Here is a 72,089-nt window from a genome sequence, read left to right on the forward strand (position 1 = left end):
GCTTGTGTCCCATCTTTCAATAAGCATATCAAAGTCAAGTCCCAACTTCTTGAAGCAGCTAAACTTCATGCTTATATAGGTAGTTCTTTTGTTCTTGCACCTGCAAATGCAATTTTTCAAAGAACTATTAAGAAACAAAATTTCAACCTCCTTAACTTGCAGTACTGAACACATACCTTGGGATGATGATTGTAATGTGTTTCAATCTTCAAATATCAAGCTTTCCACATTGAATTCAGCATCTAATATTACATTAGATGGGAATTGGGTATCTCAATATAAAATATTTTAAGTGGACTTTAAACCCATCCCTACAACTGCCTTGTGCACAAGATCTCTTGCTAACCCTTTGGTTAGATGATCGGCTAAATTCAAATGAGTTCTTACAAACTCCACAGATATCACACCAGTCATGATGAGCTCACGAATCATGCTATGTCTAACACCTAAATGCCTTAGCCAAGGTTGCATCACTATCACATCTGATAGAAATGGTAGATATCGGTTTGGGCCACAATGGAATTTCATAAATCAAATTCCTTAGCCACTCAACTTCTTTACCAGCTGCAGACAAAGCAACAAACTCAGACTCCATGGTTGAGTTAGTAATACAAGTCTGTTTCTTAGATGCCCAAGAAATGACACCTCCTCCAAGAAGAAACACCCAACCACTTGTAGAGGAGTGATCATCTAAGTTGATAATCTAGTTGGCATCTGAATAACCTTCCAAAACAGAAGGATAACCACTATAAGTTAAACCATAATTTATGGTCCCTTTCAAATACTTGAATACTCTACTTATAGCTTGCCAATGATGTGAACTAGGATTACTAGTATATCTACTAAGCCTTCCCACAGCATATGCTATATCAGACCTAGTACTAATCATGGCATACATTAGACAACCAATAGCCCTTGAGTATTCAAGTTGAGACACTGGAGATCCTTTATTAGGTAGAAGCTTAAGACTAGGATCTATAGGAGTGATAACAGGAGAACAATTCTCAATGTTAAACTTCTTCAATATCTTCTCAATGTAATGAGATTGAGAAATTGAAATCCCATTGTTTCCTTTTCTAATTCTTATACCAAGAATTACTTCAGCCTCCCCCATGTCTTTCATGTCAAAACTAGATGATAAGAATTTCTTGGTTTTATCAACTTCACCTTGATCAGTACCAAAGATTAACATATCATCAACATATAAACAAATTATAACTCCTTTACCAGAAGAATCAAATTTGCTATATACACATTTGTCAGCCTGGTTTAATGCAAAACCACTAGACAATATCACATCATCAAACTTTTGATGCCATTGTTTTGGTGCTTGTTTCAAACCATATAATGATTTCTTCAACTTACACACCTTATGTTCATTACCAGGCATCACAAACCCTTCAGGTTGTTTCATGTAAATTTCCTCATCTAAGTCACCATTCAAGAATGCAGTTTTCACATCCATTTGGTGAATCACAAGATTATGTATAGCTGCAAGAGCTAACAATAATCTAATTGTGGAAATTCTAGCAACGGGAGCATAAGTATCAAAGAAGTCAATGCCTTCCTTTTGCCTAAAGCCTTGGATAACCAATCTGTCTTTATACTTATCAATTGTGCCATCCACCTTCATTTTCCTTTTGAGGATCCACTTACAACCCAATGCCTTGCAACCAGGAGGTAAATCCGACAATAACCAAGTATTGTTATGCATGATAGAATCAATCTCATCCTGAATTGCTTCTTTCCAGAAATGAACATCCCTGGAAGCCATAGCTTCACTAAAAGTCTTTGGATCCTCCTCAATATTAAAACAATATTGATGTTGACATACAGTATCATTCCTTGTTCCTTCAACTAGATAAAGTTGAAAATCAGATCCAAAAGACTTGGCTTTTCTTACTCTTGTGCTTTTCCTAGGTTCAGGTACAGAACTTGCACCACCAGAAACATCTTCAGCTTGAGTAATACTCTTGCTGGAAGATTGATGAATCATGTCCCTTGGTCTAGGTATAGATGTAAATCTTTCTTCATCAAAGATAACATCTCTTGACTCTATCACTGTGTTTACAGACACAGATTCATTAGATTCTAAAACATAGAATCTATATGCTTTGGAATGCTCAGCATATCCAATAAAGATATAATCTACACCTCTCTCACCCAATGTTTTCCTTTTGGGTTCAGTGAGCCTTACTACTGCTCTACAGCCCCAAACTTTGAGATAACTCAAATTTGGTACCTTTTTACACCAAAGTTCATAAGGAGTATTCTTACTCCTTTTATTTGGAGTTATGTTCAAGATGTAACATGCAGTTAACATTGCCTCACCCCAAAACCCTTCACTTAATCCAGAATATGAAAACATGGAATTAACCATTTCTTTCAAAGTCCTATTCTTCCTTTCAGCTACACCATTTTGTTGTGGTGTATATGGAGCTGTGGTTTGATGTATTATTCCAGTTGATTCAAAATAAACTGGATCATAATACTCACCACCTCTATCAGTATGCAATACTTTTATTAATTCATTTTTATGAAGCTCAACTTGTTGTTTATAAATTTTAAATTTATCAAGTGCTTCATCCTTAGAATGTAGCAAATAGATATAACAATATCTAGATGCATCATCAATAAAAGTAACAACATACTTCTTGTTTCCAAGGGAAGGTGTTGCATGGAAATCACATAAATCACTATGTATAAAATCCAACACCTTGCTTTCCCTAACAACATCTTTGAAAGGTTGTCTAGTGATTTTAGTTAGCATGCATGTTTTACATTTTCCATTATTTTTCATATCAAAAGCTGGAATTAAACTCATTTAGACATGTCTTTTTATCTCTTGTAATGAATGTGTCCTAGTCTAGCATGCCATAATTCAGATTTATTAAAATTATTGCTAGTACTAGTAGAAGTCATGCAAACAGAATTATCAATAAAAGGATAATTAATATTAAGTCTAATCATTCCATTGCATACATATCCAAATCCCATAAAAGAACCATGTCTTGACAAGATATACTTGTCACTTTCTAATACTTGTTTGTAACCACAATTATTTAAAACAATTTCAGACACAAGATTCTTTCAAATCCCCGGTACATATAAAACATTGTTTAGACATAAACACTATCTAGAAGTAAAATAAAGTAAAACAGATCCTAAACCCTTGATTGGTTCAGTTGGAACATTTCCCATTTTCACCATAGATCCATCTTCAATTGGTTGAAAATCCTTGAACCAATATAGATCTTTGCAAACATGACTTGTTGCTCCCGAATCAACCCACCATGCAACATTATCATCCTGCACATAAAATGCTTCAGAAATCACAGAAATATAATTCTGAATATATATAGAATTCTGCAGGAAAATAGAAATCTGACCTTGTTGCTTTTCTGGATCCTTGGATCCACTTGGTCCAGCACCATCCTTGTTCACTTTGCGAAGATGACAATCTTTCTTGAAGTGACCCGGTTTGTTACAATTCCAACAAACCAACTTAGCCTTCTTGTTAGAAGACTTGCCATCCTTTCCTTTAAACTTCCTTTTTCCATTAGACTTCTAGGGATTCTTTGAACTTTCTCCTTTCACCATGTTCACAGAAGAGGAACCAACTTGGTTCTTGCCTTTAGGATTGTTGTCAAATTCTTGAGTCCTTATGGACTCTTCAATCCTTAAATGGCTTCCAAGTTGAGTCAAAGTCAATTCCTCTTTGTTATGTTTCAGATTGTGTTGAAAATCCTTCCAGGAAGGGGGCAGTTTGTCAATGATCACAGCCACAGAAATGGCTTCATCCATTTTCAAATTGTGTTGAGCAAACTGTCCCAAAATCCTTAACATTTTATGGAATTGTTCCATAACAGGCCTGGAGTCAATCATCTTGTAACCCATAAAGTTACTAACAAGAAACTTCTTACTAGAAGCATCTTCAGCCATGTACTTGGATTCAAGAGAATCCCACTGTGCTTTTGCAGATTCGAAATTTTGATAGATATCAAAAAGAGAGTCAGACATACCATTGAGAATATGACCACGACATATGTAATCATCATTTTCCCACTTTGATCTTCTTCTTGTTGCCTCCAAAGGTTTATCTTCAACAGATTCTGGTAAGACTGACATGGGTGTACTCTGAACATACACCACTTTCAGAGTGGTAAGGAGAAACTTCATCTTCTTCTGCTATCTACGAAAATCTTGCCCTTCAAACTTGTTCAGTTTTTCAAACTTACTTGTCATTTCCTTCACAGAATCGCCACTTGCCATGATCACAGAATACTTTGATTTTTGTTAGAAATGTGGATTTAATGGCACTTGGAAATCTGAGAATCATGATTATCACTATCAAATCGAAGTATTTGGGTGGTACTCCCAAATCCCCAATTGGATAAGACTCAGAAAATTCAGATAGAAAAGAAAGAGAATGAAAGTGTATAATTTCGTGAGTACCAGAAAAAGAGACCAAAACTAACTTTTAGATCCTTGTCTAAAAATTGTCATATGACAGTTTAAAACTGTCACAAAATGGGTCAATTCTCTGCCCCTTGGACCTCGCCAGGGGCTGCAGCCCCTTGGACCCCGCTCCCAGGGGCGCTGCCGCCGGACCCCCATTCGTTTAGGGGCTTCGCCCCTAAATGACATTGTACTTTGATACTTGATCAAATTTAAACAAGTGTGTACTCCACACCTTCCTTACTTGTTTAATATTTATTAAGATCACTTTTGGTCAACAAAGTAATCCCATTACACTTAAATAACATTGATGATAACAAATCACCAACAGAAGGCTCAAAAGTTACTCTAACTCTAGCACCTATCCCTATGTATAGGAATGACAGAAGTATACAAAAACTACATAAGGGCTAAAACAGTTAAGCTTTGACATACAAATGTGCCCTTATGAAATACATACAACGAAAGCTGAAATACAGACTTTGACACTAAGACAGACTCATGACACTTCGACACCTCACAACACCATTCGACCTCAACATTCTCTTCCTTTGTGAGCAGTGTCGAGTACTAGGTCATTAGCATCTGTGTTGCCTGATGAAGAACTCTTCTAACCTCTATGTACCAGATAATTGTTCTTCGTACATCAACTTTATCCCCTTCAGTATTTCTTTTGCAATTATTTATACGGACAAGCAGATTCGTATATTGCGAATTCGTGTATCTTTCAACATCTTCAACTCTGAACAAAAACTTTGTAATCTTGTTATTTTTGTTCTTTCCAACGAATACAACTCCCAACGGTTTGACACATATTTCTCCATCTTCAAATTCTTTCAAGCTTCCTACACCTTTCAACAAAGATTGTGGTATAGTAATTTGTTTTCCCATCGCCAATGCCAACTCCACATCCGTTAAGGCAAGACAATCATAATAATTGTCAATAAAAAAGCTTGATATGTGCAAACCCGAGCAAGAAATCTTCTTTGCTTGTCACCTGAAGTTTCGAAGCATCAACCTCACTTAGGATTTTTGCCACATAGATGAGATCAATAAGATTCATCAACGGAAAATCATCTATAGAGAAATCACAGGCCACATTATTGGCACGAACTACGTGAAAACGAAAGTTCTGAAAGAATCCTTCGAATAACTGATCCTTGGTTATACCCAACACCTTGACAATCTTTACTAATGACCAAATCTCTTCTTCTTTCTTTCCAAGTACAACATGAAACTGTAGGGTTCAAAGTACTCAATGGATTATGACAATGAGCCCCCTTGATGAAGTGTAGGTTAAAGCCTAAGACTTGTCTTATTCCCTATATATTGTCTTGTATTATTCATAATTAGGGTTAAGAGTGAGGCAAAATGTTGCCGCCAAACATAATGAGGTTTCTTAGGTAGAGTAGATTCTTTAATATATTCTTATAGTGTAATTTATTCTTCATGTTCTTGAATAAATCGATTGATCATTCGACATATCTTCATAATTGTGTTCGTTCTTATTTTCCGCATTTTATTCATCAAATCGTTCTTAGGGTTTGGACTCAACAAGTGGTATCAGAGTGGGTCTTTGAAGATCTATTGATTTTTGAAGTATCGGTTCTTGATTTGATGATTTTCAGCACAAGTTATTAAAGATTTTTGGTGTTTTCGTGTTTTTGAATCAAAATTTTGTTCAAGTCCCTGTTCATGAAGATCTATGATTTTCTTCTATTGTTCATCTCCGAACGCTCGGAGTCCTTCGGAGTTCTGGGGTCGGATGATTGGAACCGATAATTACATCCGAATCTGTCATATTCTACATTCGCAATTGTTCGTTCGGAGTTCTAGGCTCGGACGTTGCAATCGATTCGGAGTTCTGTGATTAAATATTGCAATCGGGACTTCTAGACTGTGTTCGGAACTACAATTGGTTCGGAACTAACATTAAAATTGTTTAATCAATGAAACCGAAACTGGGAATCGGAACGAAACATCAATCGGAGTCATTATTCAGAATCAGAATTGGAGTTAATCGGGATTCAGATTTATTGAACATGCAATCGGACTTTCAAAGCTTCAAGATCGGATTCGGATTTTGCTGTTCGTTGGAACAGTCATTCGATATTTGAACTTGTTGAAATCGGAAGTTAAGAACAGAAATCTCAATCCGAATCTGTTACAAACGAAATTGTAGTCGGAATTTGTACTCACAATCGAATCTTGATGGGGTGATCGGCATTTCATGGGTACCTGATTTCGAACTATCGCTATCGGAATTTGGTATTAACGATTTTGACTTTCAGAAGTCAAAGATGCGTCGCTCTTCTGATTCAACGAGGAAGATGATAAAATTTTCAGTTCCAGTCCCCAGCGTTTATGCATATTGACAGATTTATACCCATATCTCAATATTTCACAATATCTTGGGTTTTTGCCACTTTTAACCCTTCTTACCAAAATATTTTCATTTCTAATCCTTTTCTTTGGTCTTATTCTTTTTAAACCCTTCTAAATAAATTGCTTCTTATTCTATTCTTTTTGTCTAAATTTAAAAATCGAAAAATACAAAATTAATTTTTGTTATTTTTTTCGGTTTTAATTTTTGAGAATTGGGTATATTCTAAAAGAATTTATTTCATTAAATCTGACAGGTTTTGAAGATCTATTTTGGCAAACTCGCTCCTTATGACAGAACAGGTTATACGACTTACTCTATGAGATAGCAAAGATTGTTGGTGATTCTTCTTAACTTTCCGGATTCTCTCTATGGTATTTGTTGAAGATTCAAGGGGGAGTGATGATTATTCAAGGGGGAGTTTGCATTTGGAAGATGTTATTTGTTTCTCTCGCTTTGAAGACCCCATGCACTGATGAGTCTCACAATTTAGGGGGAGAAATGCCAAGAAGATCGAAAATCATGATCTTCATCAGTTTCAACATCTAGGGGGAGATAAATCTGGTTCTTTATTGTTCATCTGATTATCTCAAGCCCACATTCATTTTGTCATTGATTTATCATTTGTGTTCTGTCTTCATGTGCGAGCTTCACCGATTCATGGTTATCGATTTTCTTCATCATAAATTAATTTTTGGGTAATCGATTCTTCTTATGAATCATGTTTCTCATGATGTCGATCCTTAATCTGATTTCTTCTTTAGTTTATTGGTTTTTGTTCTTCAATCGATTTTTTGTTAAAATCCTTTAGCGATTCGTGGAACTGAGTTGTCGATTTCATCATACTATGAATCGATGATATAAGCAATCAATATCCATCGATTTTCTATCTCATAGTGAGTTATGTTTTTAAACTTAGATCGATAATTATTTTCTGATGAATTGATGAAGAACATTTTCTATTTTGGCTGAAAATAATTTTGATCTGAAATCGATTCAAAGGGAATGAAATTAGTGTTTGTCAAGTATGATGAAGGGTTTCGCAATCGTGATTGGAACTCAGTCAGAGTGGTTGTGTATTTGTTTGCAATTGCTGGTCAAACTGAAAGTCAAAATTGGAATTGTGAACTTTTTGGTGCGAACGGACTCACCTGCGAACTTAATCGGAATCGTGATTTGGATTTGCAATTGAAATAGATGTTTAAGGTTTTGGTATTGTTATGTCAGGTGACTTGGAATCGGTATATCGCTCGGAATCGAAAGAATTGGATCGTGTTCGGAATTACGTTCCATTTGAAACTGGATGCTCGGAACCGATTGTTCAGAGTTTGGAATGCTTGGATTCGGGGATTGACATTAATTCGCATTTGGTACTAAAATTTGTTGACTCGGAGCGAACCACGAATGGATTCAGAATCGGAATGTGATGCTTGACATTTGGAACTCTGGGCTCGGAATAGATGATTGTTTGCAATTATTTGGATTCGGAACCAATGATTTGCTTTTCAGTCGATGAATCGTAGTTCACGATTACAAGTCGTTTTGCTATGTTCGCGTTTGACTGATCATTTGGGTAAAATGACTTAAGTTTACAGTGTTGGTCCCTGTTATATTCGCAACTTGGCAGTTTTGATCCAAATTCCAAATTTGTCACAAATCAAAGGGATAATGATGCTAAATTATGGTTTAGTCCCCTGACTTTCAGCAAGTGATAGTTTCTGCCAAATATTCAGAATTGTTTGCAAATCTTAAGGCTGATGAACATACTTGGGTTTTTAATGTGCATATTTTTTCGTGAACAGAAAATTATGGATTCCAACAAGTCTTGGCGGTTCGGAAAGTCATTTTTCGCAATAACATTAAATTTTTTCGACTATTTCAGATTTTAAACTTCATTGTTTATAACATGTTTTCGTGGGGGAACATATTTTTTTTTTATCCATTCAAGATCATTCTCATGACCATTTGAAGGTTTTATAATCACGTTTTTTATTATAAATAGGGGAGAATCTGATATGGCCATTCGAAATTGGATTGTGACTTTTCAAATTTTAAGATTTTCGATGAAGCTTGTGGTAGTAATATGAAGGTAGCTTTTACAGAAGAAGTTCTTCATCGAGCTCATCTAAAGCTTTTACAGAGAAGTAGCTTTTACAGAAGAAGTTCTTCATCGAGCCCGTCTAAAGCCTTGATATATCTCCGACTTCTAGTATTTTCTCAATCAAGTGGCGTTACGAATCTTAAATTTGGGTTGTTACATGATATTTTTTAGTGGCTTATATCATTAGCTTATTTGAAGATCATTGTGACTTGGAGGGGAGTTCTTCAAAGACAAGAAGTGGTGTTGTTTCTTAATTCTGAAATGGGTTTTTATGGCGGGTTTGGCTTTCTTGAAGATCTTTGGGATTACATTAGAAAATGAAATTTTAAAACATTACTTCAGTGCTTGGGTCATATATCCTAGAACCCGTTTTTAAAAACTATTGAAGAATCAAGATTTGTGGATCGCTTTTGATATTCCTCGTCAAGAGATCCTTTCTTATTTGCTAGTTGCTTGTTTTGGAAGTTGAAGCCTTGTCATCCATTCTATACTTTGAGGGGGAGAATGTAGGGTTCAAAGTACTCCATGGATTATGAAAATGGGCTCCCTTAATGAAGTGTAGGTTAAAGGCCCAAGACTTGTCTTATTTCCTATATATTGTCTTGTATTATTCATAATTAGGGTTAAGAGTGAGGCAAAATGTAGCCGCTAAACATAATGAGGTTTGTTAGGCAGAGTAGATTCTTTAGTCTATTCTTATAGTGTAATTTATTCCTCATGTTCTTGAATAAATCGATTGATCCTTCGACATATCTTCATAATTGTGTTCGTTCTTATTTTCCGCATTTTATTCATCAAATCGTTAACAGGGTTTGGACTCAACAATCCTTGAAGGCGCAAAATGTTTCCCTGATTATGAAATGGGTATGGCGGATGCGAACTGAAAAAAAAAATCCTTATGGTGTAAGACAATCACAGGACTACATAATCTAGCGAGAAAACCGGGTGGAATTATATCAAAGAGTACATTACCAGGATTGTGGCAAAACATATCCAAGATTTGTGAGCATACAACTAGAATTGGAATTTCATTCGATGACATTTTTCAGATTCATACCAAATCTGGAAATGGTACACTATTATGGAAGGACAAATGGATTGATGGTATTCCGTTGCAGGAGCGATTCCCAACGCTCTACTCACTTGAATCGCATAAATCATGTTTTGTTATTGAAAGAAAATCTGGAGTGGACTTTCAGTGGAACTAGAAATCAACTCCCACCTCCTTGGTTGCTGTTTACGAGTTATCTATGCTTGAGTTAACTATGATAAATTATAATTTTTTTGCAGGGTCAAGATGAATTCAGATGTGTCATCAGTAAAGACGGAAAATTCACAGTGGAAGCAATAAGGAAAATAGTGGATTCAAAACTATATGTAACAGGAGGCGGCATATTAACCTAGGACAAGATTGCTCCATTTAAAGTCTCGTATTTTATTTGGAGGGCGATGGCTGGAAGGATCCTAGTGGCTGATGAGTTGTTAAAAAGAAGGATCCAAATTCCCTCAAACATATGTCATCTATGCGACAATGAATTGGAAATGGTTGATCACGTGCTAATCAGATGTCCTTTTGCAGTAACGCTAGAATGGATGTTAAAATGGTGCAATATCCATTTAAGGCAATTCAAAAGTGTTGGGGAACTTATCAGTTTTGCTGCATGCCGGGGAAATTATCCCAAGAAACGTAAGATGATAATTACTATTTTCTATGGTTTCCTTTGGCAAATCTGAAAGGCAAGAAATGAAAAAGTGCATACGGAATTTTACAATCTTCTACTAAGGTGGCAGACGATGTAATATCACTTGTGTGCTCATGTCATAAGTATAAGTATAGGGGAAAACACAACACTTGTTGTTGGGCGGAGTGGGTGTGCTGTCCATTTCGGTGCGGTTATACGTGATCGTGTACTTTGTAATCTTGTACCATTCTGGCTGCGTCTAGTTCCTTGCTTAACGTTGGTCCATTTTTAATATATTTATTTGTCATTTCCAAAAAAATTGATTTTTCCACGGAACATTTTATTTATCCACAAAAAAATTTGTGTACAAAATTTTTTATCCTTCCATTCAATTAGTAATTATTGAACAAAATTTTTTATCCTTCCATTCAATTAGTAATTATTGAAGAAAGATATACCCTTCCATCTCTGTTGAGCTTCCAAGACGTTTTTACCCTTCCATTCAATTAGTAATTATTGAAGAAAGAGATACCTAGACTTCCATCTCCGTTGAACTTCCAAGCTTCTAGACTTAATTTATTTTTCTTTTTCGTACACTGGTTTGCCTCCCTCGATGTACATGTGGCTTGTTTCTCAGCTGGCTAAAGGATGAAGTCCACATCTTCGGTTGTCTCTAATTCCTTGTATTTTCTCAATCCTTTATATTAATTTTTTTTTTGTATTTTGAGTTGTTTTACCCTGTATTCTTCGATCTCTCATGTTCAAAATGATTATCAGAATAACTCCAGTCGAGATCAATGGAGCAACAACAACGACAACAATGGAGGAGAGAGGAGTCACTTAATTTTGGTCTTTTCGATTCAACGACAACAACAATGGCAACCCGGTAAGCTTTGGGAAGAATGAGGATTCTAAGGTTAGGCATGCTGTAATTGTTTTTGGGATTCATCGTTGTAAAGAAATTCCTGAACATCCCTGTAAATATGATGCAAATAGGGTTTGTAAATGTTGACTGTGAAGAAGAAGATGATGATGATAATGTATAAGTGGATTTACAGTTCTTGAAGAAACCTGCAATCGCTAAAAGAATTCGGGATTCCGCTGTTGAGATTGAAGTAATAGAGATCGAAAATTTGTTGAATTTCAAGGGACCTATGTTGACTAGCGAAGATGGATTCAAGATCTCTAGTTCTTTTGTCTTTCTCTCTCTTCAATAATTTTTAATTAAATGGAGAGGTATGAATGTTCAATACACAATTTTTTCAGAATAAAAACCCACCGGTGGAAAAATCAAAATCAGGATTTATGGCTTCTAACTCTATGATATGTTTCTATTTCCGAATGTATGGCTTCCTGTTTGAGCTTCCTAAAATTCTCCAATTATTTTCTAACATTCCTATTTGATATTCCTAAAATTTGAGTTTTTTTTTTTTTTTTTTGTCTATAATAGTGTGATTTAGAAAACTATTTCGGTACTTTCGAAAAAATTTACAATATTAATGTTCTTCTCAATTTTCCTTACTTTTCAGTTTTTTTTTTAATGTTTTTTATTTTAAATATCCGATTTTTCTCTATTTTTATTTTATTTTACATTTTTATTGTTTTTTTAATTATTTTTTTAAATAATAGTTTTTATTTCAGTTTTTTTTACTGTTTTTTTTAAACAAAAGTTTTTATTTATCTTTTTATTTCTGTTTTTTATTTTAAATATCTGTCTTTTATACAAACTTTTTAACATCAAAATTTAGCCATCATAAATTAAACATACAATATTTTTTAAGATGTAAAAACTCCAACATTACACATACAATAAAAAACAATCAACATTGTTTGTTACAAAAAAAATACCACAATTTAAAAAAAAAACCCAATATTGTTTGTTACAAAAAGAATAACTTGCATCTTGAATGTAAGTATAACTTGCATCTTAGAGTCCAAATAGTTGGGCGTGAGTCGATGACCTCAAATTGTCTATGTGTCCTAATGCAATGGATCTTGATTGCTCTAAGAGCATTGGGTATGGGTCATAACATACCCATTCATAATCGTTGCCACATCATCTTCTTCTCCTCATGACTTTAAGAGGGGTGGTATTCTCAGCCATAACGACGTTGAGGTGAAGCCAAAACAGAAGAAAAGCATAGGGAAGAAAGAAAGAGAACCAATCACAATTCATGTTGCATCTCGTCCCCGTTACAACGTATTACACCACAACGCCCCTTAACGAGATTGGGGGGGGGGGGGGGGATGTTTTCATGTTACGACGGCGTTGTAAGGCCTCCACGTCGGAAATAACGCCGTGTTCATCTGCCCATACCGATCGCTCTAAGAAGTTCCTCTTTATCCTTGAAAGAATCTTTTCCCAACTCTCGCGTAAAATCATTCTTACTCGTTGATTGCGACACAATCCAATTGTCATCAATATTCAAATTTGTTCCTTTCATATTAGTGAATGTTGAAGGTACTTGAGCATTGTTGTCAAAAGATGCTTCTTCATCATCTTCATCTCTAATTTTGTCTTCCAATATTTCATTTAACTCAACTTCATTGTCTATATTAATCACATTAGTCACAACAGTAGCTTGAGAAATTATAGAAAAATCATCATTGTCAATAATGTTTATTATAGAATTCATTTACAAAACAGACACACACAAGCAAAAACTGACATAACAAGAAATAAGCCCTTTAGGGACGACAGTTTTAGCGACGCCTCCTCCCTTTAGCGGCGACACTCGAATACGTCGTCGCGAAGGACTTTATCGTCACTAATGCTGTCGTCGCTAAAGGGGTCCACCGGCGATCCTCTTGTGCCACACGCCATTTAATCGTGACCGTAGGCTGTTATAGTGATCCATCGGTTAGGGTTTCAATAATAGCGGCGACATGTCGCCGCTATTGTTATCAATCCGCGTGACTTTAATCGTGACCCTTCAATTGTTTTTAGATCGGGCGGCTACTAGGCACCAAAGAATGGCGCGTGTTTTTCCCTCCAACTTGTCGCCGCAATTGCTAAGGCGTCGCCGCTAAAGGTGTCGCCGCTAAATCTAATAATAATTTCACCAGTATCGACCCACAACGCGAATTGAGCAGCGAAGATCAACTCATATCTGCTACGTAGGCCAAGCAAGTATTTTACATCCAAGAACCTTCTCGAAGTGACGAAAATGACAACCAACGGTGGGTTGTTGAAAATGTTAATTCATAGAAGAATTTGGGATCTACCGATGAACGATGTCGACCATGATCCCATTGAAAATGTCGACAATGATTCAACTGATGTTGTTCTTAGTAATGCTTCTTCTAATTTCACTCTCTCAATCGACTTTAGCCAGTACTTTCAAAATTCTCAATCAGTTGAAGATGATATTGAAGTTGACCCACCAACGAGTATCATCAATAATGTGTCTGATTGCGAGACTGATTATGATGAGGAAGATTCTGATTATGATAGTGATGTGTCAGCAGACACTGAAGTGTCTGAGGGCGAGAATGATTAAAAAAATCTTTACATTTGACTAGTAAAATAAGGTTTGTATTTGTTGTAATCATATCATATTATATGTATATATATTCATATTGTGTTATAATTTTTCAGGATGTCATTTTTTTGGATTGCATTGCTCCATCTCATGGCTGCTGTGATGGGCCATGGAGGCGACGGTAGTGACGAGCCACCACATCCGTTCGGTGGAGGTTTTGGTGATCACCAGAACGATGGTAATTAAGATTTATTCTAATTCATTGTATTTCATATTGTATGTATATAAAAAATTATTTTGACTAATATTTTTTTATGCAGTGGTGCCTCCGAGACGAAGAGGCATGGCGGTAAATAAAAAAATGCACAAACTATTTAAAGCTAACGGTGAACGGCCTCTGAAGATAGTATTCGACATAAATACTAACATGCCGATTGGGGAGGTGTATGAATGTTTCATTCGAAAGGTTAGGAGTTATATGTGGCGGGACATCGGTTTTGATAAGGACACATGGACTGATGTTTCTGAAGCCGAAAGGGTTGGCATGTTCCAATATCTTTCGGTAAATTATTTATAAAGTTATATATTTAATATTGTTTAATTTGATTTATTTTTAACTTCTCTATTTCTTTTTTGTAGACATGGTTTGATTTTGGAGCGATTACAAATCATCCCATGGCTCTAACTTATTGGGCGTCACTGAACAATCGGATATGTGCGCGGTATAAAGGCCGCAAAAATATTGCAAAAAACCGTTTGATTGATTTTGCAGGGGATGTGGAGGCAGCAAGGGCTCAAGCCCCTACGGGTATGGATCGGCAGTGTTGGAATGCTACTATTGACCATTTCTTAACAGAAAAACATCAAAAACGATCCGCTGGAAACAAAGAATACCGGAAGAAGCAAGTAGTGAAGAATCGTGGAGGGACGTGCAAGTATGGTAGTGCTTGTTTCAAGAAAGCAAGTTACAATAATGCTTATTCAGTTATAACATATTTTTTTAGTGTTTATTCAAATATAACATTTTTGTAACGTTAAACAGAATTTGAATAAAAAAGGGGAATTTGTTGATCCTTTGGTTGAAGAGCAATATGTAAGTTATTATTACTTAAAATTCTCGTAGTAGATTGTTGGTTTTTTTTGTGTTAGTTTTAACGTATATTAACAATCTTTGTGAAATACAGAATGCCTTAGTTGCTGAGGTTGCTCTACATACTCATCACGTAGCCGACTCTAGTGGTGATCCAGACACGATTGATTGGATCGCAATATTTGAGAAGGTGTTGGGTACACGAAGGGGGCATGTGAGAGGCATTAGGCCTAAACCTTCTTTAGCTGCGGGTACAAGTGCTCCATCCCAATGGCAGTTACAGTCATAAGCACCGCAACCAACACATGTACTTGTGACTTAAATTGTTAACGACTTAATTGTAACACCCCATTATTTTCTTCTTGTAAGTCAATCAATTCAATCACAGTCAGACTCGTTTCTTCTATCTTTTAGCATTATTTAGGGTCTGTTTGAGCGTTCTAAGCCTAGTATATTCAATTTTTGAGTTTAAAGATGAGATAACTTAGGTTCTTCATGTTGCACTCTAGCCAAACACTCCACCAAGAGGAGTGTACGGCCGCACACATGGGTGTACGGCCGTACACTCAAGGTGGCCGTGAACCCAAACGTATATATATACTTTTCCTTCATTCTTTCTCATTTTCTCACACTTTCACCTCAAGAACCTCCATTCTCTCTCAACCACAAATCAAGAACACTTCATCTAATCTTCAAAAGTGTAAGTATTCTTTCCATTGAATTATTGATACATGGCTTTATCTAGTGAAGATCCATGTTTTCATCCATGAAATTTTCTCTTTTGGTTAGATCGTCAAATCTTCCTCACTTTCACCAAGAACACCTACTTGTTCTTGAGCCTTGAACTCCTTAAAAGCCTTCAAAAGTGTGAGTATCTCTTCTATCTGCTTGTTAAGCTTGATAAACACTTGATTACTAGCCTTGATTCATCATCTAATGCATGAACACCAAGGGTGTACGACCGTACACACTTCATATGGCCGTAAACCCTTGTTTAGTGCATGTATAGGCCTCAAACTCACTTCATGTCCCAACATAAGATCATAAACACTTAATGGATGCTAGTTAGGGCCATAAACACCCCTATTTGCATGATTTTTCCATGAGTGTACGACCGTACACTCCATGACCTTACACCCATGGGTCGTATACCACAATGGCCGAACACACCTTGGCCGTACACTCCCTTGTGTGGCCATAAACCCCTTTTAGTCAATCACATATGATTGTAACACTTAGTTCAAGTGTTTCCTAGTCCCTAAGGTGGTTCCCTATCATAATTAGTTGGTATATACACTAATTATACACACATACACACACACACACACACACATATATATATATATATATGCCAATTAGGATCCAATTGTGCTCGGGACTTCGTTTGGCATACGAAATATCCGATATCATATCTTCAATCAAATCTCCAACATAAGGTGAGTTCATACCCCCATATTTTCAAGCTTTTTAAAATGTTTTAGGGGGGGAATACAAGTAAAACACAAGATTGCTTGTGTTTAAAAACATAACTTGTTTATTATGTTTTCTTGTCGTTTAATTGTATTTGAACTTGAAACTTGTTAAAACAAGGAAATCAACTTATAAACTATTATAGGTATAGTTTATGGATCATAGGAACTATTTTACAAAAATCCAGGTTAAAACATGGAAATGAACTTATAAACTATAATAAGTATAGTTTATGAAACAAAAGTAAATCTTTCACGAAATTACTTGTTAATTATAAAAAGGTTTTACATTTTATGTAAATAATTAATACAGGATTGTGAACCACTCGATGTACCACTCAGGGTACCCGTTCGAATCTTAATTATAACCAGAGTCTTCATAAGGGAGAGCGCGAGTTGGTGTATAGATCTATATGGGACTAACTTTGTATTAGTATGGTTATAATGAATATTTACAATAGTATTAACTAATTATTTACATAAAGATATACTTTTCTCAAACTTTCCCAAGGGATACTAACTATATGATTTCTCAGTATATACAATAGGGTTAGATAAAATTGAAGTCCGATGGACAGTGGAATGTGTGACTTCCGCCTCATTTCCTGTTCCTTGTTTGGTTGTGGGCTTAGGGCAGATTCACCGATTCAACTGTCTATTCGATCTCGGTATTATACAACTCGTGTGTACTAAGTGATCATAGGAGGGTAGTATCGTCACGTCGAACTTTCAGGGTAATTACATGTTCAGATGGGATTACTGATAAACAAAACTGGGTATCATTAAGCTAAGTATGGTAATTATACTCGTGCTTCTCGGTCTTGGAGCGTTTAAGACTACAAATCGATTTATAGAGAATATAGGATTTTCTATGGTTTACATCGTTATTTTGGAAGATAAACAGTTTTCGATAGAACTTTCCGAAATCAATGTTTCACAATAGAGTTAGTGAAACTAAAAAACTTATTTACAAAAGGTTTAATACTTCTTATTAAACTAATATTACATAAAGGACCTTTATGGTTAATTCTATAATTCCTTAGTTTATACATTCAAATTATATATAAATAATATCCGATAGACAGTGGAATGTGTGACTTCCGCCTCATTTCTTGTTCCTTGTTTGGTTGTGGACTTAGGGCAGATCCACACATTCAACTGTCTGTTCGATATTAGGTTATATATAGTTAGTATAAACTAATAAATTATAGAAGGAACTATTGTGGTTACCATTTACCGGAGATTCATAATTGTTAATTATGTAATTACTTGATGAATAGATTATGATTATATATAATAAAGATCCGGTAGACAGTGGAATGTGTGACTTCCGCCTCATTTCATGTTCCTTGTTTGGTTGTGGGCTTAGGGCAGATTCACCCATTCAACTATCTAATCGATCTGTATTATATATAATTAGTATTCACTGAATGATTACAAAAGGATTAACTACAGTCATATTATTTATTAAGAAAATATAGGATTTTCTTAAGGGAACGTTTTGAAATTAAAGGATCATTAAACTTAACGTACTTAGTAAATACATCAGGGTTAGATACATGAAGATCCGACAGATACTGGGATGTGTGGTTTCCGCCTCATTTCCTGTTCCTTGTTTGGTTGTGGGCTTAGGGCAGAACCACACAATCGACTATCTGTTCGATCTAAATGTATATGACTTGTATTCGCTAAGTACTTGTAGAAGGGAAAATCACGAGTTGTTTTACTTATCATTCATATACAACAGAAAATATAGGATTTTCTGGAAGAACTGGCGAACTTTTCAAAAGAATAAAGGATATACTTTCTATAACAAAAATACTTATGAACTCACCAACTTTAATGTTGACACTTTTTCAAACCACTTGTATTCTCAGATTCGTAAGTAGACAGGTACTCTCTCCCAGGAGTTGCGAAGACGGAGCTTTACGTCTTATCTTTTGTTATACTTTTTATGTATTTCAAGAAATGTTTTAAACATAATGTAAATATTATATTATCAATACAATGGTTGTTGTTACTTTGATTACTATAATGCATGTGTTGTGATACTTGACATGACGTCCTCCACCCCCGAACGTTTCCGCCGTTCCGGTTTGGGGGTGTGACAGATTAATTCATTTGGTGCTTTGATGGTTTGATAGTTTGTTGAATTGTTAATGACTTAATGTGCTTGTGACTTAATTGTAGGATGTTGATGTGAATGTTTTTCTTTAAAACCCGACATTTGTGACGGCCATTGGAGACATTATCCGCTCTTTTAAAAACAAAGTCAACAACGAGGAAAACAATGATGGGGAAGACGAAGACGAAGACAAAGAAACATAATATTTCTTGTTTTATGTTATGGATGATGTTATTTTGGATTTATTAGATAGTTTATGGATTATATATTAGATGTTTATGTAGGATTTATTAGATATGTAATATGGTATGTTTGATGTTTTATGTAATGTGGTATGTATTTATTTATGTATTTTTATCAAATCTGCATTTTATGATATAAACTATAATATCATAAAAAATATGTTTTTTCTCAAAAAAAAAAAAAAAAAAAACATTAGCAGCGACACCTTTAGGGACGACGTAGACTAATTGCGACGACACATAACTCCGGCAAGCTTTGCCGGAAAAACTCTGTCGGGTGGTCGGAATATCAACAGAGACGACGGAAATAGCGACGCTACAGGAGTATTAGAGACGACATGTATTAGAGACGAGGGTATTTGCGACGACAAACGAGTATTAGCTACGAGGTAATTACGACGACACTTTAGAGACGACAAGTCATCTTTAGCGACGACATATGGAATCAATTGCGACAAAATTTGTCGCCGCTAAAGGCTAGGTTTTTTGTTGTGTGATCATACCAATCTGTGACAACAAGAAAAAAGAAACATAATGACATGTTTGCAATCAATTCCATCTACAAAAGCATAAAAAACAAGCTGTGAGATCAATTCCATCAACAACTCGGTGGGAAGGAATCAGAAAAGAAAAAAAACTGAAAAAAAAAAACAAACAAAAAAACAAAACAAAAAGAGGCTTTAAATAGAGAATAATAAATAAAAACGGAAAAAACTGGTTTGGAGATGAATCAGAAAAGAACAGAAAAGAAGTTGAAACAAGAACAATCATGTCTATAAATGAAAAAAACGAGCAGGTGGCATGCGATGGCTCGAGAAGAATCAGAAAAGAATAGCTGAAACAAGTTGAAACAAGAAGAATCAGCATACCTTTATCCGGGTTTGGAGATGAATCGATGACAAGTAGAGGAGGCCGCAGGTGTCCGACGATGGGTGGAGGAAGACGCTGGTGGCCGGCGATGGGCAGACGCAAGTGGAGGAGAAACAAAATGAGCCCTAATTCTCGTTTTCGTTTTTTTTTTCGGTTCAATGTTTCGTTCCAGGGGTAGGGACAAACGTATTTTTCTAAAAAAAGAATAATTTAGTTTTAAACTCTACTATAGTTGTATCTAACTATTGTACTATAGTTGTGGTGGCACTGGATTTCAGTGGAGCAGTGTGTAGCGCTAACCGGAATTGCACAATATTTCTTTTATTTCCCATTTTTAGTTTAGCCCTACCAAAGACACACATACCGTAACAATGTGCTTTCATTCCACTTATATTTATAGTACACAATGTACTTTTGGATTTTTTTTGTTAATAAGGTATTGTACTTCAAAAACTCTACTATAGTTGTATCTAACTATTTGAAACGACTGAGAACTTCGATTTTCACATCTTGGAATCAAAAATTCATAATTAGAACACAAAGTAACCCCCTTAATCTGTTGTATGACTTAGTTGAACAAATTTTACATCTAAACAAATTCTACCAACTTCTGACCAGTTGGTATGGAAAAAAAGTCCAAAAATTACATCTTATGTGCAGTGAACATCTATATACTAATGACAATGAAAATCATACATAATCGTTGCTTTCTTGCATAATATATCGATATAATTCGGTACAGAATATAATCAAGCACTTTTTAGGAAAAATCAACTGATCCATAAGAGTCACCCTACCCAAACATCTGGTAGCTGCTTCCTCCATCACGCCACTCAAGACTGTGCTCCACTCCTCAGTTTCTATGCGAAACAAACTTTAGAGACTCCTTAAAGCCTATTGGTGTTTGAGGCTCAGAACAACCCCCGACATATTGACCTCCAATATCATGGTCATCTGATTTGACACCCTGCCCCTGAATGGATGAATACTTTTAGGGTAATACTGAAAAAAATAAATTTATCATATTATTATTCTAATCCATTCATTACAAACTAATATTGCAGTTAAAAACAATTTGTATAATATGTAACTGGTCATGAATTCAAACGAAATTGTTCTAAAAAAAAAGAAAATACAACATCATGAACTCCTTGCTATTACAACCTACTCCTAAAAAGATGCATCCAATCTCATCTGATTTCATGATTTTCTGGTTCATGCTGCCCTATATTCTATGCAATGCTCCTTGCATTTTGTGTTGTTTTTGTGTTAAATAAAACTACACATCCAATGAAGAGAATAGCAAGATACTTTACTTTAGAAGGGGATGGGGTGGGGGGTAAAAGTGTAATTTTAGTATCATATCAACAACAGTTCCTATTGTTGTAAGCTAGAGAACCCTTATAGGCTATTTATCAATAATCACTCCTGTAATAGTTCCCATATGTAACTTTTTCATATACATTACAATAGAATGAAATTCAATTATATTCCTTTTCCTTTGTATTTGGAGTGTAAATAATGAGAGATCACTTAATTATATTATTTGTTCAATTTGTACCCTTTTTTCACCAAAGATTCAACTCCTAGTTTTATTATCATATAAAGTTGGGGTTTAGGAAGGATATAATAGTCATTCACACAAATGAGTGAGAATTGGAATTGAATTTAATGACTTAATAGAAAGAAATAAAATTCCTTCATTGGTGAGATTTTTTGAATGTTGTTGATCATTGGAAATCAAATACTATAAGCAAAATCATAAAATGATTATATGCAAAACATTTAAATAAAATATAACTACTCCTACAACATTCTCAGTCCCAAATTAGTAGATGCAAAGTAAAGTTGGCTAAATTACAAAGTTTGTGCTTACTTGGTTTACTGTTTAAAAGTGATAAATCCAACATTGTTGAAGGCGGTTAGCCAGATGTATACCAGTGATGTTGTAGGCCAGTCGGTTTTCCGAATTTTGTTTAGAATTTTGACTCTCTTTCACCCTCTACTTCCTTTCAAGCTACCCTAACACCCCCCGAAGCCTAGGGAACTACCCCAACACCCGAAGCAAGTCCCGGCGAACCGAAGACCCTAAGAAAATAATATTTTTAGTCGAAACTCTGCCCACACAAAGCCCGGTTTTCAACTAAAATCCCTGGTTTCGTCAAAGAAAGTCATTTTTAGAAACGAAGTGCTGCCCAAATTATCATTTTATCATTCGGTTATTTCACGGTGAGTTCAATATAGGGAAAATTGTATGTTATGTGTTATATGTGCAATGTGCTTTCCCGTGTTACTATGATAATGGAGCTATACCTTTGACCATGAAGTGAACGACTAAGCATCACTTTGGTATTGGTATGAAGCCTTTGGCCATGTAGAGCATGTCTCGTATCACTTTGGTATTGGCTTTGTGCCTTTGGCCATGTAGAGAATGACTCGTATCACTTTGGTATTGGCAGAATGCTAGGTAGGGCTAAAAGCATGTATATTCTAGCAAAATGATAAATCAGAAATCGTTTATTTTCTATGCCACTTGGGCTGAAGTCTTATTGATGTATATCATGTTGAAATTGTTGTATTTCATTGATTGTAAATCTTTGAATCAGATTATTGGTTGATATGGAAAGTCATGATGCATATAAAGAACTAAAAATGTTTATTTTTAACTCTCGACTTGTGAGTGTTATCAAGGACTTATTGTCTTTTCATTCTTGATATGGCAGAAAATGCCACCTCGTAGAAACCCTAGACGCGGCGGCGCCGCAGGAGCTCCACCACCTCGCTTCCTTTTATAGTGGTCCGAGGGCTCGCATTACGCTGGGCGTACTTCGGTACGCTGGGCATACTGGCTTCTGATGCTTTACGCTGAGCGTAACTCCTCGGTACGCTGGGCGTAGAGTGAGACGTGGTTTCTGATCGGAACCCGGGCCTCGGACGTGGCACAGTTAGGACACGCGTCCATCATGCGAAGGAGCTGGGTGGCTAATACGTGTCTTCGCAGTACGTTGGACGTACGTACGAAGTACGCTGGACGTACTTCTCCGGTCCAGCGTCGTAGTTTGTGCCATAAACTTCAAATTTTCATATCTTTAGCATACGAGCTTTGTTTTTGACGTTATTTATATCTACGCGTATGTGAGATTATACTCTACAACTTTCGTTTAGATTCCGCCGGCTAATTTTGACTTCATTTTTAATATTATATTTTTAACGGGCCGGGACAGGAAAAGTCTGTTAAAAATTCATAACTTCTTCATCCGACGTCCGTTTTTGTCTGTCTTTTTACCGTTGTACTACTATTGACGAGACCTTCTGTGACAACCCGAAATTTCTATCTTGTAAGTCAATTCAATCAATCAAAAGTCAGACTTGTTTCTGTTACCTTTTAGCCTTGTTAAGGGTCATTTTATGAGTTCTAAGCCTTGTACACTTAAGGATTGGATGTTAAAAAGTGTTAGCTTTAGATCAGCGGAATGCATTCGAACCAGAAACATCATCAAAGGGTGTTCACGGCCGCAAACTAGGTTCACGGCCGTGAACCGTTGTTTGGCCGTGAACCCCCTCTATATACATATATTTCCTTCATTTATCCCTTATTTCTCATCCTCTTGGCCGTGATCTACAAGAATCCTCTCAAGTATCATCCACACAAAGGCTTATTTTCTCCTAAAAAAACGTAAGCATTCATCCCCTATTCTTGGTTATACTTGAAATCCCTTTGATTTCATCATTGATTCATCACTTTTTATCACCATCTTCAAGATCTTCAAGAACACGGCCGTGAACCCTTCATACATTCAAGCTAGGGCCGTGAACCCTTCTTAGGATCTTGGGCCGTGAACCATTCCAAGGCCATGAATACTCATAGTTTGGCCGTGATCACCATTCAACCTCCTAATTTCGATTCTAACACTTCTTTGTATGTGTTTCCTAGATCCTAAGGTTGTTACCTTTACACTTTAGTTGTTATAAACACTAATTGTATGCCTATATATGTTAATATATGTTAAATAGGATCCATTTGTGCTCGGGAGTTCACTTGGCATACTTAACATCCTTTATCGAACTTTCATCCAATTCACTCACATCAGGTGAGTTCATACCCCTACAAATACACTTTTAAATGCTTTTAGGGGGGAATACAAGTAGAACACAATGAAATTGTGTTAACCATTTACATGTGAAAACAACATCCCAAAAGGATTTCTTATACTCAAAAACTTGTTCAAACTCTTTTAAATTATTTTAGACTTCTTTTATATCAAATCATATTCGTCTATCTATTTACGTATAAGTATGCTTTAACAGACTTAGGACTATTGCTAGATACCTTGACTCCTGTTCCTTGTTTGGTTGTGGGCTTGGGGTACGATCACTAGTCTGAATGTCGGTTAAATCATAGTTATACTTATTAAATACATATATGAATATTAAACCCATTTTTAAGGTGCATACTTAACCTAGTTGCTTATGGTTAGTAATTGAGTCTTTTCTACAAATCAGTAACAGTCAAACAATCATACTAGTAAACTATAATAGGTATAGTTTAGAGGATTACTACTTACTATTTCTAGATCAGTGAAACTTACATGAGTCAGTTCATACATACCATAACTAGAACAGGAAGGAACATACTGATGGGTTTTTGAGCATTCTAACACTTCCTAAGTGTACATGCAACCCTAATAACCTTGAATCTATGTTTTCTCTATATACATGCAAATTTCTTTTCAAGGTTATTTCCTAACTAGCATGGCATGGGGATTACATAGAACATAAAACTAGTAAAAATACATACCTTGTTGTTGCTTGGATTCCTTCAAGACTTTGTGAGCCTAGCACCCCAAATGTTGTGCCTCAAATGCTTCACACAACACCACAAGACTTGGAATAACTTGAGAGAATACTTCTAGCACTCAAAATCGGTTATGCCCTCTCTAGTAACACTAGGTCACGATTTTGCTAGCCATAGGGTTCCTTTTATAGTGTTGTCACAATTAGGGTTTACACATGAATGCCCTTAATTGTCATGACTCTTGATTTCTCATGACCCATGGGTTTGTAACTCCCATGGACTATCTATGGAGCTCCATATGGTTATAACCAAACCCATAAACCATGGATCATTAATCCACCATAAAAGAATTGATGATTGTCATAATCAACCCTATATATTTAATTAGTCTCACTTTGATCACCAAATTAATACTAGATTAATACTTGATCAATACTAATTAAATAATACTATTATTAATATATTAGAACTTATAATATATTAATAATCATAAGTGCCTTATTCTCTCATCTAGTCTATCCAAGTATCGCAATGCCATGCAACCCAAATGGACCATGCCGGGTCGGGTCAAGTACATACCAAATAAAGTTATGGACTTAGACACTATATCCAACACATACATACTATAACTAGAACAGGAAGGAACATACATACTATAACTAGAACAGAAAGGAACATACATACTATAACAGGAACAGGAAAGAACATATATTCTATAACAAGAACAAGATAACAATAATGTGAGCCACTATTTTATAGCATAGCAATATACTTGTTGTGTCACGTTTTCTAACCAGAGTCTCCTGGAGGGAGATCGTGAGTTTGTGTATAGATCTATACAAGATTGACCATCCTACACCTTGCTTCTAGCTACAGTGGGACCTGCAGGTCTACGGGTGACAAATGTCATACCATTTCGACATCTTTTGATCGTCGTGTTTTATACTAGTCAATCAAGCATGGTTATAACCTCATCACATTTGACCTTAATTTAACTTATTGGTTTTAAGGTAGTTAGTACTCCAGTAGTTATTTTATACAATACCACTGTACATCTTCATTTTTCCCATTACATTCATATAGTGATATTCTCACATCGAGTAATGCAAACTATTTTCTAGTAAAGATAGTCATAAACTTGGGAAAACATACATTTTTACGAGAAAACAAACATACAAAACAGTCGGGTCTTGGTAGAAGACTACTTTCCATTTTAGTAGAAAATATAGGATTTTCTAGGAAGTATACAAACTTTTACATCAAAACACTTACAAACATTTTCATAAAACAGATGCAAACTCTTGACACTAAAATACTTATGAACTCACCAGCTTAAATGCTGATCTACTATTTCAAAATAACTTGTATTCTCAGGTCACCAGTAGACAGGTACACTGAACCAGGTTTTGAGAAGATGGAGAATGTTCAAGACTCGTCTTTTATTTTGATATTATTTTTTTGGTGTCTTGCAACTATTCACAGAACACACATGTATAAACTATATTATTAATGCAATGGATGATGTTGTTGCTTGTTTTACTATTATGCATTGTTATAATACTGTACACGACGTCCTCCACCCCCGAACGTTTCTGCCGTTCTGGTTTGGGGGTGTAACACCTTCGATTCTCGTTTAAGTTGTATCGGCTAAAAATCACTCGATCTTTATTTCGAGTTTCGGGCTGTGTACTGCTATGCCGATTCTTAGAAAAATCATAACTTCCTCATACGAAGTCAAATTTGGACGTTCTTTTTATGAAAATTCTCGGTTTAACGAATACCACGACTTTCATTTAGATCACTAAAGCTAAAAAGTAGTTTATCGTAAACTCACTTTTTACGTCATATGGCGTCGTGTCGGTTCTGTCGCGAAACTTCAATAAGTCATAACTTATTCGTCATAACTCGGATTTCGATGAGGTTTTTGCCTAAGTGTTTCTAACGAGATAATCTACAACTTTCAATGACATTATTTTTACTTATTTCTAACTTTATATTTTCGTTAATTTCAATAGTTGACTTTTGATCGAAATCTCATAAGACTTCCAATACTTTCCGAATGATTCTAAACATAGTTTTACTTCAAATCTCATAAAACTATCTTGTTAGAACTCAATGCTCAAAACCATATAATATTCAATAATATTTATTTTTAAATTAACAAAACACGATAACTGAACGTGTATGTTACATAAAATCGCAGAACATGCCAGTTCTATTGCTTTAGACCTGAAGCAAAGAACAAAAATCAAATGGGAGGTAGAGGGAGACGAAAACACGCGTTTTTTTCATGGGTATGTGAATAACAGAAACCGAAAAAATCACATCCATGGGATTATAGCAAACGGAGCATGGACTACTGATCCATCTGAGATAAATCAGAAGGGCGCTAAATTCTTCGAAAAGAAATATAGAGAAAGTTGGCAATACAGACCTTTGTTTTGCAGCGCAGGTTTTCGTAAGCTTTCTGAAACGGATTCTCATTCTTAGAAGGTGGATTTTCTATTGATGAAGTAAAAAATGCAGTGTGGTTGTGTGGTGGCGACAAGTCTCCGGGGCCTGATGGTTTCACTTTCAAATTCCTCAAAAAATACAGGGACTTGCTAAAAGGCGACATCATGGGGTTGATCAAATACTTTGAAATGGGAGGTAAAATCACCAGAGGCTGTAATTCTTCTTTTATATCCTTAGCTGTCAAGACTAAAGATCCACTTCACTTTGGTGATTTTAGACCGATAAGCCTGATTCGTTCCATATACAAGATCATTGCAAAATTGTTGGCACTTCGACTAAAGAAGGTCATTGGTTGTGTTATTGATGAGGTTGAATCCGCATACGTTGAGGGGAGAAATATACTCGAGGTCCCTTTGGTGGTTAATGAGCTTTGCTCTTGGGAAAAATCAAAAGGAAGGAAGATGCTTCTTTTTAAGGCGGACTTTAACAAAGCTTTTAACTCTGTGAATTGGGTATATCGAGCACCTGTGATTATTAATGGAAGCCCAACCAATGAATTCTCTATGACGAAAGGAGTGAGACAAGGCGACCCGCTTTCCCCTTTCTTATTCATCATTGCGATGGAAGGGTTGAATATGGCGATGAACACTGCGGTTGATAAAGGAGTTTTTGACGGAATAAAATTCCCAAACTCTAACATTTGTTTGTCCCATTTATTTTATGCAGACGACGCTTTATTCATTGGAGAATGGTCGAGACGCAACATTGCCAACTTAGCGAGAATCTTGAGATGCTTTTATGTTTCGTCTGGGTTGAAAGTTAATTTTAGTAAGTCTAAAGTGTTTGGTGTGGGTGTATCTCCTAGCGAAGTATTGAATTGGTCTGCTCCTCTTGGTTGTGAACCATCATCTCTCCCATTTACTTACCTGGGTATCCCTGTGGGTGAAAACATGAATCTGAAGAACGCTTGGAGACCAATTATCGAAAAGTTTCATTTCAAACTCTCGTTGTGGAAAGAAAAAACACTTAGCTTCGGAGGTAGATTAACCCTAGCAAAAGCATTACTTGGCAATCTCCCGACCTTTTTTATGTCCATCTTTGCTGTTCCAAATGGTATCATTGAGACCCTTGAGAAAATTAGAAGGAGATTCATTTTGAGCAGCAACCTGGATAAGAAAAGGATTAGTTGGGTTGCATGGGAAACACTTATTTCCCCAAAAAGGGTGGGTGTCACTAGGCTTGGATCTATTAAGAGTCTGAACATTTCTCTATTAGCTAAATGGATGTGGCGGTTGAAAAACAAACACATTGCACTTTGGTCGAAAGTCATTTGATGCATTCACGTCTTAGATGGAAGACATCGGTCTATTTTTGCCACCAGATCTAGATCGGGTGTTTGGAAAAATATAGTCAAAATCAGGCCTGCGTTAAAAAATCTCAACATTGATCCCAAAGAAATTGTGTATTGGAAACCAAATGAAGGTTGCTGGGTTTCTGACTTTGTGTTTGATAACCATTTCTCGGTGAGAGTGTTACGCGAACAGATTGAAATGGTGAGTCACATTGTTTGTGATGGTCCGTTCGAATGGTGTAGAGTGATACCGACTAAGATCTTATGCTTTATCTGGAGAGCGAAGCTTGGCAGAATTCCATCATCAATTTCGTTAAAGTTAAGGGGAGTTCCAGTTCCATTGACGATATGTGGGTCATGTAACTTGGATGAAGAGACGAGCGATCACATCCTTCTCTTATGTCCATTGGTGAAAGCTGTCATGAACTCGATTTTATCTTAGTGTGAAATTTCATATGATGGTTTCGATTCGGTCAACGATATGTTACTCTTCATATCTCGGTGGTCTAAGTGCAAAAAGAAAAGAAGCATGTTGAACGTGATCTTATGTGGAGGACTATGGTGTATATGGAATGACAGGAATCAAAGGGTTTTTAAAAACATTCCCTTTGTACCGGCGAATACCGTGGAGAAGATAAAATCAATAACTTTCATATGGTGTAAACATAGAGGTTCATTTAAAAACATGGATCAGAGAGTTTGGAATCTTGGTCCGTTTCTTTGTTTGTAATTTTCTTGTTTTCTTTTCCATTTTTGTATTGTACTTCCCCTTGCATCGCCTTGATGTGAGGTGTTTTTTATTTATACATATATTTGCCCGTTCCAAAAAAAATAAACAAAGAAAATTTAAAAATCCAATAATTGACATATATACTGTCAATATCATGTAAATCACACAAATAGACCGAAACCGGGGAAAACTAAAAACGGAGGCCTAAAAAGTAGATTTTGGGGATCGAATGAGGGGCAAATTCACAAATTCATCCGTACCGTATCTACCGACATAGTAAAGAGAAAGCACGTGTCGCGATGCCTAAGTGGTGGCAAATTCACAAACTCACGGTGGTTGTGGATGTTAGGAAATACTAGAGAGGAATACCTTTACAAAAATGCTATTTAATATTACAAACCTAACGAATAAAAATTTCATAACTAAAAGGGTTACATAAATGTCCGATATACGTTCACGCTGACAGTTATAATCCATTTGTTTAGACTCTGAACCAAAATAATTCTGAACCCCATAATATTTATTCATGTATATGTAAGCACAAAGATGCCTTTATGTTTATAAATTATAATAACAAAAAGGTTTATAAAAAATAAGCAGAACCATGTCATGAGTTTCAATTCAAAGTTACAATCATTTGGATCAAGAACCTAAACACGTTTAATTAGGTGGATATATCGAGGAGAGTTGATTCCACAAATAAGCTCTCATTGTATTAGGTGTTAGACACTTCCGTTAGCTAGAGAACGAACTGATGCTCCAGAGCCTTGACTCTTGCTGTGTTTCAGTCTCCATCTAGTCCTTCCTTTCATGATATTACCACCGCCACCACCAATTTGAAGCAAATGGTGGCAATCAACAAAGTGAACATTAGCTATTATGCCCTTGTCGTTCCCCAATATGGAAGTGAGGGATTGTAGTACATTGTCCTTGGTACACTCTCGAAAATATTCTAGAGTCAGGCTATGTATCTCATAGTTCTCCACAATAGGCTTTGGAACACTCTACAATAACAATTAAGTGTCATAATCCATTGTCATTCATCCTTAAAATAACAAAAAAGGTTAATTACCTCAATAACCAGCCCAATATATTTCACATGGTTCACATGTTGGTTAATATCCAAATCGCTCCATCTTGGCTAATATTTGCGTATAAAAAGAATCAAGAAAGTCATGTAAATAACAAATAGCATATATAAATAATATTTGAAAGTAGTCAAAATCAACCCACCATTAAACCTTTGCAAATATGTTCATAAATGTTCTCCGCTTCTTCTGACCATGTTCTAGTGTCTTCTTTGACCGTAGGCAGTGTATCCACAAAGCATTGCTCTAATTTAGCTCGAACCATATTTGGGAATTTGGATAACTTTCGTGTATTTTTATTTAACATCACCCAAATACTACAAGATAGTATAATAATTAAATCGTCATGTTTACAAAATTAATATAGCAAAATCAAGTTTTAAGTAATCACTTTACAAAAGATCAACTTATACCTTGAAGCTCTTACTAATATCTCGCCTGTTTTGCAATCACAAAACGTCAAATTACAACACACACCATTTTTCCCATGTGCAGATTTCCAAGTATCAATTTGAACAATGTCGCCCCTATAAAGGATTTGAGCATACGAAGTACATCAAGCTCCGACTAATAAGCTTAACAGGACACATCCCTAATGGTTTAAAGGCTAGTAAGTTTCGAATACAAACCATAAAAAAGTTAGAAAGTATGACAACCAATCATTTAAAGTCCAATCATCATCATTTTTCTTATTTGTTTTTTGAGTAACTTTTATTTTAAAACATATCAAAGTTACTAGTTCTTTATTCTTTTACAATTAGAAATCATTATCGATATATTTTCATGAATTTTTTTTATCTTACTAATATCACTTATTTTATTCATATATTTTGTGTGTTATCTTAGTGTTTTGATGCAATTAAAGATAAAATGTACTTATAATGCTTAGAATTGCTATTTTGCAAATTTATAGAGTTTCTTTGACAAAAGAAGCAAAACTAAAAACTAGATTGGAATCAAAGAAACAAAATATGGGTTGATGAAGCAGATATATGTGACGAGTTCTTTCCTATTAAATGTCGCGTCAAGATGTAGAGTTTGAAACCCTAAAGGACATTTGCTCTACGTGACATGTTTTGATGAGCTAAAATTTGGATTTTAATTTTCATTAGTTTGAATTGAGTTATTTGGATGTTAATTAGTCTGGATTGTTTTATCGTATCATTGATTAATTTTTGTTTTGAAAATCATAGTGTCCTTTGAGTGTTGGAGAGTATTATGCTTCTATTGTGTTGTTTTGGGTGTTTTCTAATCCTATTTATCATGAATCTGAATGTTAGTGTTCCTTTGATGCGATGGAAATTTTTATAGCTTAAATTATGTTAATATATCCATCATATAAGAACATATTGAACAACATGCCTATATTGTTGTCATTGGAGCTTTTGATGAATTATTGATCTCCATGTGTGTCATTGATTGCTTGGAACTTAATGGTAAATAATGATTAAATCCTAGACCCTAATATCATCTTAATCTATGGTGTGTTAAGTTTTATATCATGTTTTGGTTTCAATTTGGTTGAATTCCATAAGTCAAAAGTTATGAAAGTGCTAATGTTGAGATTATATCTCCAATGTTGTTTTTATTGAGTTTTTAGAGTTTCTATCATCTAATCTCAAATTTATGGTTGGAAATGTTCATGTTAAGGGTTATTTTAAATTTTTCTTAATCATCATTAAGTCCCATTGGTTTCACCTTTGAAGCATTAGAACCTCATTCAAAGTGCAATGCCTAAAAGAGAAAATATGGACTTTTGGGTTATTAGTAGGATGCCTACGAGTTGTGTGTATGTATAGGCATAAAAACACATGGGCTCTGTGTCCATTTGATCCCGTTTGACCCATATTATTAATCCATTTGAATCTTGGTCTTTCAATTTTGGACTTGCTTTTGGTTACCTCTATTAGTTACCTAGTGATGAGTAATGAGAGTTTTGGGGTTATTGCGACGTAAGAAAGTTTATTAATCATATAATATGTGTTTGTGTGTGTCTCTCTCTCTCTCTATGTGTGTGTGTGTGTATATATATATATATATATACACACACACACACACTAATAATTAACATGTTCGAGCGAGGATTAAGTTGCTCATAAAATTTGGAATTAAAAGTAATGAGTTATTGCTACATTGAGGTGAGTACTCTTACCTTGGAATACTTGTCCCCATTCTAAGAGTATTTTGACTTGTGTTTCCCTTTTTTTACAATACTATATGTATATATATTTCTTAGATACTATATGTACAAAATGCTTATTCCTTTGTTTGATGTTATAGTTTGTGATTTGAGGACGTCCTTTATTGAACTAAGGACATGTTTTCATGAATCACTATTTATTGAAGGTGGATTGCTTTGACTATCAGTTATGTTTTTGTATTCCATTGTAACTTGGATTGTGGATTTATATACCTTGGATTTTGATTGTGAGTTCATATACTCTTATTTGATTATGACTTTGACTTTGGATTATGTTTGGAGTATGACTTTGGAATATATTTTAAAGTTAAATATGATTACATGCATTCATGCAATAGGTTGGGTTAAGACTTGAGAGGTCCATATCTTAGATAGATTGGATAGGAAACAAAGAGAACCAAGAATGACTGAGAATGATGAGAAAATTGAGAATGTTTACATAATTAGAAAGATTAAGAAAAGATAAAAGAGTTAGAGAAATAATCAGAATAGATAAAAAGTTAGATAATATTAGAATGATTCAAAATGAGATCATGTGATTTGTTGATAATCACAATGTACTTTGACTAATGCTAAGTGCCTCCTCCAAGTTGGAGTTTTGGTGTTTTATTTACTTTAATGAGGTACGGGTTTTTTCATTTGTATTTTGATTGTTCATTTATATACAATCCATCTAATACCTAACACTTAGGATTTATACTCACTAGGCTCTCCATAGCATAATCCACTACATTGATATATTTTTCATGGTTGAATTTATTGATTAAAATTGATAACGTTTATAAGTTGTGCATACTTTAGAAGACTCTTGGTTTCGTAAAGATTATCATTGACTTAAATCTTTACTTTTGATTCGATTGTTACAATCTCACATTTCGTCAAGGGAACAAACATCAAACGAAATACTTTGATTCGGCGCGATCATATGCATTGCTCATCCATGGAGCAAAATAAGGACTCAAGGATACGATTACACGTTATGCACGTAAACATAAAATAATTTAGCGAGGTGTTTTTTCTTCTACCTTTTATATATATATATATATATATATATATATATATATATATATATATATATATATATATAGGGGCGGTTCATTTGAGTTAAAAAAAATAGGGATCTTGAGATTCAACCTCAACCACATATTTCTCATTTGCCACTCTAACGCTTCAGCGTACCGACAACAGTGATGTATGCCTAATCATAAATGATTGTATGGCAGAAATGTATAATCATATATGATTTTACATGTTTATACGTATATGTCTAATTATAAATGATTATACATATATGTTTATTCACAGATTGAGTAATCATATATGATTATAACGGTTAGTAGAAGAAAAGGTGGTGGTGGCAAATGTGGCAATGGTATAAGTGACGGATGTGGCAGTGGTGGGGTCAGTTGGTGATAGAGGTGGTGGTAGTGGCGGTGGTGGTTGTGGTGGTGGGGAATGTGACGAAGGTGAAAGGAACGGGCGGCGCTACATCGTCATTTATGATTATAACCTACCCGTCAGGCCGGTATGCAGGAGGGTTAGAGCAGCAGATGTGGATTATGTAGCTGGGGTTGAATCTCAAGATCTTTATTTTACGCAACCTCTCTCTCTCTCTCTCTCTCTCTCTATATATATATATATATATATATATATATATATATATATATATATATATATATATATATATATATATATAGGGTTAAGTGAGGAATCAAAATTTTAGTGAGGACAATATTAATTATTGTAGAAATCGTTCGAGATAATATAACATTTTGGTAATTATTCACTGATATTATTCACTTAAATTATTGTTAATATTATTACAATTAGTAACATAGTTAATTAATTTTTTTTATCGTTTTAACATAATAATTGAAAGTATTTATATATATTTTACATATTTTATATGATTTGTAATAATAATATTATTTTCACTATTTCAATTGTTATATATTCCATACATATACCTTGTAATTTTTCTAACTTTAAAATAAAATTTATATTATTAGTAACACAATTTAATTTAATTTTTATTTGTAATTTTTTATATTTTTTTATATATGTTTATTACAATAACTTAATTTGTAATTTTCCATATATCAATTTTCATTTACTTAGGTTAGTGTGTTTGTTTTTGTAAATCAATTTTATATTTCATTATATAATATAATCATTTTTTTTCATTAAATGACATTACATAATATCTCATATCTTATGTATCTTAAAAACGCACATATTTGAATCAATTATTATAAAGCTACATAACAATCACATAACTTTGTTACGTAATAACTTGGTGAAAATAATTTATTAATAATTATGATTTTTAACTATCAAAATTCATTTAATTTTATAACCATGGGTTTCATGTTATAACCTAATGACATATATAGATGAAGATGAGGATGGTACCAAGTTGGATAACGGTCCACTACCATGTGTGTCTTTGCCACCACCCAAGTTAGGTTGTTCTTGGACATCTCTTCTGACCCAAAGCCATCATGCATCAGTCCAATTGTCTTCATATGATTAACGCTTGTTTCCTGTGAATCCAGCTTGAGATTGTGAATAATAGCATGTACACACCTCAAAAAAAGATTGAAAATTTAAAAAAATAAAATAAAAAAAATAAAATAAAATAAAATAAAATAAAAACTTTATAAGAATTAAATTACAAATTGAGAATATGTACCAGCAAATGATTCATTACTGTTTCTACGGAAGCAGTTTGATCTGGCCCTACTTCATAATATCTAATACAAACTTTTTCTTGGAATATAAAGCCATCTTGAATCATTTTTCTTAAACCAAGATCTGAAACCATGTTTGGACCCTCTTTCTCCTGGTCGAGAATGTTTGAATCCAAAGCACCAAGTTTTTTAGCATCTACCTTTGTAGGAGCTTTATATTGCAAACCCCAATTAGAAACATGTTTCGTGTTAATCATGGTGTGCGCAAGTAAGTTCCCTGTGTGTGATCCGAGCTTGCCTGATGGCATGCCATGGAATGGAGAAGAGTTCATAAAGGCAGTGGCAAGCATATTCATAGCTAATGGATTCTTATGGCCGGATTGCAATGTGCAATTTTGTTTTAGTTCTTTTGCAATTTATAAAAATCATTTGAAGTGAATTTTTCATTCAATTCTCTAGCTACTTAGCAAGCCCAATAGAGCACAATCACATACGCACATTTATTGTCCGGTTGTCCCAGTTGTGCCTCCCTCCGGCTCGACTTATGCTAAAAGTGAATCATTAGTATTCCTTGGTTTTCGTTGACCTTTTAGCCCCTACAATTGAGTTGGACATGACAACCATATACTAATCATTAATCAACCTATTGAAATCCCAATCTCTTAAAAATTAAAATTGAAGGGCCTTTGTCCTTTTCTCGAAATTACCAATGTACCCAACCCTTTTAATTTCTATTCACCATAATTTCACATAGTAGGAAACTTGTGTAATACATGAATCGAAATAATCTAAATTAAATTCAGATGCGATCCAACTAAATTACAAATCAGTTGTATTGGTTTTTACAACTCGGTTTTCAAAAGGCAAAGCATTATATATATATATATATATATATATATATATATATATATATATATATATATATATATATATATATATATATAGGTTTGATGAATATGTGGCTGTCATATATCTATTGTTAGGTATAAAACCATCAAAACTACATTACAATCAAATATTAATCGTTTTTAAAAAAAATTAAAAATAAGTTTTTACAAAAATTAAAAATGAATCTAGATCGATGGTGCATTAAAATAATCACAATCACTTGAACAATTAATGTATACGAATCATACATATACATATGAAATTGTGTTCGACAACAAACCTTGAAATCCAGTGTCATTGTTTGTATATTACAATAAATGAAAAGTAATTAATCCATATGAATACAATATGATTACAAATAAAAAAATTAAATATAAAAAATAATTAATGTTTTGTGAGTCCCTCAACGAAGATAAATTAAATGTTTATGCTTTGATCATTACAAAGCCTGGTTGGAGTGAATATTATTTGTATTACCAATTCCTCGAGTTTTAATTCATGAGAGAAAATGAAGATATTAGCGGACATGGAAACTCATACAACTAAACACCTAATATTAAGGATAAGTAATTTGTGTGATTTTTTCTCAAAACTACGTTGTTTTGAATGGTTTCATATGCAATGTTATATGCATGACATCCACATATTCACTTTTGAATATATATATATATATATATATATATATATATATATATATATATATATATATATATATATATATATATATATATATAGGCTTGATGAATATGTGGGTGTCATATACCTATTGTTAGGTATAAAACCATCAAAACTACATTACAATCAAATATTAATCGTTTTTAAAAAAAGAAAAAACATCATAAATGGTCCCTGTGGTTTCCCAAAATCTAAAGTTTAGTCTGTGTGGTTTAAAAACGTCATAGATGGTCCTTGAGCTTTCAAAACTTTTGACGATTGGTCCTTATTGCTAACTCCGTTAAGTTTGTCCGTTAACTAAAGGGCATTTTCGTCTTTTCACGATCACAGGGACCATTTATGAAGTTTTTTCTCTTATTTAAAAATAAATAAAATAATAAAATAATAAACAAAGGGTCTCTCTCTCTCTCTCATTAACTTCTCAGATCTACAACTCAATCCCAATTAATGTCATCAGATGTTTAGAACCACAAGAACCACAAGCATTGTTAACCCCTTTCCTCTCTTACATCGTCTGCTTGTTTGTTGTCCCTCATTCCATCTGGTCAATCACAACTAACCCTTTTCCTATCTTAGACAGATCATAGCTTTCAAGGATCCTCGTCTTTCCTTTAATCGAGTTGCATATGTGTAAATTAAAGTCATAATGTTCATTCGGTACCTGATTTGGAGAAGACGTCTTCGTTTGGGTCTGCTTCTTCATCTCTTCGGTTGGCTATCTTACCGTCATAGCTTTGATTTCCATGGAAAAGAGTTACAAACAAATGATCAACCCTATTTGCTAAATCCCTTCACCAGATGCATCGATGTGTACCTCTACTCTCAATTGAAGAAGACGATGGCACTAACCGGTACTCAGACCAGAAGATGATCGTGTTCCAAAGGATTTAACCTCTGAGGTTTTCTGAAATCGGTAAGAGAACCGAAGACACCATCGATTCATCTTTGATTTGTAGTTGATTGCAACAGGGCAATGTTTTGGTTCTGTCATTTCACCGAACACTTTATGTGCATAGCTCATCTGATAATTTATTATGAATGAATGCACGACGATTCAACCATAACTTAGTATATGAAATCCAACAGATAACACGGGAAGTGTAGGGATGAAGGTTTGAAGTTGAAGAGATTAACAAACAAACTTTTGTTAATTAGAGAAATGAATAAATGTTTCTATTTTGTTGATAATTGGGTTAGAGAGAGATCGAGTGGTTTTTAGAGAGAGAGAGAGAGATCGAGTTAGGCATCTTGGAGGTACGGTGGTTTGTTGGTTGTCTCACAAAAAAAATGTAGAGATATGGGTGGTGACGGTGAAATTAGGCGGAGGAGATCGAGTGGTTTTTAGAGAGAGAGAGAGAGAGAGAGAGAGATGGGACCCCCTTTTTGCATATTATTTAATTTTATTATTTAATTTTTTTTAAATAAAAGAAAACATCATAAATGGTCCCTGTGATCGTGAAAAGACGAAAATGCACTTTAGTTAACGGAGAAACTTAACGAAGTTAGCAATAAGGGCCAATCGTCAAAAGTTTTGAAAGCACAGGGACCATCTATGACGTTTTTAAACCACGGGGACTAAGCTTCAGATTTTGGGAAACCACAGGGACCATTTATGATGTTTTTTCTTAAGAAAATTAAAACTAAGTTTTTACAAAAATTAAAAATGAATCTAGATCGATGATGCATTAAAATAATCACAATCACTTGAACAATTAATGTATACGAATCATACATATACATATGAAATTGTGTTCGATCACAAACCTTGAAATCCAGTGTCATTGTTTGTATATTACAATAAATGAAAAGTAATTAATCCATATGAATACAATATGATTACAAATAAAAAAATTATATATATATATATATATATATATATATATATATATAATTTTTTTATTTGTAATCATATTGTATTCATATGGATTAATTATATGGTGAGGTTCAATAGAGAACCATAATTAACCATAATTAACCAAGGAACCATAATTAACCATAATAAACATATGGATTATATATAATTTTTTTATTTGTATATATATATATATATATATGGTGAGGTTCAATAGAGAACCATAATTAACCAAGGAAGTAATGAACCAATCTTTTTTTTAACTTTTAGAACTTATTTTTTATAAAAAAAAAACTAAAAATATAGAAATTCATAACTTTTTATCCTTTTTCCAATGAAATCAAATTCGGAAAAAAAAAGTTGCAAAATCCTAAGAATGGGTCTAAGCAATGAAAGAAGAACTTAATGCTTTAGAAGCAAATCATACTTGGAAAGTTACCCCATTACCATTTGACAGAAAACCTCTTAGATCAAAATGGGTATACAAGATCAAAAGGAAATCAGATGGAACAATCGCAAGATATAAGACAAGATTGGTTGCCAAAGGTTTTAATCAACAGGTGGGAGTTGACTTTCTTGACACTTATTCACCAGTAGCAAAGTTAGTTATTGTCAAAGTTCTGTTAACTCTAGCTGCACAATATGATTGCCTCTTATACAAATCGATGTTAATAACGCATTTTTAAATGGAGACTTAGATGAAGTGTTGGATTAAGGTGTCTAACCCAATAACTAAATTGGTATATTCTTGAATTAGAAGCAAAGTTCTTTTTGGGTTGCCCTCAAAACTAGTATTTGGATAGAATGATTTTTGGAGGAAAATATTGAATTGCGATTTTATTATATGATTAATAAATTGGAATAAATAGTTTATTAATATATTATATGATCAATATATTAATAATAAATAATAATAATTAATTTGGAATTAATCAGAAATTAATTGGAATTAATTTTAGGATTAATTGAATTAATTAAAAGTATAGGGACTGTTTGGTTATTTATTGAAAGTGGAAGCAAAAAACTTCTAGAACCCCATGGGATGGGGTGAACAAAATTTGGCTAGGAATAATGTAGAAATTTCGTTCATAAGGCTTAGGATAAGGAGATAAGGTAGCTTGATTATTATATTAATTAATCTGGTCCTTATCCCCAAAACCCTAGCTTTCGTCCACTCCTTCTTGCCTTCATAGAGCTGAAACTTTTCTCAAGCCTCCTCTCTCCTCAAGTCTTCTTGCTACTAGGGTTTTAGGTACAAGCCATTAGAGGCATCCATTCCTTTAGTGCTAGCTTTCCAAGATTTTAAAGAAGGATTCAACTTTCATCATTTGCAATAATAATCCAAAGGTGTGTAACCCTAATCCAATATGAATTTCGATTTTATAGCCTCTCTTTTAGGGTTTCTTGATATTCATAGTTAGATGTTATCAATAGAGAAAACATAGATCCTTTCTAGGTTGCATGTGAACTTAATGGTTTAAGTGTTTTTTCTGCTACATGTAAAATTTTTATAACCTAGAAAACCCATCAGTGGTATCAAAACCTTAGTTTTCTATTTGATCGTGCGCTAAAATGAATTGATCAAAAATTAGGGTTTATGGAAATTAAACCCTAAAGGCTAAAATTTCGACTTGGCTAAGGTTTTATGGAACCCTAGCCACCACCTCCTTATTTTTGATAAATTTTATGCTTATCCCTAGGGTTTCTAGTTTACTTAATTTTTATTTTAATATGATTCAAAATTTGAATAATTAAAATCTGATAAACCCTACCCTTTTTTGAAAATTAGAAGGATAAGGGATTAGGATTAAATTTGAATTATTTAAATTAATTGTTTAATTGGTAAATAGTTATTTAATCCATGAAATTAAATTATTTATATAATTGTTTAATTGGTAAATAATATGATTTAAAATTATTTAATTAATTGTTTAATTAAGATAAAAGATTAAATCATTATTTAGTTTAAAATTAATTATTATTAATTGTTTAATTCGAAAGATTAATTTTAAACCCTAGTATTTTGAAAAGTTTAAAATACACCTTATACGATATATATGATTAAAAGTTTAATATATTATATGTATAAGACAAGTCAGTCAAAATTGCTAGTACGCCTCATTCACGAAGTCATACTATAAGGGGGTATAAGGAAGCGGCCTATAAATGGCCGTTGAATGGGTGTCCACTCTCACCCACCACTCCCTTGTATGGTGGAGGGTCGTTAGCCGAACGGATTTGATAGGACGTAACCTCTTAAAAGTATGATGCTATTAAAGTACTAGAACCTTTTGAATAAATCCCAACTCTAGTTACGTTAGGACAAAAATGTCAAGTGCATGCTAGTCCATGAAAATGCACATCACTCTTTATATGTCGTTAGTAGAGCATGCGTGGTTAACCGACACACTAATTTGGGACTATAAAGTTGAACGATGAACAAATAAAAAATTATCATTGTTAATGGAGCGCGTGTGGTTTACCGGCACATTAATTTGAGATGATAAAGGACATCGGGGTTGTCAAACGGGTTTGTATGATTATTCACATCTTATTTGTGATCCTCGGCATCCCAATCACAAATTTGAAGATCATAATCTGAGATTAAACATGCCATTGATAAGATTCAATGAATCTCAAACAATCTAGGAGTTTCATGCTAGATTGAAATTGGTAAATTTGTATTACCTACCTTGATAAATTAGCAATTAGATTATGACATCCCTCTTCTTTATTGTGAATTATATTTGGATCCTACCCTTGAATATTTATTTGGGTAAAATATTAAAGATTTATATCACTAACTAACAATTATGGCTCTTTATATAGATGTATGGAAACGGTGAACTCGCTATTACTCAAGTCAGCTCCTCCAACTCAAACTTCTCTCAACTCTCGATTTTGTCGAAAAAGAAGCTCACCGGTCCCAACTACATGGATTGGATGAGGAACTTGAAGATGACTCTTCATTATGAGGGCAAGGAATATGTCCTCGAAAATCCTCTTGTCAAAATCGATGAATCCTGAGGAGATTGCCTCCTTTAACAAACATTCTGATGATGCCATAAAGGTCGCTTGCATCATGGTGGCCACTAAGGGACCTGAACTGGCCAAGTTCTATCAGGACTACTGGCCATACGATATGGCTCTTGACCTTGCTAGAAAGTTCCAAAAAAAGGTGATACAAGAGCGGTTCGAAGTTGTCAAGGCCTTCATGGCGTGCAAACTCAAGGAAGGAGAACCTATTTGCCCTCACGTACAAAAGGTGCAAAGGTATGTGGAGCAATTCCATAAGCTCAATGTGTCATTTGATGATGAGTTGGCCATTGATATGGTCCTTGACACATTACCTCCTAGTTATGATCAGTTCATTCTAACATATCATTTGAACAATACGGAGACGACATTGACTGAGCTCCATAACTTGTTGCAAACTGCTGAATCGGGGATGAAGAAAAATCATGCCTCTACTACAACAAATACTCCTGTCCTGGCCATTAGATCTGGAAAAGGGAAAAAAGAAAAAGACTCCTTCCCAATCTGGAAGGAAAGGGCAGGCCTATGCTGGAGGGTCTAGCAGTGGGTTAAAGTCGAAGCCTAACTTTGATGTCGTCGCGGTCAGTGATTCAAAGGAGGCCACTTGCTTCTATTGTGGTGAAAAGGGACATTAGAGAAGAAGTTGCCCTAAGTACCTGCAGGACTTGAAAGATGGCAAGATCAAGACGTCCTCTTCAGGTATTTAAACTATTCAAGTTAATAACACACAACTTTCTCATTCTTGGGTCCTTAACACGGGATGTGGTTTCCACATTTGTTCTGATTTGCAGGGACTAAGTGAAAGTGAGGAGGTGGAGCATGGGAAGCTAAATCTAATCATGGGGAATAGACGATCTTCACCTGTTACCAAGATTGGAATATATGGGCTTATGTTTAGTAGTGGTGTTAGGGTAAATTTGATTAATTGTTGTTATTCGTCAGATATGACGCAAAACATTATTTCATTATCAAGCACTATTCAGACAAGGTTTTAGATATTCATTTGATAATGAAGTTGGTTCTACTTCTGCTTATCATAATGGTGTTTTTATGTTTGAAGCTTTACCTTGTAATGGTTTGTATGAAATTGGGAATTGTGTTGATAACCTAGGAAATAGTGTGCTTCATATTGATTTGTCTAATGGTGTGGACAAAGCATGTTTGTGGCATTGTCTTCTTGGGCATATAAACAAGAAACGCATCGCCCAACTCCAAAAGGATGGAGTGTTGGAATCATTTGATATTAGCACAGATGATGAATACGAAACTTGTCTCTTGGGCAAGATAACAAAGTAACCTTTCACTAGAACATGTGAAAGAGGTGAGGGATTGTTGGACCTAATCCATATGGATGTGTGTGGCCCATTTAGATCCGCCACAAGAGATGCTAATCAATAATATGTGATATTTACAGATGATTATAGCAGATATGGTGTCACACCCCGAAACCGATGACGGAAACGTTCCGGGGCGGAGGACGTCATGTGTAGTATCACAACAGTTGTATCATAGTAAGCGAAGTAAACACAACCATTACATTATAATAAGAATATTTACATTGTTGAAAACATGGTTTATACATAACAGTATATAACAAAAGTAAAAGACGTGACTTCAGAATGTTTCGCCTTCTCCAAAAGTTGGCAGGAGTACCTGTCTATTGATGCCCTGAGAATACACGCAGTTTTAAAATATCAACATAAAGCTGGTGAGTTCATAAGCGTTTAGTTCAGGTGAAAGAAATGCTTCTTTGATTCTTTGAAAAGTGTTTCCCAAGAAAATCCTATATTTTCTTATGAAAGAAGTTTGATTATCCATATGTTAAACAACCTGTTTACGAAAGGTTTAGTTATCCCAGGAAAATCCTATATTTTCCTTAAAAGTTGATAGTTGGTTATCGATTCTGAAATGAGGTGTACAAGTATCTACCATACTTGTATCGTTAGATGTAGTTTCCTTGAAAAACTCCGTTTACTCTCAGTGAGATGTATTACCCTTATTACATAAATAAAACTAATAAATAAGTAGTGAACTAGATCCTAAGGGCATTACTAATGCCCTCTAGTAATCAAATTGGTTATTACTTTGAGGTTAGTTCACTTGTTTCATTATTACAAAAGTAAATCTCTGTTATCTAGGTTGCGAATTTTATAACCATACAATAAACTATATATGGCACGTAACGGGTCCAATATCCTTTTTATGACTTTGTCACCCCAGGCATGGCTGCCTAACTGTAGCTAGCAGTTTAGGTGCGGGATAGTCAGTCCCGTATAGATCTATACACAATAGTCACGCTCTCCCTACAAGAGATTCTGGTTATAAGGGCTAGTCCTACACTCACGAATCCAGTGGAGTGTTACCAAGGACGTGTCTCCAATCCTAAAATAACAAACTTACAAGTAATACTACCGAAAATCCTGTTTATGTTTTGTATAAATCTTTTATAAAATATCACATTCTATGATAAGGTTTACAAGTTCCTTGCTTTAGTTTTTGAAAACTGTTTCTATGAGTTGATTTCTTAATCGATTGGTAAAACGGTTTTCTGAGTTAAAAGCATGCTGAACATATAATCATTCTATGCAAAATGAGATAACTTGAGCACAAGTTTCCTTGTACTTTTGCTTGTATTCCCCCCTGAAAATATGAAAAACTCGGAAAAAGCGTAGGGGTATGAACTCACCTGAAGTGAGTGATGCGAAAGTAAGATCGGAAAAAGGATGCTAAGTGTCAAGTGAAGTCTTGAGCACACGTACGGATCCTATTTAGCATATAATCACATATATATGTATACAATTAGTGTTTACTCAACTAATCAGGTAAAGAATAACACTTTAAGGACTAAGAAATCCTTAATAGAAGTGTTACAATCACTTAGGATTGCATAAGGGGGTTGTAAAGCCACTTAAGGGAAGTTTTCGGTCCAAGTGGTTTTCGGTCCATGAAGGGTTTTCGGTCCATGAAGGGTTTTCGGTCCATGAAGGGTTTTCGGTCCATGAAGGGTTTTCGGTCCACGAAGGTGACCGAAAACTCATGATGTTTGGTGCATGTGGTGATTTTCAAGGGCTTTCAAACATGCATAGGGGTTCTAAGTTTTATCCAAAGCCTTAAGTGAGTTTTAAGGTCTTAAAGGCACCTTTCTTTAGGGTTTTCGGTCAAAGGAGATGCACTATACCGAAAACTCCTTTTGTTCTTGGAAAATGACGATTTCAAGGCCTTAAACAAGAGTTTCAACTAGATAATAAGTGCAGGAAAGTAATACATACGATTTAGAGGCTAAAAGAGTTGATTTTTGGACCAAAACACTAGTGTGTGTTCTTGGTGTTCTTGGAGATTAAACCCAAAAGATGAAGTTAATGGGTGAAATCGAAGGGGGATGCTAGTTAGGAAGATCTATCAACGATTCAAGGTGAAAGAAACACTTACATTTTTCGAGAACTTGAAGATCAAAGTGAAGAACTTGATGATACTTGAGAGAGAATTTTCGAGTTCTAGACTTGTAAAAGGGAAAGAATGATCAAAATGATCATGAAATATATATGTAGGATGGGGTTTTCGGTCACCTTGACCGAAAACTCTAAGGTCTTGACCGAAAACTCCTTTTTGAGGAGGTTTTCGGTTTGCTTCATGTCTAGAACTTCAACAAATTCATCCTAACCCTGATTCTTTTGATGCATTAAGTTTAGAATATTCCGTTAGTCCAAAAATAATACTGACGTGAACAGAAATAAATCCGAATTGATTTATTTAAATGCAAAGTCTTTCCCAAACTATCAAATTTGACGGAATTAAATAAAAACCCGAACTTGATTAACGGAAATTAAGTAAAGATAACGGAAAAAGCTCCGGGTTGTAGGAAACGTTTCAGCATGGAGAATTCAAAATACAGAGTACATAGTTGGATAAAATACAGAAGTGTTTCAGTATGGAGAATTCAAAGAAAGGGGAATTTCCCATTCATAGTACTATCAAGTTGAGTAAGACTCATAGTCCAAGTATTGATGAAGAGATAACTGACATGAGTTGAGTCCCATATGCTTCGGCTATAGGATCGATCATGTATGCAATGACATGTACTCTCCCTGATGTGTCTTATGCTTTGAGCATGGTTAGTCGATTTCAGGGAAATCCTGGCAGAGCCCATTTGATCGCGGTGAAGAATATTCTTAAGTATCTACGAAGAACAAAAAACATGTTCCTAGTTTTTGGCGGCAATGATATGTTAAGAGTAAGTGGTTACAGTGACGCTAGCTTAAACAGATCGGGACAACTTTTGTTTATAGTCTAGCTGGGTATTCTTACTGAATGGAGGAGTGGTTACTTGGAAAAGTTCCAAGCAAGACATAGTGGCTGATTCCACGTGTGAATCTGAGTACATTGCAGCGAGTGAAGCATCGAAGGAAGCGGCTTGGCTGAAGAAATTTATCGGAGATCTCAGAGTCGTTCCAACTATTCAGGAACCTATGGAATTGTTCTGTGATAATGAAGGTGCGGTTTCTTTGACAAAAGAACCAAAGGATCATGGTAGATCCAAGCATATCGACAGAAAGTACCATTACATTTGACATCGGTAGACCAAGGACACCTTCTGGTGAAGAGAGTATCATCAGAAGATAATGTTGCAGATCCTTTCACAAAGGTTCTGAGCAGATTCAAACACTACCAACATGCTAGGAGCATAGGCCTAAGAGACGATATTAGTTTTAGTAGTTAGGTCATATGTTTGAAACTTGTAACAAAATAAATGTAATTGATTTGGTGAATGACTAATAGAGAATTATTTATGAGTATCATACTGCCTTATTCAATTATTTATTTTTGTGTTTCTTTTTGCATGTTTATACTTCCTGAGTAATTTGAATTATTCAAACTTCCACAGTCATTCATACTTCTGGAAGTAAGTAGTGAATTAAGGTTGTCATTAATTGATTGTAGATTGTCGATTGAGGTTAATAAATTGCAATTTGAATTGCTACAATATTCATGAGTACTTTGAAAATAGGGATTTTAAGTATTGGATAAACCCACGCTTAGAGATTATTTTATGGATCTTGTCACAGGTAATTCTAAGATGGTAATATATACTATTCTTAAATAGAGATATATAGTTCATTATTTACATATTAGTTATGGATTGGTTTACTCAAACGCATCTCGTAAGTGGAAGTTATAAAGGGTAATTCCATGTGTGATTTGATGTGTGAATTGTATGACTATGTAGTCAATGTAATTTGTTCCTTTTGCCCTAACAGGTAAAGTGATATCATTGGGCCCCTCGGTGATTTGATGTTGACTATATAGTACTGGGCCCATCTAGGACTAATTGATGGTTTCAATTTGAAGTCCAATTTAGTCTTTACAAATCGGGAAACAGAATTTTGGAAAATGAGATTGATTCTAATCCATGTCTCATGTCCATACTATATCTTGAAGAACGAAGGAATAGTTGATCACTTATCTTAGGGCCAATAGCTTATTTGAATCAGTGTTCAGCAGTGGCTTTGGAAAACACTATTTGTTGTTTATTTCAAGGTCTGTACTTGCAATTGTAGTTATAGACTTATCAAAGTGGGAGACTGTTGGATTAAGGTGTCTAAGCCAATAAATAAATTGGTATATTCTTGAATTAGAAGCAAAGTCATTTTTGGGTTGCCATCAAAACTAGTATTTGGAAAGAATGACTTTTGCAGGAAAAGGCTGAATTGCTAATTTATTATATGATTAATAAATTAGAATAAATAGTTTATTCATATATCATATGATTAATTTATTAATAAGAAATAATAATAATTAATTTGGAATAAATTATAATTAATTTTGGGATTAATTGAATTAATTAAAAGTACATTGACTATTTGGTTATTTATTGAAAGTTAAAGCAGAAAACTTCTAGAACCCCATGGGATGGGGTGAATGAAATATGGCTAGGAATAACCTAGAAAATTCGTTCATAAGGCTTAGGATAAGGAGATAAGGCAGATTGATTATCATATTAATTAATTTGGGCCTTATCCCTAAAACTGTAGCTTTAGCCTCAAGTTTCCTTCAACTATATAAACCCCTCTCTGACTCTCATTATTTGGTCAACCCCTTCTTGATTTCATAGAGCCGAAACTTTGCTCAAGCCTCCTCTCTCCTAAAGTCTTCCTGCTAGTAGGGTTTTAGGTACAAGCCATTAGAGACATCCATTCCTTTAGTGCTAGTTTTCCAAGATTTTGAAGAAGGATTCAACTTTGATCATTTGCAATAACAACCAAAAGGTATGTAACCCTACTCCAATATAAATTTTGATTTCATAGCCTCTCTCCTAGGGTTTCTGAATATTTATAGTTAGATGTTATCAATAGAGAAAACATAGATCCTTTCTAGGTTGCATGTGAACTTAAGGGTTTAAGTGTTTTTTCCACCACATGTAAAATTTTTCTAACCTAGAAAACCCATCATGAAGAAGTGTAACATCCAAAAATTTCAATAAATTTTAACTTTTCAAAAACAACCCATTTCTTCCATAAAGTGTTTACAAAAACAATGTTTCAAAAGTATTATTCAAAATCAGAGTATCCCAAGACCCAATGTCATAAAAACAGGAAGATGTGCTCGATCACGCCTTCGCTTTCCCACGATCCTATGAAGTACCTGAAACAATAAACTGAACCCGTAAGCACGAAATCTAGTGAGTTTCCCCCAAAGTACCACCACACAACATCACAACAATAACATGCATAAGTGAGCCTTCAGCATGACTAGACCGCCTATTAGGCCTACAAACTATTTGGGCCGCTCTCAGAGCCTTCAGCATGACTGGATCGCCACACCGGGTCTACAGCCTATCTGGACCGCTCTTCGTGCCTTCGGCATGACTGGACCGCCTCGCAGGCGTTCAGTCGATATGGACCGCCATGGGTGTCTTGGCCTTTAACACAAACTAGGACCGCCTCAACCCAACCGACCATAACACATCGACATATATCATAATAATCAATCATTAACAGCAGATACATGTAGTCATACAGATCTAACATATCACTACAACACAACAACATCCTATCTACCAGGATACAGATCTAACAGATCACTACAGCATAGCAACATCCTATATACTAGGATACATATCTAATAGATCACTACAACATAGAAACATCCTATATACCAGGATACACATCTAACAGATCACTACGGCATAACAACATATGATAAACCATGATATCAATTCAATGGGCCGGACTTGGTGCCTTCGACCCATAAGTATAGTGAGGAAAAATCACCTCCCAAGCAAATTACACCCTTTGTTTGCAAATAAAACATAATATAATGGTAAAAAGGGGTATCGATCCTCGGGGAAATGGTTGTATTCAATCACCAGTGCAATCCAATAGAACTAGTGTAAATAAACTAACTAACTACAATTAAACTAAAAGGAGGGCGGGGTGTTATGATTGCTTGAAAACTAAAAGACTTGAATAACTAAAAACTTGCAATTAAGAAAGAAAGTGAGATGCTCAAATATTGGAGAGAATTGGTAAACCAAGGCAATTCAACACAATGAACATTTGTGTGTTTATCATTAGGATTTAACATGAAGCTTATCATTCACCCCAAATTGGTTATAGCAATCATGAAGCATGATATGCCAAGATTTCTCATAGGTAGTATGGAGGTTGGGGAAGCCCACAACTCACCTTCTTAATCAAAATCAAGGATCCAATTGAAGCAATTGAATCCAAGAAGTTGATTAGCCTTAAGAATGAAGAAATCCCCAATTCCTAGAGGATGTTAATGCTTACACATCCATAAAGGAGTTATGATTCATAAGTTAGAGATGATTTCCACCATCATAAAGCCCTTGTTCTAAGTAAATTCAATGATTCAATGCTAAACCAAAGAAATAAACCAACAATTGCTTATTAAAGTACCAAGCTCATGATCAAAGCACTAAACAAGCATAGGAAATATGAACTAGAATCATAGACATAAGAGATAAATAAGCATATATCCTTCAAAAACCCACAAACATTCAGAGGTTTTAGCCAAGGTCTACCAAAATAGAGAGTTTAGCCACTCATGGCAATAGAACAACAATCACAAAAGTCTAATTGCATAAAGAAACTACCAATAACTTGGAAAGATGAAAAGAAATGAGTCTTGAGCTTCAAAATCGCCTTCTCCTGGTCTCCAATGGTGTAAAATCGAAGTTCTTGCTGAAAGATCCAACCCCCCAAGTAAATGGTAAGCCAAATGACCAAAATGCCCAAAACTGGGCAGTTGCGCGGGTACCCGCGTACGTGAGAATCCACCCGCGCAAATATTGCTGGAATGCTATTGGCTCATTTTTCCTCCACTAACCATCCCACTACCCAAGATTCCCTTGGTCCCCTCCATATCCCACATGATTCAAATTAACCAATCATCTTTTAGCTTTAAATATGGATGCTCCAAGCCCAAAATAACAATCCATGACCCATCTTCAAAAGCCCACTTCATCCAAATCTTCAACTTTTTAAGCCCAAATCTCATTTGATGGATCCGTAAAGCCCAATAATGCATCGAGAAGCCCACTAAGCCCAACTCCAGTCAAACCGCAACTGTAATGAGCTCCAAAACCCTACAAAATATCTCATGCAAAATAGAAAGTACCCGACACGATCCATGATAAAGAAAATAAAGAATATACAATGCAATACTAATAAAAAGAGCTAAAAATACTAAAATAAACTAATAAAAATAAGGAAATAAAATAAGTTATCAAATCACCCCAAGCTTAAACCTAACTCGTCCTCAAGTTAGAACAAGACTAAAATGAGCTCGGGATGAGCTAAACTAAAAAGGGAAAAAAGAAAGATAACATAGAACTTGGTCAACATCAATCAACGTGGTCAGAATCAGTCTTTCATGGACCCTACGCATCTTCAAAATGTTCCCCGCTTTAGAACCATAAACCACATTCTCAACCACTTGATGGGCGAATAGATCACGACTGGATGTAGTCGCGGTGTGCAAGACAAAGGAAACAAAGGATGCGCCCAATGGGAGCACTTTAAATCACCAATGTAGACCATAGTGCATGAAGGAAAGACGCCTCTTCACACACTATGATTCCTATATTTGTCAGGCTAAAGTGTATAGTACGGAATAGGGTTTTGCAGCGTGGCCTCCGGGCAAACATCCGGTTTCAGAGGCTTCTCCCTTGTACTGTCCTTTACAGTTTACCGTCTCATCGTCAAAGACTTTTCTCACCAAAAATCAAAAATAAAATAAAATAATAAAAATTCTACTTAACCTAAATCTAAACCTAACAGCTTAATTCTTCAATATTGAACTTTTGTTATTTGGTCTTTAGCTTGTTGTTTGATCTTCAGTCTTCTTAAATCTTCGAATTTTTTTTTTGAACTAAAGCCTTGAACTTGGATTCTTATTCTTCTTTTTGTGTTGCTCTTTTTCTTCATTTTTCTTCTTTGTTTTTGTTGCTTTTCTTTAATCTTCTTCATTGTTTCTTTTTGTCTTAACTTTCTCCATTTCCTTCATTTTTTTGTGTTTTTCTTCTTGGAAGGTCTAAGGAATTTCACCATGTAACATAACACTCCAATAGTAACGATGGAGAAATAGATAGAGGCTAACATGAAAACCTAATGATCATTGACAATGTGCCAAGATCTACTAAAAAGGGTGGAGAATGACTCAAAAATGGGTGTTATCAAAAAAACTTGGTCCCAAAAGATGTGAATTGGGGGACCCACTTCAAAGTTCATCAAGCACCTCAATGCAAGGTGTGATAAACAAAATCTATCTAACTATCTACTCTAGACCCCTAGAAAAATGATAACCTATCTTAAAAAGACGGTGAGAATCTAACTAAATAAGGCTCGGACGAGACTCAGGAGTACTAAGGGGTACTCCCCCCAAAACCAAGATGCGAGTCTTCAATATCTTCAATGTCTTCAAAATACCCTACCGGGCTAATCTTTGCTCGCACACATCGGTTTGACCAACCACATCCCTCCGCACCTAGACCCAATCAAGCTACCTGCATCTGACCCCCACACAAGCGGTCTCAAAGTGGTCTGTGAGGCTCAAAACGTGTCCCATTTATCGAATACAAGGAATTCCATATCAAGACCCGGGACCAATCTATGATTTAATACTTATGAATCGGCGCTATGGTACCTGTAGGGATGAGAAGACAAGAGATAACAAAAATTCATGAACTTAAACTAGAATTCATCTAAAAAGTATGAAAATTAGAAAAGAAAGAAAGAAAATATGCAATATTTTTGGATTTTTATGCAATTTTTATGAATGACCTAAATGACTTACTCTAAATGCAACAATATACAACCTAAATGCAATCAAAAATAAAATATAAGGAATACCTCACCCCAAGCTTAAAATTAAGCATTGTCCTCAATGCTTAGGATGAGAGTAAGGAAGGATCGTACCGGGATCAAGGTGGAGGAGGCCGGCGAGGACGGTACGGAAGCAACACATGGGTCGTACAATGATGTGTGGGTGGAGTTCTTGGCCACCTAAATACACATGGATTAAAGCTTGGCCGCGCAAAGGAAGCATATGAAATGGCTTGAAATTTTCTTATGAAGTGGCATATTTGCGCGGGTAGTGTTGGGTCCCGCAACGTTTACGTGGGTTCCCGTGCAAGTTGCAGATTTTGACATTTTTTTGCAATTTTTCGCTCCACAAGCTCCGGTTTTCTTTCATACTTTACTAAGATTATTGCTAAACCTCAAGATTCTTATTTTTGACCAACTTCAAGCCTAGAAACATCAAAACTTCAAGCGGAGATTATTTATTTACAATGCATTTATTTAACGTCTTTGCCATGACATAGCCCCGCTTCCGTCAACCTTCGTAAATCAGAGTTTCCAATGTTACGTTGTCGAATTCTCCCGTGTCAAAGCCTTCATAAAATGGTTTCAAACAGTGCCCATTCACTTTGAATATTTGATTTGTTTCCAAACTCTTAATTTCAACCGCACCGTGATTAAACAGTTTTATAACAATAAAAGGTCCGTGCCATCGAGATCACAATTTTCCCGGGAATATCTTTAAGCGTGAATGATAAAGAAGAACTTCTTGACCCGGAATAAAGTGTTTTTGGGTTATGTGCTTGTCATTAAATGCTTTTTTCTTCTCTTTGCATCTTTTGAACCTTTTAATTATCTTCTTCTTGACCACTTCCATCAATGGAGGACTCAATCTTCTTAGAGCCTATGTCTTAGGCTTGCAATCATCTTCCATAAGAATCTTGTGTGTGCATACATTAGGGCTTATACTGTTTATTGGCTCAATCACATCAACCCGGTACAATGGAGAAACGTTGCTGGGGTACCTCATTGCTTCAAAGATGTTGAAGTGAATGGTCTCTCCATCAAAATCCATAGTAATTTTCCCTTTATGGACATCAATGATCGTGTGAGCGGTATTCATGAAAGGTCTTCCAAGGAGGATCATAGATGATTTGGAAGGAGTCTTCTCTTCAAGATCAATGACATAAAAATCCGTGGGAAAAACAAGGTGATTAACTTGTACTAACACATCCTCCAACACTCCTCTTGGAGACATACTTGACTTGTCCGCTAATTGAATGATTACTCCGGTTTCTTCCAAAGGTCCAACATTGAGAGATTGAAAAACCGAGTATGGAATCACATTGATTGAGGCTCCAAGATCTAACATGGCACTTTCGACATGCAAATCACCAATGGTACAAGGAATAACAAATATTCCTGGATCCTTGCATTTGGGAGGTAACTTCTTTTGGATAACCGCAGACACATTTGCATTGAATTGAATCTTCTCATTCGCCTTAAATTTCCTCTTATTGGTGCACAAATCCTTAAGAAATTTGGCATAGCGCGGAATTTGCTTTATGGCATCCAATAGTGGAATGTTGATTTGGACCTTGCGGAAAGTCTCAAGAAACTCTTTCTCTTCCTCTTGTTTCTTTGAGGGAGCCAACTGGGAGGGAAAATATGGTGGTATGACCAATGGCTTGATGGGTTTGTTGGAAGATTCAGGTTGGTCAATGTTTGGCACAATCGGGTCCTTTGGAGTAGCTACACTTTTCGGAGGTTCAACAATAATAACTTCATCTTCTTCTTCTCTTGAAACTCTTTTAGGGTTTCTTTCTCCAAGTGTTTTCCCACTTCTTAAGTTTATTGCACTCACATTGGGGTTCTTCTCGGTTTGAGAAGGAAGTTTACCTCTTTGTACCATCTTGTTGAGAGCGGTGGCCAAATCTCCAATTTGTGCTTGAATGTTGGAGAAAGTGTTCTTGGTCTCTTGTTGAAATTGGGTTTGGCTTTGAGCAAGGGAGGTGACGAGTTCTTGAAGGCTCATTTGATGGTTACCACTTGATTGGCCTTGTTGTGGAGGTTGTTGATAATTGGAAGGGTTATAAGAAGTTTGTGGATATGGAGGTTTTTGGGAAGGATATTGTGGATGTTGGGGTCTCATCATAACATGTGGTGGGTTTTGCTTTGGTGGGTATGGCTTGGTGGGGTTATTCCTCCAATTTGGGTTGTAGTTATTTTGAAATCCCATGGGTCTTGGTTGACCTTGATATCCTCCCATTGCATTCACATCCTCCGGTTCACTTCCAAGAGTGGGACACATATCCGTATAATGGCCCGTCATGGCACAAATACCACACACCATCAATTGTTGACCACTTCCCACCACCATTTGACTTAGCACATTAGTCAAATCCAAGAGCTTTGATTCCAAGTGTTGGGTGTTGCTAACTTCACCAACCACTTGTGGGGAATTTCTCTTCATTTCATTTCTAGTCCCAAAGTTCCTTTGATTTTGAGAAATGGTTCCAAAAAGTGATCTTATCTCTTGAGGTGTCTTGTTGAATATGTCACCACCACTTGAAGCATCAATCATCCTTCAATCTTTTTCATTCATACCCTCATAAAATTGTTGAAGAAGTAGTTGTTCGGGTATGTTGTGTTGAGGACAACTTGTACACAAGTTGTTGAATCGCTTCAAAAAATCATGAAAAGTCTCATTCTCCCCTTGACGAATCCCCAAAATGTCACTTCTTTAACTTGATATCCGGAAGGTGGGATAGAACTTTCTATTGAAGGCTTTGAGTAACTCTTCCCATGTGTGAATAGATCCCGGTGGTAAGTTGAATAACCACTCTCTAGCTTTATCTACCAAGGTGAGCGGGAAGGCGGTTAGCTTGAAATCATCCAATGTCACATGTTCGGGCAACATGCTAACACATATCATATGAAAGGACTTCAAATGCTTTTGAGGATCTTCTCTATCCAACCCATGGAACTTGGTAAGTTGATGTATGAAACTTGACTTCAATTCAATTCCTCGGTGGTTTGCGGGATAAATAATGTCAAGGGGTGTGTGAGTAACATCTGTCTCCATCATTTGTCTAAGTGTCAACTCTTGAGGGGGGGTTGGGTGGATTGGGGTTATTGGGATATTGTTTCATGTAATTGGTGTTGGATTAATGTCTAAGTCCATAACTATAATTGGTAAGACTTGACCCGACCCGACATGGTCCATTTGGGTTGCATGGCATCATGCATTTGGATAGACTATAATGAGAGAAATAACACTTAAGGTTGGTTAATATATTATAAGTTCTAATATATTAATAAGGTTATTTAACTAGTATTGATCAAGAATTAATTTGGAATTAATTAAGTGATCAAAAGGAGACTAATTAAATATATGGGTTGATTGTGTAAATCATTCATTCTTATATATGTGGGCTTGTGATCCAAGATTCCTTATGTTGGACTAAGTCCATGGGGTGACCCATGGATACTCCATGGAGGTTAAAATCCATGGAGCATAAGGAATGGGTAAAGTTATGAGTTACATGGTGTAACCCTAATAGTCACTATATAAAAGAATCCCATGGCTCAAGAAATCGTACACTAATGTGTGAGTGTGAGGGCTAGACGATTTCAAGGAGTGTTCAAGTTTCTCTCAAGTTATTCCAAGTGTATTTGGTGTTGTGTGAACCATTTGAGGTGTCACACTTGGGGCACTAGGCACTCAAGCTTCATGAAGACATTCTACATCAAAGAGGTATGTATTCTATCTTGTTATATTTATTATTTTGTATGCTAGATTAGGATAATACCTTGGATGTTCATAATTGTATGCATAATAGAGAAAACATAGATCCAAGGTATTTAGGGTTGCATGTACACTTAGGAGTGTTAGAATGCTCATAACCCAACAGTGGTGTCAGAGCCTAGGCTTGTTTTCTTGTTATACTTGCAAAAGTAGCTGAAAAATCGAGTTGGATGCATATATTCGATTGTTTTGGCTGGAATTGGACTAGGAACATTACCCTAAGATGTTTTTGGACTTATAAACTTGTTTTTGATGTGGTAATGTTCATGCTAATCCAATTTCTAAGATAATTGTCATAATTTCAAGATTTGTATTAGTTTGTATGTTCATGCTAATTTCTTGAAGATTGATGATTTGAATTATCTTGTTCTTATGAGGTTCTTAGATTAATAGAAAAGTTGTGTGAAATAGTTGTTTTCAATCCATTTTAATCTAAGAGTTGATTCCAAAGTGTGTTTTTGTAACTTGTCCTCAAGTTATATGAAAAGTCACATTTAAGAATCATAAAACTCATAAAAGTTGGCAAAGGTTACAAAATGAAGAGTATAGTTCTAATTAAATGGTTTTATGACTCCATAACTTGTCCTTAAGTTATGGAGGTTCAAGAGTCTCTTCATTAAATTAAAAAAAAAAAGTGTAACCTTAATTAGTTCCATAAGTTACAATAAAAAAAAGTTATTTTTTTTTATTAATTAGTTTAAAGTCTTCCATAACTTGTCCTCAAGTTATGGAACTTGAAGAGTTTTTTTTTTAATTAAAACTACTTTAAACTCATAAGTTATGGAATTAATTAGTTTTGAATAGTTTCAAAACTTGCCCTCAAGTTTTGGAATTTGAAAAGTTTTCACTTATGAATACTTTAATTCCAAGTTAGCCCTTAGATTTTTAAAAGTTAAAATTCAACCCTTATACTTTATAATATTATAAGTTAATAATATTTATATATATGTATAAGAGTAAAGTCAGTCTTACCGTTAGTAGGCCTCATTCACGAAGCCGGTCTATAAGGGGGGTATAAGGTTACTACCTATAAAATGGCAGTTTAATGGGTGTCTCTCACCCACCGCTTCCTTGACTGGTGGAGGGTCGTTAGCCGAACGGGTAGGACAAGGACTATAATTCTCCTTTCATTAAAAGTATTAATGATAAATACTAAGTAACTAAACTCTTATTAATACCCAATCTTAGTTACTTAGGAAAATGTGAATTTGGTGCTAACCCATGAAATTACACTTTGCACTTTGCTTAAGTCGTTAGTGGAGCGTGTGTGGTTAACCGGCACACTAATCTGGACTTAACAAGGTAGGCAAAGGGTAACTTAATATTTATCATAGTATCGGTGGAGCGTGTGTGGTTAACCGACACACTGATTAAGGGGTAAATATTAAGGGTACCAAGTATATTTGCATGGTTATTCACACCTTGTTTTGTGATCCTCGGCATCCCAGTCACAAAACCTGAAGGGCACACTCGAGATTGAAACATGCCTTTGAACAGTTCAATGAATCTCAAAGATCTAGGACTTTCAAATCCAATTAAAACCTAATAAATTATTTCGTTTTTCATGGTGGAAATTGGTGAATTGTCATTCACCTACCTTCAAATATTTTATAGCTTGGATTACGGCATCCCTCTTCTAAGTTATAAAATAGTTTGTTGGGTCCTAGCCTTAATATTTCATATTGGGTGTCATATTAAGGACTTTAAATCAACTATCTTGAATATCTCCCAAAAAGATGTCTGGTCTAGACATTTATGATCTTCCCAAATCTCTTGAAACAAGCTTTCCTAAATGAAGATGATGTCCCATGGATATCATACTTCTTTCACCTCCTCCAATTATTCTCCCTAACCCACAAGTTCCTAAAAAGTTTAAGGTCACTCAAGCCCTATTGGCAAGGCAAGGTCTAGGTGTGATCACATCTTGGAGATGTAGTCACATATTGACAAGCCGGGAGAGTTGGGTGTCAAAGTCTTGAGAAAGTTGGTGGCTCAACTACTTTCTAAGTCACATAGTGAATTCTTTTGGGAATCCTATGAAACAGACTAAGACAAGACCCTTAATGATCTTATCTATTTGCTAAGATCAACTTCCTAAAACGCTATGGACATTGACAATGATGACATTGGATATCCAGTAAAGCTCTCTCTTCCCAATGGAAAGGGATCGGCCATAGTCAACTCGGTTGACCCAATGGTAAAGAGAGAGGCGAAGTCTGAGATAGTCTCATTATCAAGGGTCCATAGGTAACTATTGCCAAAGGAAGGGGCATTGGTTACGAAGCTGCCAAATTTACCTAAGGATGTTAAAGTCAATAAGTTTGGCTTTACTTCAGGTAAAGTCCATTGTCTAACTCTATTAAGTACATGCTGATTCTGATCGCGAAGATGGATTTCAATCGCATGGTTCGGTGATCAGAATTTTGGGCTATTACTTAAGAGTTATGATATTTATATTGCTTAGGAATAGATAACAACAAGGTTTTCATATGGATTGTAAGGATAAGTTTTTCCGCAAAGTTTTAAAATAAAAGAAAAAGGTTTTGATTTTATTTATTTTAAGTATCCTTACAATGGCATTTGTGAAAAGTTGTTGCTTATAAGATTCCATTGATCGCAATATTGGAAAAATGGATTTGATTCTTTTGGTTGTGGTAGTGTCTAATATTACCAAATAAGGAAAGATTCTCATCACCCAAGGTTCAATTGGACCGAAACTTGGAATCATGCAAGTTGTATAGTATGATGAATGAGAACTTTCAGCTTAGAAAATTAAGACTAATTCCTTATGTGAATAAGGAAAGGACTAAGGGATCGAGTACACATTCTTGTGCACTGGTCAAGTCCACCACAAAAGATCAAGAAGACTATTCGTCATGATTTACTTAAGTTCAGTAAATATGGTTATACTTATAAGTTTATGTATAAGTCTGTAGCATTGGAGAAGTTTCAATGTGAGACAGAACGAATAAGAAGAATCAAAGTATGGCAAAACGATAAAAGTTTCTCAAATCTGAAAAGATGGGAGAGTACTTTAGTATCATGTTTATGATCATCTTAATGATTAAGATACCATATCACAATTGGTCCTCTAAAGTCATCTTAGTGCATTCTTATGACTAAGAAGAGGAGTCATGAATTGTTGAAATGGTTAAATCAAAAAGATGAGTCATACTTCGTTCCAAAACAATTCTTAGAGTCATACTCCAAGATTGTAACTTGAGTGACATATCTTAGAGAGGGTTTGTTAACACTAGTCAAATGTAAGAGTAAAAGCTTATCTACTCTTGTACATTTGAAATTGGTAAGTTGTGATGTTTTGGATAAAACAGAGACCAACTTAGGCCAATTGTGTAAAGTGTTAGTCTTGATAAAGAATCCGCACTATCTCTTGAATATTTGACAAGGGAGTCTTATATGTCAAGAGGACAGTGGGAGTCTTAAAGCTCTTGAAAGTTTCAAGACTTAATCAAGAATAAAACCTAAAGTCCTTCACTAGCACACGACTTGAGGTTTATAACCTATCGTGTTGAAATTTTTGTGCCTATTCAAGTTGGCTTTGCATAGGAGTTCTGAGAGTTCTCAATTGGTTGCACAACTACTTGGAAGCAATGGCAGGCACCTGAGCTGCCAAATGGCAAGAATTTAAGATTGCACAAGTTTAATCAATATGAGTTTGGATTTGTCACTAACCTTGTCTTGTGATTATGGTTTTGACAAATTCACATGGATAAGAACACATACACTATTAAATCTAAGTGTCATAAGGTTTCTCTCCGATTCATGAAAATGATGGTGAGGAAACACTTTCACTAAGTAGATTTTAGCTAGATAGCAATTGTGATATTTGCATTCTCAAAGTCGTTAGTGGAGCTTGTGTGGTTTACCGGCACACTAACTTGGACTTGTGAGAAGTGGCAAAGGTCTAAACAATTGACACTATGATTACGGCATCCCTTTTCATAGTTCTAAAATTGTTTAGACACACATGTCAGCTATCTAAGAGAGGTGTATGATTTTGATAAGGTTTTATCAAAACAATCTAGTATCAGAAATCTGAACTTTGGTAAGAAAGTCAGCTGATTTCTGAGTACATGTCAAAGCTAGTGGGAGCATAAGTGTTATGCTAATAATCATCATGTTAGTGGGAGCATGATAATTATGACAAAGGTTGCAAGTTAGCAATGTTAATTATAGAAAACAAAAGTTTCAATTCGTGAGGTTGCAGGGGTTGAAAAAGTTGTTTTGCTATAATTAAGGGAGAGGAAATTATACTTCATTTCAATTCTAAAAGATTAGATTGAGATTTTAATCGTATTTAATCAAGGATATATATATGAATTTCATGTTGGAATGGATTAACATAAGGAAATTCTATATATGGGTCCATTATTTGCGTTCTAAAATTCGATTATGATTACGACATCCCTTTTCATAATCTGAATTTTGAGAACTTGGTAAATTGAAATGGAAATATTATAGCAAAAGACTGGTTTAGTCTTTATGTGAGACATCATGAATCGTGTCCCATATGCTTCGGATATATGATCGATTACATGTGCTATATTCATCCTTTCTAAAATTTTCCAAATGCCTGGGGCATTATGAAGGGAAAAGGTCTAGAATTGGATATGACTAAAATGATTAAGCAATTGTCGAGGACAATCTAAGGTTTACCAAAGATTGGTTGCTCAAGGACAGTTGGAAGTATAATGTTAATTCTGGAAGGACCATATTGACATAATCTGTAAGGAGGCAACTCTTGTTCAGAAGTGATAGTCAAAATGGAATATTGAAATGTTTCAAAGTTAGAAATTATTCAGTCTGTGTAAGATTAGGAAACTTAATGAAAGAAGGATGTTTCCAAGGAGCTGATCTCCTTTGGAATGCTCTGTAATGATTGTTGTCAAGTCTTTCTGACTTCGTGCATAATCATTAAGAGGATCAATGCATATAAGTTCAGAATCTAACAAATTTCAGTAAATGGCATGAATTTGAAATTCTTCCATTTGCAGTAAGGATTTGGGACTGTGAAAAGAGGATCATTGGAGTGATGTTCAATTGATCTATTTTACAAAGTAAAGATCATAGACAAACATAGTATGAATACTTGGTGTATGGCATGACTAGTGTTTAGAAAACATAGTGTACATGCTTGGAGCATGGGACAACTATTGTTTTAAATTCAAGTATAAAGTTGATAAAACCGAAACAATGAATAATGAGTAATCAGTATGGTGATAAATAAAAGTGTTTATTTATATTCATAGGGTTTGATACCATATTTGATTCATTTATTCTTGTGTTTCACTTTGCATGTTTTGACTTCCAGAATAACTAAGTCGCTCTTCCTGAATGATTAAGTTATTCAAACCATCCACAGTCGGTCATATGTTGGAAGTAGATATGAATCAAGATTGTCATGGGTTGGTTTGTAGAGGTCCAAGTTGGTGGACAAAGTGGTGCTACAAAACTCATGAGTGCTCATAAGTTCTGAGTATTGGATTCAACCCGCGCTCATTTGAATCACTTCATGGATTTTATCATGAGTGATCATGAGACGATAATATCTTATATTCTTCAAACCTAGAGATATGAGTTGTTACTATGAGTTGGTTATACATTGATTGCACGAAAATGCATTGGTAACTCGATGTTATAAAACGTGCCTTTGTGTATGATTCAACAAGTAGTAGAACAAGCCATATGAGTCGAAGTTTATCCATTCCTTTTACCTTCGGGATAAAAGCGATATCTGTGGGCCCCTCGATGATTTAAAGATGATACATGTGAGTGCTTGGCCAAGCCAGGACTGATTTGATTTGTTCAATCAGTCAGTCATCATGAATCGGAAATCGGGAAACAACAAATGGACAGAGAGAATGATTGATAATCCATGTCTCAGTCCATATGATATCTAGAATGGAGGAATATATGATCCCTTATCTAATGGACAAGTCATTGACAAAGGTCAGAGTTCATCGACAAGGTCAGAGTTCGACAGAAGCTTTTGAGAGCTACGATTGCTGATCGGTTCCTGAAGTCATACGCAATAATAGTTTTAGACTTATCCAAGTGGGAGACTGTTGGATTAATGTCTAAGTCCATAACTATAATTGGTAAGACTTGACCCGACCCGGCATGGTCCATTTGGGTTGCATGGCATCATGCATTTGGATAGACTATAATGAGAGAAATAACACTTAAGGTTGGTTAATATATTATAAGTTCTAATATATTAATAAAGTTATTTAATTAGTATTGATCAAGAATTAATTTGGAATTAATTAAGTGATCAAAAGGAGACTAATTAAATATATGGGTTGATTGTGTAAATCATTCATTCTTATATATGTGGGCTTGTGATCCAAGATTCCTTATGTTGGACTAAGTCCATGGGGTGACCCATGGATACTCCATGGAGATTAAAATCCATGGAGCATAAGGAATGGGTAAAGTTATGAGTTACATGGTGTAACCCTAATAGCCACCATATAAAAGAATCCCATGGCTCAAGAAATCGTACACTAATGTGTGAGTGTGAGGGCTAGACGATTTCAAGGAGTGTTCAAGTTTCTCAAAAGTTATTCCAAGTGTATTTGGTGTTGTGTGAACCATTTGAGGTGTCACACTTGGGGCACTAGGCACTCAAGCTTCATGAAGACATTCTACATCAAAGAGGTATGTATTCTATCTTGTTATATTTATTATTTTGTATGCTAGATTAGGATAATACCTTGGATGTTCATAATTGTATGTATAATAGAGAAAACATAGATCCAAGGTATTTAGGGTTGCATGTACACTTAGGAGTGTTAGAATGCTCATAACCCAACAATTGGGAGGTTGTTGTTGGTAAGGTGGGTATGGGTATGGTTGGTGATTATACATTTGTGGTGGATAAGGTTGGTAGTTAGGGTATTGGTTGTAGGGAGGTTGTTGTTGGGGGTACATTGGGTTTTGGTACATTGGAGGTTGTTGGTAATTGGGTTGATTTGGGTAATGTACTTGTTGAACTTGAAAAGCATTGGTTTGAGGTTGGTTGTTTTGGTGGAATTGTTGGTTTTGTGGTTGTGGTGGTTGATCATTGGGTTGGTTTTGAGGAGGGGCTTGATTCCAAGGTGGCATATCAATGAGAGGTTCTTGTTGTTGTTGTCTTGGTTGTCGGGGTGGGGTATTGGCATCTTGATTGTTTGGGTTTAGGTTGGGATTGTGAGGTGGAGTGTGATCCGTGGTTATGTAGTTTTCAAACGGAATGTCTTCAAAGGAATGACCAATAATTGGAGAACTCGGCTCGGTGCCGGTATCACTTGAAGTGTGAACTTGATCTTCTATATTGATTAGTGGAGAAGAGGAAGAAGCTTGAACGAGTTGTTGTTTCTTTGCTTGTTTGGCTAACTTTTTCAACCTTTTTGCTTCTTTTTCAATTTCCGGATTGTAGAGTAGTTCACCGGTTCTTGTAGACCTAGGCATAAACAATCAAATAACAATAACCAAATTCCCCGGCAACGGCGCCAAAACTTGGTGGGATGTCAAGTCCACCAAGAAAATTACACCCTTTGTTTGCAAATAAAACGTAATATAATGGTAAAAAGGGATATCGCTCCTCGGGAAAATGGTTGTATTCAATCACCAGTGCAATCCAATAGAACTAGTGTAAATAAACTAACTAACTACAATTAAACTAAAGGGGGGGGGGTGTTATGATTGCTTGAAAACTAAAAGACTTGAATAACTAAAAACTTGCAATTAAGCAAGAAAGTGAGATGCTCAAATATTGGAGAGAATTGGTAAACCAAGGCAATTCAACACAATGAACATTTGTGTGTTTATCATTAGGATTTAACATGAAGCTTATCATTCACCCCAAATTGGTTATAGCAATCATGAAGCATGATATGCCAAGATTTCTCATAGGTAGTATGGAGGTTGGGGAAGCCCACAACTCACCTTCTTAATCAAAATCAAGGATCCAATTGAAGCAATTGAATCCAAGAAGTTGATTAGCCTTAAGAATGAAGAAATCCCCAATTCCTAGAGGATGTCAATGCTTACACATCCATAAAGGAGTTATGATTCATAAGCTAGAGGTGATTTCTACCATCATAAAGCCCTTGTTCTAAGTAAATTCAATGATTCAATGCTAAACCAAAGAAATAAACCAACAATTTCTTATTAAAGTACCAAGCTCATGATCAAAGCACTAAACAAGCATAGGAAATATGAACTAGAATCATAGACATAAGATAAATGATAAATAAGCATAAATCCTTCAAAAACCCACAAAAATTCAGAGGTTTTAGCCAAGGTATACCAAAATAGAGAGTTTAGCCACTCATGGCAATAGAACAACAATCACAAATGTCTAATTGCATAAAGAAACTACCAATAACTTGGAAAGATGAAAAGAAATGAGTCTTGAGCTTCAAAATCGCCTTCTCCTGGTCTCCGATGGTGTAAAATCGAAGTTCTTGCTGAAAGATCCAACCCCCCAAGTAAATGGTAAGCCAAATGACCAAAATGCCCAAAACTGGGCAGTTGCGCGGGTACCCGCGCACGTGAGAATCCACCCGCGCAAATATTGCTGGAATGCTATTGGCTCATTTTTCCTCCACTAACCATCCCACTACCCAAGATTCCCTTGGTCCCCTCCATATCCCACATGATTCAAATTAACCAATCATCTTTTAGCTTCAAATATGAATGCTCCAAGCCCAAAATAACAATCCATGACCCATCTTCAAAAGCCCACTTCATCCAAATCTTCAACTTTTTAAGCCCAAATCTCATTTGATGGATCCGTAAAGCCCAATAATGCATCGAGAAGCCCACTAAGCCCAACTCCAGTCAAACCGCAACCGCAATGAGCTCCAAAACCCTACAAAATATCTCATGCAAAATAGAAAGTACCCGAAACGATCCATGATAAAGAAAATAAAGAATATACAATGCAATACTAATAAAAAGAGCTAAAAATACTAAAATAAACTAATAAAAATAAGGAAATAAAATAAGTTATCATATGCGGCTCAACCCAAAACCGTCGTAACTTCAAACGGGCATAACTTCTTCGTTCTAACTTCGTTTTCGACGTTCTTTATATCCACGGAAAGGCGTTGAAGAGCTCTAAAACATTACCTAAATATCTTGGACTAATAACTTCTTGAACAAAAATCCATATTGCATGCAAGGACCCGGCCTATGACTTTTCCCTTTCTATCATTCGGCCCAGAACACAATTCAAGGGTAAAATATCTTAACTACCATTACCTTCTTCCACAAAGACTAAACTTTGCCTCCTTAAGGCCCAAAACCTTACACAATCGACTTCCAGTCCATGGCTCAGAAATGTCAGGAAACAGGATGTTACAAGAAGTCTACATGCAGCTACCTCAAGGCTATGGTCATCATTCTGATAAATTTAATAGTGAAAATTTGGTGTGTAAACTACAAAATTCGTTATATGGATTGATATAGGCATCTCGCCATTGATATGCCAAATTTTCATCATTCTTATTCTCTCAAGGATTTACTCAATCTAAATCTGACTATTCACTTTTCTATAAAGGTGAAGGGAAAACGTATGTTGCTTTACTTTTATACATGGATGACATTGTGTTGAAAGGTGCCTCAATCACTGAAATCAATACAATAAAAGAAAATTGAAGTAAGGAATTCAAACTTAAGGATCTTGGCAAATTGCAACATTTTCTTGGTTTAGAAATTGCAAGATCTTTCGAGGGCATATTCATATCACACCGATAATATGTGTTACAACTATTGGAAGACACTGGTCTTTTAGTGGCAAAACCTGTTCAATATCCGATGGATTCGGCTTGTAAAACTTCAAACTTTGAAGGTGTACCTTTAGTTGATCCAACTCGTTATCGACGACTCATTGTTCATTTGATGTATATAACCATTACACGACCTGACATCACATATGATGTCAATCGTTTGATCCAGTTTGTCACAAATCCACGAATCCCTGATTTACAAGCTGCCAATCATCTTTTGAAGTTATTAAAGCTCAATCCAGGTCAAGGATTGTTCTTATCTTCAAAATCATCTTTAAATATTCGAGCTTTTTCTGATTCTGAGTGGGCTGGATGAAGAGATACACGACGATATGTTACAGGGTTCTGTGTCTTCATTGGGGATTCCATGGTTTCTTCGAATAAAAAAAGCAAACCATTGTCTCCTGATCATCTATCTATGTAGAATATAGATCTATTGTTGTGGCTACCACTGAAATCATATGGTTACATCATTTGTTATCCAATTTTGGTGTTTATCAATAAGAACCCACTTTGGTCTTTTGCGATAATCAATCTACAATCCAACTTGCTTCGAATCCTACATTTCACGAAAGGATGAAACATATAGAATTTGATTGCCATTTTATCCGTGATAAGATATTGGATAAAACCATCAAACTTATGCCCATTTGTTCTTTGCATCATTTGGCCGATATTTTTACCAAGCCATTGCCTAGACACAAAATGATTTCGATTACTGTCAAGATGGCTTTGAACAATATTTTTCAAAGTCCACCTTGAGGGGGGATATTGACTAATTGTTTTCGTTATGGAAGTTAATGTTTTATTAGAGAGTAGTTAGTTTTTCTAATCATGGTTAAGTAAGTTAACTAGAGCTGTTAGTATTCAGTTAGGCTTATGTTAGCTTCTAATGCGTAGCTTAGTCTTTGTATATATTAACTAGTTTTATAGATGAATGAAGCAACGAAGACTTCATCTTTCATTTCTTTCTCTTTTTACTTTGATAATATGGTGGGTTGCAGGTCAAACCGGGAGGGAAAAAACATGTTGCGTCGACGACTTTGGAGGAGCTGGAGGGCTTTGTTACTGGCGCTGATGGTGGAGGCAGTGGCCGGAGAAGAGGGAAAGTGAGAGTAGGGCAAAATCCGTAGATGATGTTTTTTTTTAGTTCAGAGTTCAGATTTGTCGAGGAACACCCTTTAACATTCGTATATTTATAAAATTGCCCCAACTATTTAAAAAAAAAGAAACAAATTTCACTAACAGATTTTCCGACGGAATGAAAATTGCTGATTTCCTTTGGTAAAGCGTCGGTAAATTTTAATGGATTACCAACAAACATGTATAGTGTTGCTAAACCTTCGCAAAATTCGTCATTAAAATCCATATAATTAAGTTTTCTTAATTTGTCGGTATTCCGTCTCTGTTTCCGACGGATTTTTCCGTCGCTAAAATTTTGTCGGTAATACCCTATTTTCTAGTAGTGTCAATTTACTCGGTGCGAAGGTAACTAATAATGGTTACATTGGTGATAAAAGCGAAAAATCAATTCAATGCCTTATATAACATTATATATGCACGTACTTAAGGATTTTATTGGATCGGTTATGATCATGATGAAACCTTAAAAGTGTTCTATTTTGATATTAAAAAGCGAAAAATCAATTCAATGCCTTATATAACATTATATATGCACTTCGTTAATGATTTTATTGGATCGGTTATGATCATGATGAAACCTTAAAAGTGTTCTATTTTGATATTAGTACAAAGAATTGTTGAAAATGAAGACCATCTTGGGAAACATGGCAAACCAACGTTATGCATTCCATGACGAGCTCAAGGGAAGAAAATACCGTGAGGCTAGCTTAGACTACTTTACTAATAATCTCGGATGTTCATACTACCTTTATTGAAATATTTAAATGTATGCAATTATATTCAATAGGAGATTTTTATGAGTAAAAATACTTAAAATAAAAAATTAAATAACAAAGTTGTTCATTACGTTTTTTTATGAATTTTGAAAGAATGAACTTTAATAATAACGTTGTTAAGATATCATACTTTATTTTATAACTTAGACGGATGTTCACGCGTACTTAGGAAATAGAGATTTTGACTTCAACCATCTTGGATGACTTTCTTCCACGACGAACAAAATTCTCCAGCTCTTACGTATTATCACCCTTCTTCATTAGGTTAGAATAGATTGAATTGCGAAGTCTCGCAACGGTAAACGATTTGGAAGCCTAATTATATTTTATCTTCCTAATCTACCGTCGTTTATGAGAAAAACATATGTTTTTTCTTAACTAATCCACATTTAATCTCAACAATACCACCAGTTCTTTTTTTAATCAGATCAGTGGATGTAATTGATTGCACAACTACTAGTCAATTCTCTAGTTCCCTACATTTTGTGAAGGAACTTGAATGTATCCTAGACATAGCATTTTGTCATTTGATAAGCTAAAGTGATTTTTTTTTTTTTTTTTTTAATACGGAATTCCACCTTAAGGTTGAAGTTTGTGTAATGTGAATATATAAACACTCCCTTTTTGGAGTGTTTATCCCTAAATGATCACCACTAGCCAACCTTGGTGATTGCTTAAACAATGTTGGTGATTAGTTGATTTACCTCCCATTCTAGATCTAAGGCATACTAGACTTAACATTTGCAATTAATAAGTAATAACAGATGTTATCGTTACAGTGTATGGAATTCATCCTATTTGTATGATCACTAAATAGCTTCATGATCATACCGCGTAACCCATATAAACAAACTAAGGACAACAACAAATCACCAATTTATATGGAAAAATAGAGGAAAACTTCGAGATAGTTCATATAAAACTTCACATATATGTTGAATCAGAACATTGCCCCTCCCCAAATAACTTCACACAAAACCAAACCAAAGAAAAAGAAGTTTAAAATGACAAATGAATAATTCCAAACTCAAAATGGCTTTTGTGATTATTATCTTTTATATTTTATCAATTTGTTCCTCTTTACTTGGTTTCTTATTTTTAATCGTGGCCACCGCAGCTTCTTTCATTTCAAGCAATGCATCTTCCAAGCATTTGGCTAATACTTCAGGGTCAGGTACAAGATCTTTTGCCACTAGAAGCTGCATGTAAGCCGTTCCTGCGTAGCTCACCATGTGCATTGTAATCCCCTGTCAACATAATATTAATGAAGAAAATGGGTCAAACTTTCAGGCTTATAAATACATGTAGTGTAGGTAACTGGGGTCTATCGTGTAGGACAAAGCATACATTTTTTATAAAAGAATTTCTTTTTTACTAGAATATCGGGTGGGGTCCATTTGTAAATGGGGTTCATACATGATACACCCCACTTTTTACATAGTAAAACCGCCATGGAAGCACATATCTATAAGGTAAAGTTGAAGAAGTATACATGTGGTAAACTTGTTGAAGTCGTTTTCATGTAGTCCACTGGATGGTCGGCAAACATAACTTTCTCTTTTGGACCAACCATGTTCGAAATTGTGAACGTCGTGTTACATAGAATTTTGTAATTCAGTAGACTTGCATACTGAAAAAATGAAGTACAAACACAAATATGTTATAAGAAAAATGTTGAGCAAAATAGTTTGGCATAGGTACATGTCTTAAAGCAAATATATTACTACATATTCTATATAAAAGAATATTTGGATTTATATCTATCATATTACCTGATCCAAAAGTGAAAAAGTGCCTGTCTTTTATATATAAGTAAAATTTAAGATAAAAATTTATGTAATATTAATACAAAATCTGAAAAGAAATCACCTTTGCACCCATGATGGACATGATCAAGTACCCAAATTTGTAGGAAAAGAAACTCTCTAAAGAAGACTTTTTCTGGTCAATCATGGTTTTTGCCCTCCTCAAATACTCCAATGGATCCGATCTACTACTATAGTAGTATGCGGGTAACAACAACATTCCGAATTTGTTCCCCCATCCCATCGATTTATCTTGCATCATTTTAATCAGATCCTATAGAAAAATACTTTTCAATATAAAATTAAAATGCTATACTCATGTTAATTTTAAGTAATGTACATATATCCATATGGCCATATTATATTTCATTCATGATGGATCTAACAAGTAAATTAAAGTTTAAAAATAGTAGCTGAAATGAAATAATCCAAAAAACAAAGTTAAGAGGATTAACCTGATGTCCTGCTTGAGGTCGTAAATTGACCATGGCTAATCCGGTCATTCTCAAACCTTCATGTAAAGCTATAATATATATGGTTTAAATTATGATCATCTTTACATCTTCTTTAAAGTATGATAAACATATGCAAGTCAAAGATACTTACATTTTGGTGATCGTGTGTCCAGGTATTTTGATAGCCCAAATGATATTACCCCGAACAAAACGTCGTTTATTGTCTGCGTGATTGTATTATGTGTATAAAAACATTATAAAAATTATTAACAAGTTTAGAATTGATATGCTAAAGATATGTTTTAGACTATGTTTATCATAAAAAAGATTACATAATATGTTCTAATGGTTGGAAAAAACACCACAAATAGTCCTTATGACTTATGAGTGTTTTTTTTGCACAAATACTCATTGTGGTTTAAAAAACATGCACAGTTTGGTCCTTACCAAATATTGAACTATAATATTTTTTAGTAGTTGTCTAAAAAATTTAATTCACAACCAAACAGTTTTTTTAAGTTCTTTATAGATTTAACTAATATAATAATAATCAAGTTACCAAAAACCTCCGGCCTAACGGTATCAAGAGTTGACACCTTGACGGATAAGTGTCCATCAGCTAAAAGTTGAGGGTTTTAGTCCCGTCTTTAACATAAGTCGTAGACTTAGGAGTAGCACAGTGTATAAACCTTTCTAAAAAAATAATAATCAAGTTATATATATATATACACACATAGAAACAGGATCGGGTGATGACTCTTTTTAAAATGAGTACTCGTCAGGATACCATAAAAAATTAAAAAAAATTCTAAAAAAATACAAATCATAAAATCGAGCATAGTACTATATCGGAGAGAAAAAAATTTGGAATTTTTTTTGTATCATTAAAATTGAAGCATGGATCATTTTCATGATCCAAAAAACAAAATTTCCAATTTTTTTTCTCCCGGATATAGTACTATGCTCGATTTTATGATTTGTATTTTTTTAGATTTTTTTTTCAATTTTTTTAAGATGTCCTCACGGGTTTTCATTTTAAAAAGAGTCACCACCGGAATCAGAATCTATATATATATATATATATATATATATATATATATATATATATATATATATATAATGTTTTGTCTTTTGAAAACGGAGTTGTAAAAACCAATACAACCTATTTGTAATTTAGTTGGATCACATCTGAATTTAATTTAGACTATTTCAATTCATGTATTAAAAAACCAAAATTAATTTAAATTCAATAAATGGATCAAAAAATGTCTTGCTTTTTGAAACTGATCCAATTGATTTGTAATTTAGTTGGATCGAATCTGAATAGTGTAGACTATATAAATTCATATATTATAAAATCAAAATCAACTTAAATTTAATTGGTTGGATTTGATCGAACCGGTTCGTCTAAACTTTTTGGGTTGTCGCGGCAGATAACTGTGTGGATGCCTATTTGGGGATGGGTTAGGTAGACTTTTAATAAATAAATAACAACTAAAAAATTACAAGAAATGTATAAAATAAAAGCATCAAAAAAGATAAAACAAAATCTTTTTGTTTATTTTTCTAATAAAGTTAGCCCTAACGAGAAATTGAAACTATAAAGGTTGTTTGTATCAAAAATAGTATAATGAGGACCTTTCATTGTACTTTTTGAAAATGACTATTTATCTAATTTTGTCTTTGTTATATTTATCGTTTTGTATTTCTAAAATTACACAAATATATGAAGAGCAAAATTTTTGAATATTAATAGGAAAACCAAAAATCGATTAAACATGTTATACATTTGAAAAGTGCCAAACTTTTGTCAAACTTAAACTACTGCCTTGCCTTCTTATGTATAAAAAAAGTTTTATATAATTTAACAACATTTTTTTTATATATTAGTAGTTAAGTATTTTAAATACTATTTAATGAGATACAATTTAAACTTTTCTCAGACTTCGACTATTTACCTTATTATCTCATAAACATATAAAGTTGTAACTATTATTTCCTTATAAATAATTAACTTTCTAAAAGATAAGATATGTAATGTACTTTTATGAGATCATTTTAACATATTTTGGTAAAGTATCAAATTATATATATATATATATATATATATATATATATATATATATATATATATTGATATATATATATATATATATATATATATATATATATATATCAATTCTAACATCCAAATCTTTTTTTTGTTAAATCACCTCTCTTGTTATATATTATAGTTTGAAAATTATTTATAGCAATATAATTATAAATTATAAGTTATATTTTTATCAAATATTACTATATATACAGTTTTAGAAATCTTAACAA

The 72,089-nt window shown here is 34.7% G+C and overlaps 2 protein-coding genes and 1 long non-coding RNA gene across 4 annotated transcripts in view; 1 reads left to right on the forward strand and 2 right to left on the reverse strand.

Annotated features, from left to right (window-relative positions):
- Nucleotides 1-11,065: 11,065 nt before the first annotated feature.
- Nucleotides 11,066-11,945, forward strand: LOC145117209 (uncharacterized). Of its 2 annotated transcripts, none has more exons than XR_013712560.1 (3): nt 11,066-11,307; nt 11,402-11,540; nt 11,621-11,945. It is a non-coding gene; the product is annotated as an uncharacterized LOC145117209 (long non-coding RNA). The 2 variants fall into 2 exon arrangements; XR_013712559.1 differs by having other exon boundaries at nt 11,066-11,290.
- Nucleotides 11,946-29,731: 17,786 nt separating this feature from the next.
- On the reverse strand, nt 29,732-35,614 carry LOC145110864 (palmitoyl-acyl carrier protein thioesterase, chloroplastic-like). Its single transcript, XM_079047181.1, has 6 exons — nt 35,213-35,614; nt 34,933-35,063; nt 30,734-30,847; nt 30,466-30,637; nt 30,305-30,373; nt 29,732-30,236 (listed from the first exon to the last, which is right to left on the reverse strand). The coding sequence occupies exons 1-6, from the start codon at nt 35,564-35,566 to the stop codon at nt 29,955-29,957; spliced, it is 1,122 nt and encodes a 373-aa protein (XP_078903307.1). The 5' UTR covers nt 35,567-35,614; the 3' UTR covers nt 29,732-29,954.
- A 32,798-nt stretch (nt 35,615-68,412) lies between these two features.
- The window catches only part of LOC145115674 (wax ester synthase/diacylglycerol acyltransferase 11-like), a 5,069-nt gene continuing 1,392 nt past the window's right edge, over nt 68,413-72,089 (reverse strand). Inside the window, exons 2-6 of the mRNA XM_079052023.1 lie at nt 69,916-69,988; nt 69,765-69,832; nt 69,374-69,583; nt 68,997-69,134; nt 68,413-68,751 (exon numbers count right to left, since the gene is read on the reverse strand). Of these exons, the coding sequence (XP_078908149.1) occupies nt 68,560-68,751; nt 68,997-69,134; nt 69,374-69,583; nt 69,765-69,832; nt 69,916-69,988 (681 nt within the window). The 3' untranslated portion in view covers nt 68,413-68,559. The remainder of the gene's footprint in view (nt 68,752-68,996; nt 69,135-69,373; nt 69,584-69,764; nt 69,833-69,915; nt 69,989-72,089) is intronic.

Source organism: Lactuca virosa, chromosome 5, assembly GCF_052849685.1.
Source record: "Lactuca virosa cultivar CGN04683 chromosome 5, Lactuca_virosa_CGN04683_v6, whole genome shotgun sequence".
NCBI classification, from domain to species: Eukaryota; Viridiplantae; Streptophyta; class Magnoliopsida; order Asterales; family Asteraceae; genus Lactuca; species Lactuca virosa.

Coding starts and splice junctions, on each gene's coding strand:
- LOC145110864 (XM_079047181.1), bottom strand. CDS start 35,566: ATGAATATGCTTGCCACTGCCTTTATGAACTCTTCTCCATTCCATGGC. Junction 35,064..35,212: donor CAGTAATGAATCATTTGCTG/GTACATATTCTC, acceptor CTGGATTCACAG/GAAACAAGCGTTAATCATAT. Junction 30,374..30,465: donor ATATTTGCAAAGGTTTAATG/GTGGGTTGATTT, acceptor CGCAAATATTAG/CCAAGATGGAGCGATTTGGA.